The sequence below is a fragment of the Papaver somniferum genome, chromosome 2, assembly GCF_003573695.1.
Source record: "Papaver somniferum cultivar HN1 chromosome 2, ASM357369v1, whole genome shotgun sequence".
In the NCBI taxonomy this organism is placed as follows: domain Eukaryota; kingdom Viridiplantae; phylum Streptophyta; class Magnoliopsida; order Ranunculales; family Papaveraceae; genus Papaver; species Papaver somniferum.
In genome coordinates this window covers 197,124,297-197,196,385 of record NC_039359.1, presented here as the reverse complement: position 1 = coordinate 197,196,385, position 72,089 = coordinate 197,124,297, and the positions used below count along the sequence as shown (strand labels likewise).

The window sequence follows — 72,089 nt, the reverse complement described above, 5'->3', positions numbered from 1 at the left end:
TATAATATCTTAGTTATTCTTGTATTCACTCTATAAATATAGAGTGTTAATGTAATTATAATTATCCCAGTATAATAAGTCTGGAGATCAACATTATTCACCCTACAGGGTTGTTTGTGGATGTAGGTCGAGTTGATCGAACCACATTAAAATATCTGTCTCATTTCCTTTCTCTTTGATCTATGATCCCTCGATACTGTGATCCCTCGATACTCATAATTTATTAATAATAATAAGTAATATAAAGAAAAGAGGTGTTTTCTATGATTTTATGGAAAAGACTAAGTTACCCCTCCATGTTTTTGACACTATGTCAATTTTTCGTAGATTTGAAACAACCAACGGGTAGATGCGAAAGTCATGTTTTTTCGTTCGATCTCTTTTCTCTTTTCTCTTCGTCCCAAAGTCAACTAACACGAATTGAAATTTCAGTTTTAGTTTTTCAATGCAACCTCAATTGAAACTAAATCTTAAGATTTTAATTCAAATCTGGATTCAATTCCTTCACTTGTAATTTTATCAACTATCTTCCCATTTCTTTTCTTTTATCTTCGTCCTCATATTCCCAAATCAACGAACTTAACTTTCAGTTCTTTTAATTTCAATAGAAATCTCGGTTTCGAGTTATAAAAAACCCACTATTGGGGGATACTCCCACAAATTAGGGGATACTCCAAATTTAAGCCAAGAGGGACTTTTTTTTAGGTGTGAGATAACTATATTATCCTTAATCAAATTGGGGGATAGTCAAATTCATGAAAAGTTTAAAAGTTTAAGGGAGAAAAAGATCATTAAATCTCTAGATGATGGTGTCAAAAATACACATTACGATTCTCGAGGTTTCTTCATCCTCATTAATCAACTGGATCAAAGAGTCTAAAATCAAAATTCAAATGCGGATAAACTTTCACCCGAATTTACTCATTACAGAAACTACTAGGATCTAATTCTACTGCAGTCTCCATGAATCCTGTAGCAATAATCTCTTATCAATTTCCCGAGGTTCGTCTCTTCATTGTTTTTCATCCATTTGATTATTGAATATAAATGAGTTGCATTTGACTAAACTGGATGTTTTACTTTCCTTTTTATTCTGGAATTGGGATGATTCAAGGCTGAATTCACCTATAGTTAGAGGTAAATCATTAATCTTTTACAAATTCTCTTATGTTGTATTGATGAACAATGGTTTCTCATTTTTTCCCTTTTAAAATTTAAATACCTCTGACAAAAATCTGCTACTGTCATTATTTCTCAGTCGGCGTTGCTCTCATGATGCTCCCAACACCAATCACAATCATTTCCCCATCATGTACGACTATATTTATAAATACTCAAATAGCCATCTGAAACCTCTGTCATACAAATTGTCCTCATGATAATTTATAAACCCTAAATTAACCTATGAATAACAAGTAACTACAACTAATTTGATATGACACTACTGTTGGTAGAATGGTCAAGGACTAGATTAGGAAATCTAGTTGGTTAAGGAAACCAAGTACTTGTGTCCTAAGTATAGAAGCTTAAGAGGTTTGTCTCTTAGAGCTAAGTTAGGAAAACCTATACTTGTAGGAAAGTAATCCTTATTAAGGAATATGTCCAGTCCTATTGATGTGTATAAATAGCCATAGAGAGAACTAGAGAAAAACACACCAGAACTAGTAAGAGTTCTCTTCTTCTCAGCTTGAGCTTTGTATATTCCAACCTATATGGTGATATATAAAATTGCTATTCCTTCCGGAGTATTCAGCCTCGTTAAATACTTATTATTCTTGTGTGTGTGATTGTTTTCTTGGCGATATTGATCTACCTCGTAGTAGTAGTGCAAACCTAAACGCTTCCGCAGGCTTTGGCGTAACAATTGGTATCAGAGCAAGGAGACGCTCTTGGATACGGGTACTCGAATTGCAGTTGAAGTGAAGGTATTTTTTCTTCTGAAGATTGCTTGAGGTAATGCAAATCTCAAAGGTTCTGTTTTTTATCTATATTTGGTTGTTTGTGAACAATGGTTGACGGGAACGAAGATACGAAAAATCCTTTAGGAGAACATTCGGATTCCACAAATAAAGATAAATAAACAAAAGAAGAAATACTTCATTCACATAGATCACAACTCAAGGTAGAAAAGTTTACATGAACCAATAACTTTGGTTTACGGAGAACCGACGTGATGGATGCTCTTGTTCATCTTGACCTAGAAGAAGCTCTAGAAGGTCAGCCAGTGGAGATGTCTGAAAAGCAGTGGAACAAGATGATTAAATTATATCTTGCTTCGATACGAGGGTGTTTAGAAACTAGAGTACGAGTTAATTATCAGCACGAGACTTCATCTAAGGATCTTTGGGAAAATCTAGAGAAGGAATACCTTGTGAAGAACGTGGCCAATAGGATACATATTAAAAGGAATTTGTATCGCTATAACATGAAGAGAGGTGCAACCCTAACCGAGCACCTAGATTCATATAATAAACTTCTTGCTGAGTTGGTTAACTACGATGAGATCATCGACGACGAGGAACAAGCTTTGTGTCTGATAAACTCTCTTCCTGAAAAGTATGAACCCGTGATTAAAGCATTAATGCACGCCAAGGATAAGATAACATATGCTGAGGTCACTACAGCATTGCGTAGTGAGGAGTTCAGGAATATGGACCGTGAAGATCTTGCAAGTGAAGCTAATAATGATGTGCTTCTTGCAAGAGGTCGTTCAATAGACAGGAGAAGGAATACTGATGGTTATGGTAAAGGTAGAGGACGTTCTCAGAGTAGAACACGACTGCATAAAGATGAGTGTGCTTGGTGCCATGGATTTGGTCATTGGGCTAAGGATTGTACCAAGCGTAAGGCGAGAGAAGGAGATAACGGTAATACCGAGGTGAACATTGCTAAAGGTAATGAAGAATCAGATGATGCTTATGATTTCTCGCTAACTGTGACACCATCAGCATGTACTATTACAGATGGTACATGGGTATTAGATACTGGAGCAACATATCATATATGTCCATATCAGGACTGGTTCTCAAGTTTTGAAGAGCTTGATGGAGAAGTATGTATGGGCAACAATCATACCTGCAGGGTGATTGGGATTGGTAGTGTTCGTATCAAGATGCATGATGGTATGGTTAGAGAGCTGAAGGAAATAAGATTTGTACCTGCCATAAAGAAGAATCTGATTTCACTCGGAACTTTAGAAGCTAAGGGATATAAGATAGTCGCTGAAAATGGTGTTCTAAAGGTAATATCTGGATCTATGGTAATCATGAAGGGCACACGTCATCATAAATTGTATTACTTGATTGGGAGTACAAAAACAAGGGATGTGTCTATCTCTTAACACATCGAAATAGCAGCTACTGAGAAGACGAAGCTATGGCACACGAAACTTACACATCCAGGTGATAAGTCGTTGCATAGGTTGATTCAACAATACTTGTTGAAAGGTGTTATTGCCTGCAAGTTAGCATTTTGTGAACATTGTGTTAAGGGCAAGAAAACAAGAACAAGCTTTGGCACAGCTATCCACAATACTAGTTTAGTTCTTGACTATGTTCACTTAGATGTTTGGGGTCCTTCCAAGAATGCATCATTGGGAGGGAAACATTGGTTTGTGTCGTTCATTGATGATTATTCTAGGCGCGCATGGGTGTACACCATGAGGCATAAGGATGAAGTCCTAGAAATCTTTGTGAGGTGGAGAAAGGCAACTGAGACTCAAACTAGCAGAAACATCAAAGTACTACGTTCGGACAATGGTGGAGAGTACAAGAGTGATCCGTTCTTGCAAGTATGTCAGGATGAGGGAATAAAGAGGCACTTCACAATTAAGAAGACACTGCAACAAAATGGGTTAGATGAACGCATGAATCGTACTTTGCTGGAGAAAGTACGATGTATGTTATCTAATGCTGGATTAGGTAAAGCATTTTGGGTGAGGCAGTTACGTATGCGTGCTTCCTCATTAATAGGTTGCCATCAGCTGCATTAGAAGGTAAAACTCCTATGGAGAAGTGTTTTGGTAAACTAGCTTATAATTATGACTCAATTCATATTTTTGGTTGTCCTGCGTGGTATCATTTTAGTGAAAACAAGCTAGATAGGCGCGCTGTAAAAGGAATCTTTGTGGGTATGAAGAGTGGAGTAAAAGGGTTCAAGATTTGGAATCCATTTGAGAAGAAGATAGTCATGAGTAGAGATGTCACATTTGATGAGATGTCTATGGTAAAGTCTTTGGGTTCTCGGCAGGTGGAGGACAGAAGCACCAGTACTAGTGAGCCTTTGCAGCAGGTGGAGATTGATGCAACTCCACCAATTCCAGTTAAGTCTGTATCTGTTCAGAATACTTCTGAAGACATTGGATATGAAATAGAGGTAACTACTGAAGTTCCAAATGATAGTGACACTGTTGAGGAAGAGGAACAATAGTCAGTAGAAGATACAAAAGCTACGGTCATGGAGACCATAGCAACCAGCAAACCGAGAAGATCAACCAGGAAGCCTGGTTGGACGAATGATTACATTGCTTATGCATTACCAGTTGTTCAAGATGGTACTCCTACTTCCTATTTAGAAGTTTTACGCAGTGTAGAGTGTAAATAATGGGAAGGTGCAATGCAGGACGAGATGGAGTCTCTTTACAAGAATGGCACATGGATTCTTATGAAGCTTCCGAATGGTAAGAAGGCCATAGGGTGCAAGTGGGTATATGCTAAGAAAGAAGGATCTTCGGTGAATCAAGTACGCTACAAGGCAAGGTTAGTTGCAAAAGGTTATGCCCAAAGATAAGGGATTGACTACAATGAGGTGTTCTCTCCGGTAGTAAAACACTCATCAATACGTATTTTGTTGGCCTTGGTAGCACAATATGATTTAGACCTAGTTAAGCTAGATGTTAAGACGGCGTTCTTACATGGTGATCTAGAAGAGAAGATCTATATGACTCAGCCGAGTGGGTTCAAGGTTGTTGGAAAATAAGATTGTATATGCAAGCTAAAAAAATCGTTGTATGGGCTGAAGTAGTCTCCAAGACAGTGGTACAAGCGATTTGATCAGTTTATGATTGGCCATACATACACAAGAAGTCACTATTACCATTGTGTATACTTAAAGAAGCTACGTGATGGATCTTTCATATATTTTCTCTTGTATGTCGATGATATGCTGATTGCATCGAATAACAAGAAAGAGATCGATAATTTGAAGTGCAAGTTGTCATCTTAGTTTGAGATGAAAGATCTAGGATAGGCTAAGAAGATTCTTGGTATGGAGACTCAACGTGATAGAGAGAAGGGTAAGGTTTGTTTGTCTCAGAAGGCATATTTGAAGAAAGTGTTACAGAAGTTTGGTGTCTACGAAGGAACTAAATCTGTAAGTACTCCCTTTGCTGCTCATTTTAAGTTGAATGCTCGTATGTCTCCCACTACTGGAGAAGAGAGAAAGTATATGGCCCAAGTCCCATATGCTGAGGCTGTTGGTAGCTTGATGTATACGATGGTATGTACAAGGCCGGACATTTCACATGAAGTTAGTATGGTCAGTCGTTATATGCATTGTCCTGGTAAGGGACATTGGCATGCTGTGAAATGGATTGTGAGGTATCTTTATGGTACAATTGATGTTGGCTTGGAGTTTGTGAAGGATATAAGTAACAATCAGTTGTGTGTTGGGTATGTGGATTTTGACTATGCTGGTGATTTGGACAAGAGACGTTGAACTACAGGGTATGTATTTACTGTAGCAGGGGCACCAGTAAGTTGGAGATCAATCTTGCAGTCTGCTGTGGCGCTTTCAACTACGGAGGCGGAGTATATGGCAGTGACTGAGGCATTTAAGGAGGCTATATGGTTACAAGGTTTACTAGATGACTTAGGAGTTGTAAAAGACCAACTGCCTGTGCATTGTGATAGTCTAAGTGCAATTTATTCGGCTAAGAATCAAGTGCATCATTCTAGAACCAAACATATAGACGTACGGTTTCACTTTGTGAGAGGAATTCTTAAAGAAGAAGACATTGTACTTGTGAAGATCGATACGAAAGACAATCCAGCTGATATGTTGACTAAAGTAGTATCTGGGATCAAGTTTCGACATTGTTTGAAATTGATCCACATCCTTCCAGTTTGGTGAAAGACCCTTTTTGCGGTAGAGGTTCTTAGGAACCTGGTGGAGGTCTTCTAGCAAGGCTATTTAAGAGAACTACGGTCGGGTTTTATTCCTATTGAGGATACGTAGGCAGCCAGTGATGGTTCAATCGATGTTGGAAGATGGAGGTGATTTTGTCTATTGATCGTCTCATGCATGAATGCATTATCCGAGGTGGAGAATTGTTGGTAGGATGGTCAATGACTAGATTAGGAAATCTAGTTGGTTAAGGAAACCAAGTACTTGTGTCCTAAGTATAGAAGCTTAAGAGGTTTGTCTCTTAGATCTAAGCTAAATAAAAAATATTCTACAAGGATTACGATTAAAACTGCGTGGGGGACTAGTTTCTGTGGATTTCTCTCTCTTTATCTCGTTTCTATTGACCACTTATATTTCCCTTCGTCTCTTTCTTCCTTTCACTCTTACAGAGAAAAACTCTGCAAAAAAAATTTGATCGTCCACATCCTCTGCTTTTCACTCTATGCTTCTAATACTAGTTAACAATAGTCACCACTATTCATTCCTATGTTTCCTTCTCTAAATTACTCACTAGCGCGCTTTCACCTTTAGGATTTTATGCAATCTCTTATTATCATTTACCAAACCCTAGGTCTATTTTTTAGTTGAATCTTTGATCAAAACCATAAATTGTTCTTATCCTTTTTTCGATTTGAACAAATACCAGTAAAAACCCTGAACCGAATTGAAGAAACCCCTACAGAATTCTAAGATTTTTCATTTCTAATGAACATTCAACTCTGATTTGGGTTTTTTTCTTTCTATTTTTCAGTTGGGTTTTTGTGAGTAAGGGTGCGGATCTAAATGATTTTAGCTCTAGGGGTTATTCAGGATTTAAAATTTCTTATTGTTGAACGGAATTTTGGGCTTTTTCGTTTATTTAGTTGGGGTTTCGTCATATCTAATGAATTGTTAACTGAGATGTGAACTCTAATGATCACTGAAGGGTTGATTTTTCTAGTTCTCTGACTGAAATTTCGTATTTGTTTTGAAAAATTATCCATGTTGTTTCAATTTGTCTCAATTTCTCAATAACAATGAAGCCTGTAGTGTGTTAATTTTTATGTTTGTGTGTTTTATGTTCATAGTGACTTAATAAAAGATTTTTTTTCTAGATTCCTACTACTTTAGTATATGTTGATGATTTTTATTTTACTTTGGCCTGATTATGTTCGGTTTGCTTTTGTTATGCTCTTGTTTGTGTATGCTAGCAGTTGTGATTTGCTTGGCTCTTTTGAAGTTAGGATTACGTAATACACTAAGTTTGAATCTCATGAAGATCATATTGCCAGTCTCATTCATGGGTAGAAGAGGAGGGAAGAAGATTGTTGAAAATAAAACTTATCTTGTACAGGTAATTGTTATACATTTACACCCTTTTGTAGATATAGGTTACTGACTATTCTTTTTAATACAAATTGAGATTATGAGCACCATATCTAATAGCTTTTAAAACAAAATCTTTTTGTCTCTGTATTTACTAACTATATGTATTGTTTATGTATTGCATATGTATTTTGAGAAGTTGAAACGATGCTAGTACGCGGCCCTTTTATGATTTACTGAATGTTTTCTCTGCTTTATTTGTAGATATATAGATTCGAGTCTTACAGGAGGGGACAAAGAATGAACTATGCCTAAATGAAGTCCCCTGTTGAGGCACTAAACTGATTTCCCAAATTATTTGTTTTGTTGTTTATGTTCATCAATGTTACACTGCTCAATTGTCAAAATTTTAGGTGGTTGATAGAAGTTTGTTGAGTCATGAGGTAAAGGGACATTCGAGTTACAATAGGAAAACCTCCCATTACAATTATCCATCTATTTTCTTACAGTCGATCTAGTCATTTATCTACTGCATTTTATAGGCTGAAAACCTGAACTAATGGTTTGCTATGTTGTTGCAGTGTGAGAGAGTGAGGTACATTATTGCTCTAGTGTGCTAGTCTTAAAAATGTGCATGCTTGTGATGGTGGGAGCAATTCAAATCCAGGTAACTAATAATGTTGCTGGGTCGTAAAATTCTTCTGACTTTTTCTTTGATGTGATTCATCTTTAATAATGGTGGAGTCAATGGTTAGTTAGTCTCACATGCACTTGGATCACCTATTTATATATCCAGTATAAGACTACTTAAGGTGCATTACCTATGGCCAGTTGGATTTCTTATGGATGAATCCGAAAAATAATGGCATGTTACTAATTTGAAGTAATTTCAAATTTCGTTCAGTTGTATACACCAGGTCAGTTCGGCTTAGTGGAATACCTTAGTCTTGGAGTTCTTTTGTGCACATAATGTTTGTTTGAAGTATCTCTGTCAACTTGTATTTGTCATCTTAACTGATAAATAATAAAGGACTTAAACTGTGTTTTACTTCTTGTATGTATTATTTTTTTTTGGAATGCTCCAGACGCAAACTATAAGTATCATCGTTTTTGTGCATTAAGTTACAAGGAAAGATGACCTTGCTGGTAATGATGATTCTCCAATACAAATTAAATTAGTTGCACTTCGTCTCAGCTTGAGCATGTTAATTTTCAAAGTCCGAATGCTAAATGTAGATTGTTGGTAAGGTATGCAATCCTTTCCGTTTAATTTCTAATTGGAAACTTAATTCTCTCTTCTACATATGCCATGTAGTGACAATGATGGTGAGTCCAATTTGGAATAACTCTCGTATGCATTGTCGTTTTAGGTCCACACCTGCCTAGTTCACATTGAAAACTGTGTTTTAGAATCTCCTAAAAGATCATGCCTATATGTGAATGCTTATGATGATCATGTGTGTGTTACTGCATCCGCAAATCCAGCTTTACTAATTTCTACATCTGTCGATGACAACGAGTATTGAAATGGAGATCAAGTAATAATTATTGAATGAATTCTTGAATTTTGCTTCTTTGTATTTTATCTATGTACATGGAGAGCTGACACATGGTCACCTCTTCATGTTATCAGGAAACAAGCTACGTCCAAGGATTGAAGAATGTTGTCAGGTATATATCTCCTTTACAAGTTAACGAACACCAACATTAAAACTCTGTTCTTGTATGACTGTTGCTTGCAACAGCTACTTCAATTTTTTATTGCACTACCATTGTTGTACTATCATCACCATCTTCTCCTTCACCAAAACTTTTTGTTCACTTTTTAAGGCTTGTAATTATGAGTTATGATGTCTTTCCGTAGCTTATTCTGATAGTTTTTTTCTTTGGGATTGTTGCAGATCAGTTAGGAAGATTATTAACCTGGACAAGGCAGATGACTTGTTTTGATAAACAAGGCAAGGAGTGTCAAAGACATAAACTGACAGTTGAGGATTGGCATGCTTCTCAAGCTAGCCAAGTATTTCATTGCAGCGATGAGACTAGGAAGCATTGTCATCTTGTATTAGAATCTCCCAAAAGATCAGCCGTAAATGTGAATGATTATGAAGATCCTTATGTGTTTACTGCATCTGCGAATCAAGCTCCACTAATTTCAGCATCTGTAGCTAACAACGAGTATTGGAATGGAGATCAGGTAATAATTTTTGACTGAATACTTGGATTTTGCTTTTTTCTCTTTTTTTTTTCTATGTACATGGAGAACTAAACATATTGTCCTATTCATGTTATCAGGAAACAAGCTAAAACCAAGGATTGCAGCCTGTCATTCAGGTATATGTCTTATTTACAAGTTAATGAGCACCACCATTAGCTGATTAGAACTGCATTATTCTCTGATTGTTGCTTGCAGCAGCTCCTTGAGTTTTTTTTTGTCATCACCAACTTCTATTTTAGAGCTTACTTTTTTTTTTATCATCATCATCTCTTAAAGAATTTCTTGTTTGTGAGAACCAGTCGTGCTATGCTGTCAGAACTTTGTTTTTAAACTTCTAATGCCCAAATTTATTTTGCTGCAGGTATACTATTTGGATCAGTTGGCAGAGCAGTTCATCTTTTTGCTAGTTTTAGTTTCTTTTCATTGTTTGTAGGTTGGTTTCCACCTATTGTAAGAAAATACATCTGTAAGAACTTAAATTGGTGTGAATTCAGTAGTTGTGCAGAGATTTTTGGGGTTTTGACGTAAGTGTCGGCCCAATTCACATGTGAATTCAGTTAATATGATACAACAAAATTTGAATTGAATGGTGAATGTTTTGATTGGTGTATGAAATGAGTTTTTAATTTGAATTTAATGAGTTTCTAATCTTCAGTCAGAAATGATTCAGGGGATTCAGATGAATCAGATTTTTTGAAATAGGTTCAGTCAGAAATACTAGTTAGACTGCGATTCAGATGAATCAACTTTTTTGAAATTATTCAGACCCTTATTACTGTATATTAGCATTTATAATTTTTAATATTGAATATAAAACGTCTGTTTATGTAAGCAATTTTGTTGAGTCTATTGAAGTAAGTCGTAATTTAAAAAATTAAAAGAATCTCATAAACAGTCGTTTTGAGAAATAAGACTACAATTCTAGGGTTCCCAGAAACAGTCATTTTTAGTGATGTTAAGTCCTTTTCTGGCGGACTTATTATTTTAATTTTCCACTAGTGTGCTCGGTTAGGGTTGCACCTCTCTTCATGTTATAGCGATACAAATTCCTTTTAAGATGTATCCTATTGGCCACGTTCTTCACAAGGTATTCCTTCTCTAGCTTTTCCCCGAGATCCTTAGCTGAAGTCTCGTGCTGATAATTAACTCTTACTGTAGTTGATGAACACCCTCGTATCAAAGCAATACATAATTTATTCATCTTGTTCCACTGCTTTTCAGACATCTCCACTAGATGACTTTATAGAGCTTCTTCTAGGTCAAGATGAACAAGAGCATCCATTACGTCCGTTCTCCATAAACCAAAGTTATTGGTTCCTGTAAACTTTTCTACCTTGAGTTGTGATCTATGTGAATGAAGTATTTCTTCTTTTGTTTCTTTATCTTTATTTGTGGACTCCGAATGTTCTCTTAAAGGATTTTTCGGATCTTCGTCCCCGTCAACCATTGTTCACAAACTACCAAAATATAGATAAAAACAGAACCTTTGAGATTTGTATTACCTCAAGCAATCTTCAGAAAAAATACATTCACTTCAACTGCAATTCGAGTACCCGTATCCAAGAGCGTCTCCTTGCTCTGATACCAATTGTTGATCCAAAGCCTGCGGAAGCGTTTAGGTTTGCACTACTACGAGGTAGCTCAATATCGCCAAGAACACAATCACACGCACAAGAGGAACAAGTATTTAACGAGGTTGAATCCTCGGGAAGGAATAACAATTTTACATATCACCGTATAGGTTGGAATATACAAAGCTCAAGCAGAGAAGAAGACAACTCTTTCTAGTTCTGGTGTCTCTTAAACCTAAACGCTTCGCAGGCTTTGGCGCAACAACTACTACAACTAATTTGATACGACACACCCTAAAATACTAGAATCAAAACTAGGGCACATAAAAATCAAACCTTTGGATGATGAATACCAGCAGAAGGAATATTCCTTACAAGACCAGCAGAATTGGGATGACATCCAAGTTGAGGATGTTGTAAAGAAGGCGGTCTCATCATGTGAATGTGATGTTGCCGTGTGTCAAAACATACCTCTAAGCTGATTTTTACGAGAAAATGGATGATGAACTAGACCTTGTTGAGTTGGTATTGGTCTAATGATGAGTTCAATGCCGACAGTTGAGTCGGTATTGATTTGTTGGATGAATACAATGCTGACTCAACTGTTGCGCTCTTCTTTTTTTTTGCATGTCAAGAATCGGCATTACTTTGTTATTAACAATAAAAAATTAAAATCAAAATATATTTTTTGGGAGATACTCAAGGATCATTTAGCCTTATCAAAATTATTTGGATAAAGGGTTATTCAAATTACTCCATAATTAGTGTCTTTTTTTTATGAATATCCTTCAATTTGTGAAAATAAACCCCCAATTTCGGGTTCGTTATAAAGCTTTTAAATCTTTAAATTCTCTCTGGTTTTTGTTTACGAACTCAGTTCTTACTATTTCAAATGAAAGAGGGGTTTCAAGTTTTTAAAGCTCCAATTTTTTCAATCTACCCAATTCGAATCTTTTAATTACTGATTTTTACATTTTATTTTTTCCATGGTTTGCTCACTAGCATGTTGAAGTAAGGAAATGCTACACGTGCTTTCAACTTTTAATATACAACTAAGTTTATGACCTTTAACTGTTTGTGAAAAGGCCAAACAAATTATTCTTCTTTCCTGTGGATTTATTTCCTTTACCACTTGAAATTAATAAGTTTGATTTTTTTCAACTCATAGAGCCTGATGCATTTATGTACTTATTGTAAGAAGGGAAGCAAAATCTCCAACTAGACTGCGAGGTTTGCGGTAGTTCAGTTGGTCATCCTTAATTGGGCATTTTCATTCCCCTGTCAAACATGGAGCTATACTAAAATTTGCATAGTGATTAATATAATATGTTAAGCTTTTGACTTAGTTACTTTGAAACAACTTAAGAATGAATGAGTCTTTAGGCTCATCTGAGTGTTATAGTTTCGGAAATGCTAAGCTTTCAAGTCGCCTAATAAATCCATAGCGTACATCGAGGTTATGGGAAATTTCTGATTTCTCCAATTGTCTCAGCTATCATGTCGGGTTTAGTTCTAAATGGTGTTCTTTTTTAATTTCTAATTTCCCTGATCTTATCCATTCTTCTAAATTGTCAGACACAATATAGATACTAGAAATATAGTTTAGATGTTAGTGGTAGTATGAAAAGGTTAAGTTTGTGGATATTAGTTGTATATTTAAGTCCAAAGAGACTATCATTGTTTAATCATAGTTTATATCGACAATAGTATCTCCCTACTACCACTCAAGTCCGACCACAAGACCAAAGTTAAGCTCTACACAACATCTTCATATACGCCATAACTTAGGTAAAAACTTTGGAACCACCTTTCAGATATTTTGGCTTCATATTGATTGTTGCTAGGGTTTAGTAACTATGTTAGAAAATTTTTATGGCACGCCACGTTTTGATCTCCCAAAGGATAAGTATTATGTTTGTTCCACTTTAGATTTTTCATTTTTGTGATTTTTATAGTTCTGTCACTTATTTGTACCACGAATCTTCTGCCACTTATTTGTATAGGTTTGATCATTTTAGAGCAGATTTATTTCAACATCATCACGTCTACATTTCAGTGGTAATACGTGAGGTATCATTGTTTTATCAACCCCGCAAGTAATTGGGTTAATTGGGTTTCATGTCCAGAACATTCTTACTTTTTAGAGAATGTTTTACACATTAAGGAAAATATCTTTAGTGGAATTTGACTATAGTTCCTTCAATGGGATCCAACCATGCCTCGGGGGAGAGATTTATGAAAGTCCGGAACTTATTGATGTTTCACTAGAGTGCAACCAGGTCTCTAGCTCCAGATCCCACAAAGGTAAAGACTGACAATAACACATGTGAAATAATTGAGTTGCTGCACAGAGTCTCTTGACCTTGCTACGATTGAAGTCATATGATTATGTAATTGTTTGATATCTGAATGCACTGGAGTTGCATTACTACCAAGGGGAAATATTATCCCCCAAAAATGATTCCTGAACCTAGTGACGAGCACAAGCTTTACCTATCAATCAAGGGACCAACAGAGTCATTTGTACATAAAACAATGGCTAAACTGGGCCGAATTATAGAGGATTTTAAAAAAAAAATTGCTTCCCGGTGTATTTGTTCAAGGGAAGTACTATTTCCGCAAGAATTTTGAGTACTATGAAAAGGAGAAGGTAAGTAGTACACCGTCAACTTTTGCGTTTGGGAACTTATATGGACAATCCTTGTAGAATCTATGCATTATGTTATGAAACTGTATTTAGGATTGTTTTAACAAGGTAAACCTAGAATATATCCGGACTGTTCACGACTGAATTCCAACAAGAACGAGCCTTGTAATCTATATTGAAAAATATGAATTCAACAAGAACGAGTCTTGTAATCTATATTGAAAGATATGAATTCAACAAGAACGAGTCTTGTATGTTCTTTATAGCTGGGTTAATACTATCTAGGTTTAGATACGTACAATTTGTGATATTTCAATTATAACGATAAAATAATGTAATGTAAAAAAGAAATAACATAAACACCGAAGATTTTTGTTAACGAGGAAAATTACAATCTTGTAGACTAACCCGGGAACTAGTCCAGATTGAATACCCACTAATTTTAGTTGTTACACCAGTTACCTACTAATGTAGTTTTTAAGTGGTAGTAAACTTCGTTCAACTCGGACTTGTGTAGACTCGATTCTAGACTTAAATATTAATTCTAATAAATATGTACAAAAAGATGATAGCAATATCGGAGAAACTGGGACTTAGGATTCCACCAAACTCATAACATAAGGTTCAAATATTAATTCTTTTAACAATTATAGCTCAACAAAGGAATGGACTCTTATTTTTGCCAAGGCAGATTCTTAAAACATTAGTTGTAAATCCTAAGCATGGGACATCAAAACATCTAAGAAAGCATGACCCATCAAATGAGATGATAACTACTTAATCAAAATCATAATTCAGTTTTAATTAGTGCAAAATTCATATAAGAATTAAATATCCCACGTACGAAAATTAGCTTCCTCCGTCATCCCAGTGTTGGGGTTTAGCTCGTCATGGAAGAAACACGCTCAAAATATTTAATCAAGGCTCAAATAGGTGTTTCATTGAAGAAGCGAATCTGTCACAGATATAATTGTTACATAATCCACTGTTACGGAGTTCAGTGTTACAGAGAAAAGGCTAACATGAATAATCGTTGCAGAACTGTTACAAAGATATTGAATTTGAAAGATTATACAACGGTTCTGGCCTTCTTCTTCCTCGTTTCTGTTGATGATGAACACTACTACAACTATTGATTTTTGCTTTGCAACTCCTCCAAACCTTCCATTCGGTCCCCCAACTCCCGATTTCCCTTTTTTGAACTCTTAACAGCAAATATATAGCCAACAGGTGCAAGAATCCTCCAGAAAATCTTCACTGCTCTTCGCTTTATTTTCTTTGCAAGTCACGAGATATTTTTCCTTTTTAATCTCACACGTCTCCCTATTTTACTCCAACTTCTCTCGGAAAAGTGAAACCAAATCGGCAGAAATATTTTCTCCAATCTTCTCCGATTCTTCCCGCACACAACTTCCAATTATAGTTCTCGTGAAACTCTCATTTCGGTCTTTCCCTGTTTAACCGAGACGTAAATATATCTTCCCTTTTTACGATACCAAACATATTAGCATCCTTGTCTAGTGTATTAGTCCCAAACGAATTCATATCCAAGAAGAACTCCGGTTAAAATTCAAACAAACTCTGCCCAGAATTCTCTGTTTTACGTGAATACTTTTTCTCCCCTGTTTTAGCAAGAACCGGTCATCCATCCCATTATCCAATGTTAAATCGCTGACAATAACACTTTTTAGCCAAATATAGTCAAATGCAACAAAGTTTGGTGATTGAATCTCTCTGTAAAGGCTTCAAAAATCGAATTCCAAAACTGAACTTCGCTGCAACATGCTTCCCGCCAAAATCTGAAATTCAAATGAAGAAGAAGGTGCCCTTTATCCTGCTGCTGGGGTACCGATAGTAATCTGGGTGCCCCTTAGTAATTTGGATGCCCCTTATCCTTTTTCTCCCGGGACCACTTTTCGAGCCAATTTCTCCGCAAAAGCTTATTTCTCCAAAAACACCTACAAAAACATAAAATAATCAAATAACTACAAAATTGAGCACTAACAATCACATAATTGAGTCCAAAATAGACACATAAATGCGTCTATCAAATACCCCCAAACTTATTATTTGCTAGTCCTCGAGCAAATCAAATCTAGAAAATAAAATCGTAACTCACTGTCGCAGGCATCGTCGGTTGCATTTAGCGTATGCAACAAGCCTTTAAACCCCTAGGTGGTCCTAGTGGTCGAGTTATAGTCTCGGGAGAGCTTACAAGAGGTGTACCCACAAAACCTTTACTCCAGATCCTAGATATCTACGCAGAACCTTGGAAGGCACTAAAGAATCTCCTTGGTTGGCATACTTATTGACTACAGGAGGAAGTACCCTGATGCGAAATTCCAATTGATGTACACGCGTTTGCACTCAAGCATACTAAAATTCATATATAAGTGACAGACCTCTACTCAAATAGTCTCACTATGGACATCAATATAACGGAATCAAACAAAACATATGAAAAATCAAGAAGATGGAAATAGAAATAGATGGTTACGAATGGACTTCAATGCCAAGTTGAACCTATGACCTAATGGATTGAGATACTTATCTAGACTAATATCAACACAACTGGCATATACAAGGGAACCAGTGGTCGACAACCTAATTATAGATCAACTCAGCTGGCATATACAAGGGAACCAGTGGTCGATTTTATTGAATTTATTCCTGTTGGTCTGATGGTCTGGTCTCAATTTTTTTTTTCAACTTTTTTTTTTTAGTACTCAATCACCCTAATTCAACCCAGCAGACATCAACATAAAAATTGTGCAAAAATAAAAACAGAAGTAATAAGATGATTCTGAGGTACGTTGAAAATGTCATGTTATTTCTAACACCTGAGCTCTGTGCTTTTATGAATAGACTCTTTAGATGTTTCCATCTAATCATATTGGTTCCTCAACTCCTACAATCAAAATGCTTCCATCCACTTAGATTAGTTAGTGCAATCCTTAAATGGCATAAATTCCTTGGCTCTGGAGTTTATTTATTAATGCAACTAAAATTTTTCTCCCATACCCCCAAACATAAATCTAACATTGTCCTCAATGTTCTCAAGATAAAATTAAAAGCATGAACAAGGAGAAACTGTTACCATTTGAAGCAAAAGAGATAAGGAAAGATACTACCGTGTTGCATGAGATTGGGTTACCTCCCAAGAAGTGCTAAGTTTAACGTCTTCAGCCATACTAATAGATGATTAGTCACCTCATGAAATCATAAAGTAATAGCCGGAACAATTGTGGGTCATCAAAACCAAATAGAGCTATCACAAGTAAAAGGAATCTGCAACATGCCAAGAAAATTAACAAATAAAGCACACCATTGTCTAGTTTCCTGTTTAAGACAACTACATCTAGCTGTGGTTCAGGTTCAGGTTCTATAAGTGGGTCTAGATAAAATATTTTCATGGGTTGCGTTTCCTCATAAGTTAGATCCGAATGTTCAGGTTCTAGAGTCTGGAAAAACTCAAATAAAAACTTAGAAGCACATAATAATATCCTGAATAATTGAGGATCCTCTAAGTCAATCAGATTTGACTTTCACAACTGACCACAATAAGGGTGGTGGTCTTCCTTAAACAAATGTTTCGACCCTAATCTCCTAAAGTAATTAGGTTTAGTCTCAAAACTTAATAATTAACACATCTAAAACTTATACGTTCCCACAATTGGAAGAAAAATATTTGGTGGGAAAACAAAATCAATCTGGGTATTATAGCCTGGGTAAAGCACATCAACTAGAGGATGGGTTTCTAATAACTGAACTTCCTTATGGACATCACTAGGTTCAGGAAAACGTATCTGAAGATGATCTTGTAAAATGGTGGAGGTACATATATCAAGTCCCAAGTGAGGGATCTATGTAAGAGCTAAAGGTAATGCACAAGGAGAATGATAATCACCCACAAACTTAGAGTTTTGGGTGTCTCTACATAGACTAGATACAACTTCCCTAATTTCCAGATCATCAGAATCCTGAAAATGGTCAATTGCTTCTTCTAGGTTATACTCAGGTGATGCCTCCTCACACATATTTAAATGCTCTACGAGTTCATCTTCTTCATCTAAAACTATTGTTTCTAAATCTGTAGACTCTAAAGTATTATTCTCGAAATAAACTCGTTCCTCAAAACCATTATCGGCTTCGTAATCAAAAGGAAATTGTACATCGTCTAAAACGGTGGTATCTCTAGTCAAATCCTCGTCCTTTTGAATAGGTGAATAATCATTAAAATTATTTGGATTTGGATTTGGATTTGAAATAGAAATAATATTATCATCATAAATCTCAATTGGAGTAACAAATTCCTGATTACTATGCCTACATATTTCAGATTCATCAACACTATCCTCATCATAATCATCATAATAATATGAAAATGGTTGAACCTCATCTAAAGTAGTGTTACCAATTCTATCCTCGTCATCTTGATTATGTAAATAACTATCCATATTTTTAAGGGTATTATTGGAAACACTAAGATTATTTCGAGCAAAATTGTTCTGGGCCTCTAACAAAATCTTTTGAATCGACTCACATGACTTCCTTATGGTATTGTGACTCGACTCACATGACTTTCTTATGGTATCGTGTATCGAAGGTTCACTCATGGGTGCATTTTGTTTATTCATTTCTAACACAAACCTATTTGTATTCTCAGTTAATTGTTTGAGAGACTCTTCTAGAGGAAGAACAGGTTCAGAAGGATCATAATAGGGACTAGTTTTCAACATTTTCATTATATTGTACAAAGACGAGGAACTAGTACTATAATATTCCTTATTTTCTTGCTCGTATGACCGGTCCGTGTGGGTATAGTAATTAAGCTCACCATGGTATGAGCCATAACCTTGAAAAGGTGGATGTTCCCAACCACTATTCACACTATGGTCAAATTTGTAACGTCCATTTTGAAACTCAGTCGGATATTCATTGTATTGGCTATTGTAATACAAGTTCGACATTCTATGGTGCACGTGCAAATGCAAGGTTGACTAAAATGGTAAGCTCGGGTTACCTACAACAAAATATACCTAAAGGTACGAGGCTGAGGTTTGTGTACTTTCAGCTGGTAACTCCCATAAGGCCCAAGGCACGGGTTCAACTTACTAATCCATGAGTTTTTCTAAATTCGGTAGTATGACGAATGCAATTGGTGTGTGCACGTTTTTGTGTGTATTTCCACGAAATGAAACCCACTGGCAGGGGACTCGTGGGTGGATAGAGTCTTACCTCCCGTACCAGACGGGCGATGAACCGTTGAAGTCGACTCAGGCCACCGACTCATATGTCAGTGTACGAACCTGAGGGGCCGAGACAGTATTGTAACTGTCGTCCTTCCCTGCAGGAGTTTTATCAAATTAACCCTTCCTTAGGGTTTTAAAAATAATAATAATGTCAAGTCCAAAAATAAAAATGTCCAAAAAGGAAAAGAAAAATTACAAAAAATAAAACCCTATTTACAGTTTCTAAAAATAAAACAAAATAACTATATACAAAATCTTCTTCTTCACTCCTTTTGGATTCCTCTTTTCCTTCCTTATTTGGCTTCGCTTTTCTTTTCAGCACTTTCTCTCTTTTTCTTTAGCTCATCTCCAAATCCGAAAGCAAACAAGAAATACCAAAACGCGTAAAAAAGAACAAAAAATAATAAAAATATAAATAAACCTAAAAAATAAAATAAATCTAAAACAATTATAAATACAAGTCCGCATCGGCGGCGCCAAAAATTGATGTAGTTTTTAAGTGGTAGTAAAGTTCGTTCAACTTAGACTTGTGTAGACTCGATTCTATACTTAAATATTAATTCTAATAAATATATACAAAAAGATGACAACAATATCGGAGAAACCGGGACTTAGGATTCCACCAAACTCATAACATAAGGTTCAAATATTAATTCTTTTAACAACTATAGCTCAAAAAAGGCATGGAATCTTATTTTTGCCAAGGCAGATTCTTAAAACATTAGTTGTAAATCCTAAGCATGGGACATCAAAACATCTAAGCAAGCATGACCCATCAAATGAGATGACAACTAATTAATCAAAATTATAATTCAATTTTAATTAGTACAAAAGTCATATAAGAACTAATTATAATTACCCAGTGTGAAAATTAGTTTCCTCCGTCATCCCAATGTTGGGGTTTAGCTCGTCATGGTAGAAACACGCTCAAAATATTTAATCAAGGCTCGAATAGGTGTTTTTATTGAAAAAGTGAATCTGTAACAGATATAATTTTTACAGAATCCACTGTTACAGAGTTTAGTGTTACAGAAAAAAGGCTAACAGGAATAATTGTTGCAGAACTGTTACAAAGATATTGAATTTGAAAGATTAGACAACGGTTCTGGCCTTCTTCTTCCTCGTTCCTGTTGATGATGAACACAACTGCAACTATTGATTTTTGCTCTGCAGCTCCTCCAAACCCTCTGTTCGGTTCCCCAACTCCCGATTTACCTTTTTGGAACTCTTAACAACATATATATAACCAACAGGTGCAAGAATCCTCCAGAAAATCTTCACTGCTCTTCCCTTTATTTTCTTTGCAAGTCACGGGATATTTTTCCTTTTTAATCTCACACGTCTCCTATTTTACTTTAAATTCTTTCGGAAAAGTGAAATCAAATCGGCAGAAATATTTTCTCCAATCTTCTCCGATTCTTCCCGCACACAACTGCCAATTATAGTTCCCGTGAAACTCTCTTTTCGGTCTTTCCATGTTTAACCGAGATGTAAAGATATCTTCCCTTTTTACGATACCAAACACATTAGCATCCCTGTCTAGTGTATTAGGCCCAAATGAATCCATATCCAAGAAGAACAAACAAACTCTGCCCGGAATTTTTTGTTTTACGTGAATACTTCTTCTCCCCTGTTTTAGCAAGAACTGATCATCCACTGTTAAATCGCTTACACTAACCCTATTTAGCCAAATATAGTCAAATGCAACAAATTTTGGTGATTGAATCTCTCTGCAAAGGCTTCAAAAATCGAATTCCAAAACTGAACTTCGCTGCAACATGCTTCCCGCAAAAATCTGAAATTCAAATGAAGAAGAAGGTGCCCCTTATCCTGCTTCTAGGGTACCGATAGTAATCTGGGTGCCCCTAGTAATTTGGATGCCCCTTATCCTTTTTCTCCCGGGACCATTTTTCGAGCCAATTTCTCCAAAAAGCTTATTTCTCCAAAAACACCTACAAAAACATAAAATAATCAAATAATTACAAAATCGAGCACTAACAATACACATAATTGAGTCCAAAATAGACATATAAATGCGTCTATCACCTACTACCAGATTTCAGACTAGATGTAATACCTCCTTCAGTTGTATTCGTACACTTGTAAAAACTCCTAGAAGAACAACGATTCCTTTTAGGAATTGATGTTGTAAATCTTCTAGCAGAACTCTAATTCTCTTTAGAAGATATTCTTGAAAATCTTCTAGCAGAACGTTAATTCTCTTTAGAAGATGCTCATTCTTCCTTACAAGATCACCTAGAAATAATATGGAGATATATCGATCTATCAAATCTAGGGTTTATGAAATACACCTAGAACCAGGTTCCGTAACTAACAAATAAGATAGCTTCGTTGGAATGTCAATCTTGTTCGTGAGGAACAAAGATATGGAAAACAACCTTATGCAATACACATACAAATTTTCAAGGGATATTTTGTGCGGTTACATGAAACCTCTATTTATAGTGAATGATCAAGGCTAGGTTTCTTGGAAACAAAGCTACGTTTTCTAGGAAAGGAAACACAAAGTATTGGACTAAAAAAGTCATTTACTCACGTATTTCCGCTTTAGTTCACGAGTTGTTGCTAAAAGTTAGTATATGATTTCCTATTCACGAATCGTTTTGGCAATATATAATAAGTGTTGCTTTAATAAATCACTAGTAACTTATTCGTTATAATTCGTAATTGAGTGATTCTTGGCTCCTTGAATTCATACTCTCATTCACTACAACATGCGGACCTTTTCAAGGAAAAAGGTAATTCTAACAAAATTCTTGGACTCAAATATCCTCGAGTGCATACATATGTGTATATTTACCGCGTCATAGGAATTGTTCCATAGAGTGAGCACTTGTTTGATAGATAGAGAGGTAGACTAAACAAGAGAATCAAGTGTTTGTTACTAACCTTTAATGAGTTCCCAAAGATGTCTTCGTATAGTCCTCAATCTCCATTCTTCAAGAATAGCTTTGACTTTATGTTCTACTTCTTAAACCTAATCTAGTCTGAAACTGACTTTTACGAGACTAAATCAAAAATACGTTTTATCATCTAAATTTGACAACTAACATGAAATACCAACGCTAGTGAGTTAAACCGAACAATGCTCTAATAATCTCCCCCTTTGTCAGTTTTAATGACAAAACCATTTTACATATGCTCTAATGCATTGTGCTTCTTGATTTCTTGAATCTTCAATGTCTTCGATTTTGCATGTGTTCATTATGTACTTTTTGAATATATCATATTAAAAACTTATGATAACCACTCTACTCAAGTTGTTATGCCAAAGTGTAGTATGGTTACCTAGCTCAAAGTCTAGTTGTACCACAAGTTTGAAGAAATACTACAGTGATATGTTCTCCCCCTTAGTCAATACTTACTCTTTTTGCATAATAGGTAAAACCTATATATTATAACTCACTTCCCTTACATAATGCTCAGAAAAGTCATTTGTTATAGTAAGATAATACTTAATAATTCCCCCCCTTTTTGTCAATAAAATTGGAAAAGGAGAAAAACGGGGACCATAATGAATTAAACAAAAGAGTATATATCAAAACTAGAGAACACATACCAGCTTTTAGTTTGGACGTTTTCACCAAGTAAACTCGATATTTTCATCAATGAGATATATAAGTACAAGCATCTCCTACAATTCTACATTCGCTCTACCCAATGAGATATGAAAATTAAGCACAAGTTCAAAAGAACTTTTCTCATTTGATGTTATTCCCGAAAGAACAAAAAAAAAATTGACCTTTCTCTGAAAGAGAAGGATTTTTATATTGGATTTTAGCAATCCCACAAGGAGATATGATCTAAGAATCAACCATTAAAAGTTTCCCATGAGATTGTGTTGCTAATCAATTTAAAATTATCTCATGGTTATCAAACAATACACAATATATAATCATGAAGATCAGATAAGATACGAATTTGTATCAACAAGATTTTATTTACTCTTAGAAGGAATAATTAACCTTTTTTGAAGGATTTACACCAATAATGGCTACCGAGAGCGTATGAAAATATATCATTGACAAAGAAGAAGATGTACAATAATCGTGCACCATAAGTTCACATATGGACCAAAAAGGTTGTGAACGTTCAAGCAATAATCGTGTTCAATAACACTCAAGACTAAATAAAAATCCACAAACACTAAGTGATTTAATGAACAAAGTTGTCTTAGAAATGTCTATGAGAGTTGTGATAATTTCAAACATATTTATAAAAATAGTTTATGAGCATCTGCAAAATTTAGTATTGGGACGGTTGGTGAACTGTTATTCGGTACTGGAACGGTCGGTGAACCGGCTAATTGAGGTTGAAACTGTTAGTGAACTAGTTAGCCAACCGTCGTTCTTTCACCAATTCCATATAACCGTGTTTCGTGAACCGGTTTGGTGAACTGTATCATTTTGAACTTTACGTCTTGTGAATTGGTTCTCCAACCTTCATGTATTCTAGAAACTCGGATATCTATGATTTGCGAGATAATCCCGAAACCTATCCCGAGTCCAAATTACATAGATGGAGTAGGAAACTGCTTCATGAAGCAAATCGTCTGAACCTTTAAACAAATATATTGCACGGGAGTACTTTGATTTCAAGAGGCTAATCCTTAAGACTGTGTCCTAAACCAAGATCTTAGTCGTTCCAGATTCAAATCGGTCACAAGGAAGGAGAATGGTCGGTCTGTAGGGAGGGAAGCTGAGAATGTGTGGAGATCAGTGAAGATTGACCAATTGATGATGTGATGTGTTGAACTGCTTTCAAGATGATTTCTATGTGTAAGACCAAGAGAAATCTTCTATGTGTTTTTGATATGGTTGTTGAACGACTAATATTTGATGAGAAAAATTCAGTTCTTGCTAAGTTGTATTAAGTTACCCATATTGTAGGTTAAAGAACCTATTTGTTGCAGCACATTGATCTCCTGTAAGTGGTGATGATTGACGGAAGTGGAAGAATAGGGAAGTGGGAAATCGTGTGTGAACCAGTTCCACTTTGTGTGGAAGACTTGGTTGATTGTCCCTTTACTACTCCTTCAACTGGCAACACGACTTACTCACATTTCTCATCGTGGATGTATTGCACATCGCACATGTTCTAGGCTTCCAGACCAAAACCCTAGTGAATGGAACCCCATGTGACATGAGTTGATGTCTCATGCGAAAGTCTGTCTTGCAGGCATATTTTATATGGTCAACCGTTGACCTAGTTAGATTATGAGTCTTAAATAATGAATTTAACATAGTTCGTAATTCAAGGTTATAATGGATAAAGCATGAAGTGATTGCTGGAACAGTAATATGCTTTGTGGACCATAGATATTGAGTCTGATGGGTCACTGATGATTGCGACATATCATTGTGCTAGTTGAAGCACTAAGTCGAATGACTTGGATTGATAAGCATAGGTTGAATGAGATTGTTTTGGATCAATCATAAACCATTATGCTGATGCGTCAAGCATATGATAGAAGTCATATAAAGATGATCATTGTTGAATTATGATAGATCGTTCATCCTCGATACATGTCACGAGTAAGTCGAATGACAAGAGAGATTATAATATTAAAATACTAGTCAACTAAAGAACCAACTAGGTGTTGGTTGATGGACCAACAAAATATTGATAGCTGGATCAATATTCAAATATTCATAGTTGAATCAATAAAATATTAATTAAATATAAATTAAAATATTAATAAAATACTGGTAGCTAGATTGAATATTAAAATAATAAATTTACATATTGATTGTTGGATCAATACAAATATTATTGGTGTTCGGACCTGTTCAGAATTATATTATGCAGAGCATTAGGTTCAAAACCCTAATTTCAATTGGTGGATAATCAATGGATGATTGAATGAAGGTCAACCAATAGGTGAGAGAGAGACCGACCATTATGGTGACGAGTCAACCAGGTGGCATCCAGACGCTTGATTAAGCATTTACCAAAGTCAGTTGCATAGAATTTGGTGTAAGGATCATTAATTAATTTTTGATCATAATTAAAAATAGTGCTATGTTGAGCATTAGGAAGTAAAACATAGTTATGGAAGAGGGATGACTGACCAAGGGTATAAGAACCGGTATATTAAAACATTGCTCAGTTGAACTCACAAGTGTTGTTATCTCAAGCTTGTTGTCAAATTCAGTTGTCAAAACTATATCTTGATTTCTAGTCTATAAATAGTTAAGTCTTGGATTAGGATAAAAGATGTAGTTGAGAAACGGACATCACGGTAGTCATCATTGCGCTCTGCCGTTTGAAGGCGAAGATCAACCGAAGCTTTTGGAGAACGTCTTCAACAAAAGGTAAGTGAAGACTGAACCACCTATATCTCAAGTTATATTCATCTTTTTATCTATGAGACGATGTCGCATAACTAATTAGACTATTGTAAGTATATCAAGAATTTCGAGTCAAGTTTATCTTGTTAATTAGTTCTCGAAATATGACTAAGCTTAATGAACATTTATTCATACTTGATGAATTTCGGTTAAGAAAAATTTATTGCTCATAATCAAAATCGTGATTCAAGATTATCATTCGAAAATAGCCTGGAACAATGATATGTGTCACTGATGTTATTTGGGAATGTTTCGAATTGATTTAAAGAGAAATATATAACTACTGTAATTTCGGATATAAGACAGTATACATATCAGTCTTACAAACTGAGAAAATTGTTAAGGTCTGAAGACGTAATACATGTACTCAGTACACGTATCGGAGTAGCTATATATCGACAACAACTTTTTGGTACGCATATTAGTATGCACACCTTAAAAAGTCTATGAACTCGTGAACCCGGATCAATACATATACTAGAAAAGAAACTGTTGGTCCCGGAACCGGTTTGGTGTCCATACCGGTACGCATACCGTAAAAGTTATGTGGACTCTGGAACTCAGTTATTTTTTAATGGTATCCATTCTAGTACGCATACCGAAAAAGTTCTGTGAACTCCGGAACTCGGTTATGTCTTAAGGTGTACATACCGGTACACGTACCATGACATAACTATTCACGAACGGGTTAAGTATATGCACCTAGTACGCCTACTTACCATGTCGATTAAATTCATATGCACATAAAATTATTTCTCCGAGATAATTAGCATTCAAATAATCTCTAAAAGCACCATTGACATATTTGATCACATAATTGTGACTCAAGTTAAGTCTTAAGTGTTATATGAAAATGCCCAAGCTTATAGTTCAGTTGGCTAGTTTCGACTAACCATTCATGAGCGTGGTCTTTGTAAACGGTTCAGTTACGGTTCATCCTAACCAGAGTGTATATCTTGTATGTTAATCAGATTCAAAGATTCATCTAACTGTGGATATTGTTTGCTTGGTTCCAAAGCTATCTTAGCTTAAACCTAAAGCAACCAATGCTTTCAATGTCTATAAAAAGAGAACCTCAAGCAACTGGGATCTTTGAATCCAGACACTACTTTCTTGGAATGTCCTAGTTGTAAACTAGAGTCGTCATCTTCCTAAAACTCTTCTAGGGTTTAGAAACTACAAAGACTTCACACGAATTCGTGAAGCCAGGTCCAGCTATTGTTTATCTTGATAGCTCGAGTATCCCGATCTTGATTGATTTTTGAGCTTGCTTGATGTGGTATAAGAGAAAGAAAGCAATGCAAAGATTGTTGTAGGTTAAGAAAGAAGAGAATTGAGTAAGAAGAAGAAGAAACGTAGGAATAAGATAGTTTTGTTAATAATAATTGATTGATAAAAGTTTTTTCTAAACAAGAAATAAGACTAGACATTATATAGGCTTAGGTAAATAACTAAACTAGGAAACGTGAAACAAAAAGGAAACCTAAAAGAGTCCTAAAATAAGGAAAGACATAATCTAAGTAAACTTAGAAGCCAAGCTTCTATGCGGAATCTTCTGGAACAAGTGTATGCTCTGCATCAATCCCCCTTCTTTAATGAAACTCGTCCTCGAGTTGTCTGTGCAAATCAGTAAGTCATTATCACCATGAAAAGTGAAAACTCTTGCACATTAAATGTATTTGAAATATTCCAGTCACTTGGTAAATCAATGACATGTGCATTATCACTGATCTTCTTTAAAACCTTGAAAGGACCATACTTTTTCATCTTGGTTTTGTTATAGGTCCCCACTGGAAATCTTTCCTTTCGCAGATGGATCATGATTAATTCACCTTCTTTAAAAATCTTTAGTCGCTTGTGTTTATCAGCATCTTCTTTATAATTTGAATTAGATTTTTCCAGCTTAGTCTTTACTGACTTGTGTAGTTCAGTTTCCTTGTCCACAAAAGAATCCGCAGCTGTACTTGTACTTTGAGTGTTGGGTAATACCACCAAGTCAAGTGTATGATTGGGAACCTTAGAGTACACAATCTCAAATGGAGTTTTTCCTGTAGAACGGTTGATAGAAGTATTGAAAGCAAACTCCATATGAGGAAGTAAAATATCCCATTTTTTGTTGTTATCCACACATTTAGCTCGAATGAGATTACCAAGTGGACGGTTCACTACTTCCGTCTGGCCATCAGTTTGTGGATGAGAAGTTTTGTTAAACTGTAAAGCAGTTCCCAAACGTATCCAAAGAGTCTTCCAAAAGTAACTTAAGAACTTAGTATCTCTATCAGAAATGATGGATTTTGGAACTCCATGTAGATGTACGATTTCCTTGAAGAACAAGGCAGCTACGTTTGAAGCATCAGTAGACTTTTTACAGGAAATAAAATGAGCCATTTTAGAATAACGATCAACTACGACCATTACAGAGTCATTACCTCTAGCAATACGAGGCAATCCAAGTATAAAATCCATACTAACGTCAACCCAAGGTGCATCAGGAACTGGTAGTGGAGTATATAGCCATGTATTTTTGAATAGTACCCTTATCTCTCTGACATACCATGCACTTTTGTACAAATTTTTGTACGTCTCTTTTCAATGAAGGCCAATAAAATCTTTCTTCGACAAGTGCGATGGTTTTATCTCTTCCAAAATGACCGCCAAGACCACTACCATGCAATTCACGTATAAGATGTAAACGTAAAGAACCTTGCGAAATACATAAACGATTACCTTTAAAAAAAAGTCATCTTGAATGAGAAAATCATCAACTTCATGACTTTGAGAACTGCATAAGTTCCATAATTTACTGAAATCTTCATCCTCTGGATAGATGTCTTTGATGTAATCAAATGAAAAACTCTGATTACGAATTGTGATTAATAGATGACTTCTTCTACTTAGAGCATCAGCAACTTGGTTCAACTTTCCACTTTTGTGCTTCACAGAGAAAGTATATCTGTTGATTGTAGCTAACCATCGATCATGCATCCTGTTTAACTTTAGCAGAAGTATTCAAAAATTTCAGTGTATGGTTGTCAGTATTAACAACAAATTCCCTACGTATCAAATAAGTATGCCATTGTTTGAGAGCCTGAACAAGAGAAAGTAATTCCAATTCATAGGTAGACCATTTTTTTTGTGCATCTGAATTCTTTTCACTGTGATATGCAATTGGATGACCCTCTTGTGATAAAACAATGTCAATACCAATAATAGAAGCATCGAAATCTATCTCAAAAGGCTTGTCGAAATTTGGTAAAACAAGAATTGGCGCAATACAAAGATTTTCTTTCAGAGCATTAAAGCTTATATCCATTGCTTTTGTCCATTCGAACTTCTCTTTCTTGAGGCAGTCAGTTAGAGGTGCAGAAATACTGCTAAATTATTTCACAAATATTCTATAAAAGGAAGTCAAACCATGAAAACTACGAACATCCTTAATAGAAGTAGGAACTGGCCAATATTTAATTGCTTAAACTTTAGTAGGATCGACATGTATGCCATGATTAGATATTACATATCCCAAAAATGTTACTGAAGAAGTCATGAAGGTGCAATTCTTCAAATTAACATATAAGTAATTGTCAATAAGAACTTGAAATACTTGTGACAGATGATCAAGGTGCTCTTGCTCATTTCGACTGAAAATCAAAATGTCATCAAAATATACAATAACAAATTTACTAAGAAAGGGTTGGAGAACCTGATTCATGAGTCGCATAAAGGTGCCTGGTGCATTAGATAATTCACATGGCATGACAAGCCATTCAAATAATCCTTCACGCGTCTTGAATGTTGTTTTCCATTCATCTCCTTCTCGAATCGTATTTACTGATATCCACTGCGTAAGTCCAACTTAGTGAAGATAATAAAACCCGAAAGCAATACGAGGTATATGAAATCGATAAGGAATTGTGATTCGTTTCAGTGCTCTGCAATTGATACACATCCTCCATCCACCATCTTTTTTGATAACCAAGAAAGCAGGGATAGCACAAGGGATGTTGCTAGGTCTTATCAAACCCTTTTGAAGTAAATCATTCACTTGACCTTGAAAAATCTCATGCTCAGTAGGACTCAACCTGTAGTGTGCTTGATTAGGTAGAGAAGCTCCAGGAATAAAATCAAGACAGTGTTGAATATCCCTTAATGATGGTAAAGTAGTTGGTAACTCATCTGGAAATAAAACACTATATTGAGATAACTAAGGTTGAACCTTATCAGGTAACTCAATCATAGGTTTAGATTCTTCATGAGAGTTTAAAGAATGGACAATAGTGGCTACAATAACGCTGGTTCTGTCTTCACACAATTCTCGTATATCTGCCTGTGACTTTGATGGACATAAAATCTTTGTGCTCCCATTATGAATGAAAGTATATGTATTTTCGAAACCATTATGTATTGCTTGAAGATCGTATTGCCAGGGTCGACCAAGAAGAAGATGTGTTGCACTCATATCAATAACATCACAAAGAACTGAATCTTCATAACCTTCAAACTTGAAAGTTACATTACATTGATGAGTGACATCTTGAGTAGTTGATTTATTAACCCATCCTACAGAGTAAGGTACTGGATGAGGATGTACTGGTAGCCCAAGCTTTTTAACCACGTGAGTAGCAACATAATTTTCGACATTTCCACCATCAATGATCATATTACAAATTTTACCACCAATATAGCACTTTGATCGAAATATATTGTGTCTTTGAGAAGGACATGGTTGTGTAAGAAGAAGTGGACGAATCACACCAACAAATTCGTCTTCTTCTTGTTGTTCAGGCGAATCTTCTTCATTAAAATCATCATTGACTTCATTAATGCACTGAGTGTCTCCAATAAAATAATTAATTTTCCGACATTCACTAGACGTGTGCCCAGGTTATAGACATTTATTGCACTTGTCTCCTCGAAATTTGGCATAAGCATTATTGTTTTGTTGTTGTGGTGGAAATTGTTGTTGATTCCTGGTAGAAAAACGACTTCCAGAAGTAATAACAACTTGGTTTTATTGAACCTGAGTCTGTTGAAAAGCTTGAATCTCTGTTGGAGTCGGTAATATAGGTGCAGTATTCAAAGGAGGAGGTGTATAAGATGTAGTAGAGGATGGTTTACGAGAAGGATAGCTACTATCATTTTGATATGACGACTTTGAATAATACATTGGAGTAACTTCGTGAGAAAATTTTTGAGATGGATTATTAGGTCTGTAATTACCTTGGTAACGACTTTGTCTAGGTTGGGAGATCTTAGCTGAACGAAGAAGTCGACGTTCAAATTTAATCGCCTGTTGAATAGCTTCAACCATGGTGAAAACTGACTGAACCATTCCTTGTTGAATCAAAGTATTCAAACCCTTCACAAACCTTGCTACTAGTTGTTCTTCTGATTCATGCAGTTCATCTGCAACATATTCCTCGACTAACCGTGCTCCTTGTCTACAGTGTTGAAGTTTAATAAAAAATTGTTGTTTGTAATCTTTTGGAAGAAATTTAGCTCGCAGTAACTTGCGCATATGATCCCAAGTACGAATAGGAGGCTTAGAAGTGTTAACTCTGTCATCACACAATCTTTCCCACCAAGCAACATCACCTCCTTTAATTTTATATGCAACAAGTCGAACTTTAGAATGATCTGGAATCTAGCTCCATAAATTGAAATAAAGCCTCAACTTCATAAAACCAATCTAAAAACTCTTCAATTCTGAAACTACTATTAAAACTTGGGATATCAGTCTTCAATTTATATTCAGGTGGAGAACTGTAAGGATTTTGTGAAGACTTAAGCCTTTTGTCTTCAATCCAAATTTTTTCTTGATTTTTTCTTCAGTATCTTCATCCTCACAGTCATGAGTTTGAATAATAGAACTCTTATTTGGGGTACAACCGATAAATCCTTCGTGTTGTAGAGTTCTTTTAATCTTTTGGATAATGTCATCAGGAATATCATCTTTGTGCACAAACGGATTTTTTTTTGATGATGATGGTTTCTTTGCTTCAGCCAGGAGTTTTATAGTTTCTTCATCTTCAATCTTAAGAGTAGTGACAAACTTATCTAGAATCAGATGAATATCTTCAAACTTCTTTTCAATATTTGTAAACTGTTCAAAGCAATTTTTTTCTAGCTTGGTCAGGTTATCTGAAACCGTAGCAATATTGGTATTAATTGTAGCTATACCAGCATTACTAGCAGTAGTACTTGCAATAATAAGATTCGTAAGCTTGGTGATAGCAGCGTCAAAAGCTTCTTGAGTAACGGTGCTAGTCATAGAGGTTTTTTTTTTTTTTTTTTTTTGTTAAAGGTACTGAGTTGCGGAAGCGATTAAGGATCGGGTTTTAAGAATAGAACCTAAAACCTAAGACTGTGGTACCAATTGATGTGGTATAAGAGAAAGAAAGCAATGCAAAGATTGTCGTAGGTTAAGAAAGAAGAGAATTGAGTAAGAAGAAGAAGAAACGTAGGAAGAAGATAGTTTTGTTAATAATAATTGATTGATAAAAGTTGTTTCTAAACAAGAAATAAGACTAGACATTATATAGGCTTAGGTAAATAACTAAACTAGGAAACGTGAAACAAAAAGGAAATCTAAAAGAGTCCTAAAATAAGGAAAGACATAATCAAATTAAACTTAGAAGCCAAGCTTCTATGCGGAATCTTCTAGAAAAAGTATATGCCCTGCATCATTGCTCCATCAATCAAGTTAGATAGAAATCATTAAAGTTCTCTTCGTCTCAGACTTTGTTGATTCCACAAGTTTAATACTTATTAGGTGAATAATAATTTAGGCTGCATTTCGGGTAGCATATGTCCATATTTTGAGGTTATCTAGAATTTGTCTATTGCTATCGATTCGAGTCTCACCTTGATCTACGATCAAAAAGGAAATCACATATATAGGCTTATCTGTGGGAGACAGATTGGTTTAAAGTCTTCAATTGAGTTGAAGCAACTGTTAGGTTGTAAAGGATGTCAGTTAAGGGAATCATTTGCGCGGAGGCCTGCTGGGATTCAATATGCGTAAGGAGCGTGGCTATTATTAAATTTTTGTGAGGTTTGATTCGGTCTCAACTACATTCCAGTCTGAAGTTGATTGGTAGTAGGCTAGTGTCTGTAGCGGCTCAATGCAGTTTGGTGTTCAATTTGGACTAGGTCCCAAGGTTTTTATGCATTTGCGGTTCCCTCCTTCACAAAACTTCTGGTGTTTGTGTTATTTATTTTTCCGCATTATATTGTTTATCTTTATAATTGAAATATCACAGGTCGTGCGTTAATCAATCAAAGTAGATACATCCGTCCTTGTTTATTGGATATGACTTGATTAATACTTAGAAATTGATATTTGGAATCACCCAAGTACTCTCACACATAAATCAGATTCACGGACTTGTCTCTGTAAACTTTCTGATTGTGAGAGAAAGACATATAACTCTGAATATTATTCCTTGATTGAGATTCATTAAGTGGAACTTTAGGAATTATATTTAAGTTTGTCCATACAAGTTTCCTAAGAAAAAGTTGGTGGTATATTTTGGTATCCCCACGTTTTCACGGTTATTGGTTCGTGGGACTAATTGATGGTTTGTGGATCAAATTCCAAGTTGCTAGAGAGAGTTTGACCAAATATGAACTCTAAAAGATTAATTAGTAGGCTACCAAAATCAATACACCTCAAATAAATTTTATAAGCATTAATCTCTGGACCCTAAAAACTGGGAGAATTTATTTCCAAAAATTATTTCCAGTCTCATATAAATCATATAATCCCATAATTATGATTCTATAATCCCGAATCAAACACACTGTTAAATGGGTTGTACTGTATTTTTTGAATATAAAGCCTTATTTTATTCTTTCAGTCCTTTTTATGTGGTGACACCTTATCACCTTTTTTTTCTCGACAATCAAAGGAAAAATTTATTAATAGATCAATGAGTCATTAAAACAGTGACAAAAAGATACACGAAAAGAACGAAAGAAACCAATGAGTTAACCGCGTAAGACAACACCCCAGTTACAAATGATATTTGACAGCGAAATATATTTGAAAAAACCAGTGTTAATAGAACAGTTGAAGACACAACACTTCATTGCAATTATGATTTGCTTCGTGGACCTAGCTTTATTGTTAAAAACTCTATCATTACTCTTCTTCCACACATTCCACCAGATTGCAAACGACACCATACCCCATAATCTTCTAGCTCTTTTACTACTATTCTTTTGACCCCATTCCCACATAACATTTCTTACACTATTCTGCTGCACCCATCTAACACCAAAACTATCAAGAAAATAATCCCATACTTTATTTGTGTAAGTGCAATGAAGAAAAAGGTGTTCACTAGATTCAGTCTCAGACTGCCATTGCAGACACCCCGCGTCTTGAGTTTTACCAATTCTGTAAAGGTAATCCAAAGTTGGAGCACCTTGAAAGCATAAGGTCCAGACTAGAAACAAAACTTTTTTTTTGGGCTCCTAATATGTTTATGAGGGAATCTCAGATAACCACCAGTATGTAAGAATTCGAAAAAATTGGCTACAGAAAAAAAACCTGAATTCCAAATCCTCAAGTCTTCTGCTTCTGAGATTACCATAGAAGGGTCACCCAACAGTTTTAGTAGCCTTACTACCTCCCCAAGATCCATATCATTCAAATTCCTACTAAAACTGAATTCCCATACTAAATCCGTAGAAATCATATCTTTTACAGTTGCTTTCTTGTTTTTGGACAACTTAAACAAAGAAGGAAAAGCAAGCTTAAGAGTATTTTCACCAGTCCATGTATCCAGCCAAAAATAAACCCCTACATAATCTTTAACTTGAAAAGAAGTATTGTTAGTCACTAGATCTTTGGAGTTAAGGATACCAGCCCACAAATTAGAGCCAACTGCCATTTTACTATCATTTGCGAAAAGAGCACTAGTCTTACCCCCAAACTTCTCCTGAACGATCTTCCTCCATAAAGCCTTTTTCTCAATTCCATATCTCCAAATCCACTTGGCGTGCAAGGCCTTGTTAACCAACTTTAGATTCTTAATCCCAATTCTACCCCTGTGTTTAGGAACAGTTGCTCTAGCCCAATTCCTTATCGCATAAAATTTCTCGTTATCTTGTCCAACTCCTTTACCACATACATTGGCATTTGAAACATTGTCAAGAGGTATATCGGAAGACCCGAGTGTGCACTCTTTGTTAGAGCATTGCTCGGTCGAACTCGCATGCGTTGATATCTCAAGCATGTTTGTCAATATTAGTGATCAAAACTATATGTCTTGATTTCTAGTTTACTTATGATTAAGTCTCGGACTAGGATAGTCAAGTGTAGTTGAAGCTCCAGACTCCATGGCGATCATCTTACGAAGACGAAGAACTACTCGAGGAACCGGTGGAACTTCATCCGACTAAAAGGTATGTGGAGACTTGAACTTATCTATCACTCAAAAGTCTATTCTATCTCCTACTCTTGATACAAAGTCGTTTAAGTATGATAGTTTTCATACATACACATTTGCTATTTCGAGCCGAGTTTACTCGCCTATCTTTTTCTCGGAATATGTGTTGGTAAGCTTTCGCTTTAACCATTTTCATCTTTACCCGTGACGAAAGTCATGATGACGTTTCAATCTTGAAAATAGCTTTGATGATGATATTCGTGAATAACGATTGTTGTAACATTATAGAAGAATGTTTCAGTGATTGAAATGTAGAGTTGAGATTACCATCTATGGATATAAGCATATATAGTGTGTTCTCACATGAGTATATAAATCCATGTACCGGAAGCCAAGTGCGTGCATATGTGTGCATGCGACATTGGTGAAGGAGACAGGTTGAGTACGCGTACCCACGGAAGTTTTCGAACCGAAAATTTCTGTTGGAGTTTGTAAGTTTGCAAACTAGTAAGCCAGTCACCTTAGGTACGCGTACCCACGGAAGTTTTCGAACCGAAAATTTCTGCTGAGTTTGTAAACTCAAATCCGGTAACTACGGTACGCATACCCGTACGCGTACTCAAGCTGGTGATATCTCAAATCGGTAGTTCATGATCTTAAAACGATAAATTATAATGAATGCAATCTTTGCAAACCGTGGCTATATTGTTCATTAATTGATTCAAGTGTATCAAACCAATTTTGTTTCAATTGTGTCTATGAATAAAGACCTAAGAAATTGAACAACTCTTCAACTAGTTCTTATGAGTCATTTGAACTAGTTATGAGAAAGATGAATACGGTTAATATGAAAGTTCTCATATAGCTAACCATTGGTTAACTATTTGTGAACCAACTAAGTGTACACGTTTAGGTACGGTTACTCAAACCTAAATGAATACATTTCATTTCTGTGTGTAACAAGCTAAGTTTCGATCCAACGGTTGAAAGATATTAGCTTGGTTGAATCAGGATTTTCATCTAACGGTGAATATTGAATGCTTTGTTACCAAGGTAACTTAGATTGCAAACCCTGATTTGAAAACTATATAAAGGTGACATCTAGTATCTGGAAAAACTAATCCCCACACCTCCTGTGTGATACTAGTTAGTTTGCTAGAGTCGATTCTCCTTTAACCTTAGGTTTATTCTCGAGACCCTGTAGGTGAACGACTGAAAGAATTCATTGGGATTGTGAAGCCAGGCGAAACTAATTTTCTTGTAGTTGAGCGATCTGATCTTGCCATTTTCTATCGTACGAGTTCAATTGAATAATTGGCTTGAGATTATATCTCTGATAGGGCAAGATAAAAAGAAATCACAAAAATCTTCGTCTCATCGTTTGTGATTCCACAATATCTAATTTCTCTACCATACAATTTGGATTATTATGAGGTGATTGATAATACTAGGATGTTCTTCGGGAATATAAGTCCGGTTTATCAATTAGTTCCTCTTCACCTTGATTTATCAAAAGACGGAACAAAAACTCTTGGGTATTTTTGTGGGAGACAGATTTATTCAATTCTATAGACTTTTCTGTGTGAGACAGATTTGTCTATCAAGTCTTCGACTTTGGGTCGTAGCAACTCTTAGTTGTGGATGAGATCAGCTAAGGGAATCAAGTGCATAGTATCCTGCTGGGATCAGAGACGTAAGGATCGCAACTGTACCTTGAATCAGTGTGAGATTGATTAGGGTTCAACTACACTCCAGACCGAAGTTAGTTGGTAGTAGGCTAGTGTCTGTAGCGGCTTAATACAGTGTGGTGTTCAATATGGACTAGGTCCCGGGGTTTTTATGCATTTGAAGTTTTCCTCGTTAACAAAATTTCCGGTGTTTGTGTTATTTCTATTCCGCATTATATTTTGTTATATAATTGAAATATCACAGGGTGTGCGTTGTATCAATCAATTTTGAAATCCAACCTTTGGTTGTTGATTGGAAATTGATTGATCCTTGGATATTGGTCTTTGATACCATCCAAGCTTTTATCCTTGTATTTGATAAAGACTCGCAGATTTATATTTGCTTGAGTAAAGATCAAATCAAGAGGTTGAGATATTAACTCCTCAATATACTTTTCTCTAGATTAAGTCTGACTGTCTAGTTGATTCTCTAGAAAGTACATTGGAGTTAGTCCATACAGATTGCTAATCAAAATATTGGGTGAGGTTGTTAGACCCCCGCTTTTTCACTCTTTATCATGATTAATCTTCCTTCCTTTAACAGATAAATTCTTCTCCAAGAGGATAATTTTTGTTGAAATTTTTAAATGACATCCTTCCGCACTTCCTTAGCTTTAGATTTCCATGATAAAATCCTTTCAAAGTAAATTGCATTAGAGGAAACAAATTATTGATAATTGTTTTTATGTAAGTATCAAAATTTATATTTAGGTTATGAATTGTCAGCATAACGCCTTTTTACTGTACTCAGTAGATCACAAGACTATCAAGTGTTTCCAAAGTCTTGGCAGACAACATCAACAAGGTAAGTACAGAAGCCCCTTGGACAACAGAAAACACTTTGCAAGAAGCCGAGACAATTTTAGAAGAATTACTCCAAACGCAGGTGAAGTACATAAATAGAAGACATAACTCTGTTGCGGACTACAATGCAAAAGAAACACGGATAAAAAATCTTCACATACGTCACAAATTTACAACACAAATTAAAAGATCTACCATTTACTCCGATGTATTCGATAAAAACGAAATTGTAAACCTGTTATAATGTATTCATCCTTCCAATCCAAAAAATAAAAAACAAAAATTGTCAGCATAACATAAGAGTTTCTTGCCCAGCCACTTTAAACCGTCAGGTTTGATGTAATATTGTGCAGTGAATATTTCCCGCCACTTGGTTACTTCGAAATCTATAAGTTATGATTCAATATGAAAAGATTATCCTGCCCCGTGGTGGAAATAAACAAGGTGATGCAATAAATTCGCGAAGTTAAACTAGTTTCAGGATTCTTACATTTCGCCCTAACCGACCAACATCAACATCTGGAGATCGAAGGACACCAAAATCTGTTTTCAGAAACCAAAAATGGTACGAGCTCATTTTTAAACCCATAATTTTGCGTCTATCCAGAATTATTTGCAGAATTTTCACTTATAAACTGAATTCACAAACTGATTTTTTTTTTTTTTTTGTTAATTTTCATTGTTCGATAATAATAGGATTTCTAATTACTTTCTAGGGTTTTAATTGAAGAGGATAAAACAGGTTAAACATTCCAAACTAGATCATTTTCATTGTCGAGCAGTGTAACTGGGTACAGAAATTAGGAATGTTGATTTAGGTTTAGATTATTAAGGTCAATGTCTAGGTTGGGTAGTTTTTCTTTTCTTTTTCGAACACCTAATTCGTGTGATGCCACAAATTGAAAGTTTTGATGATGAAAGTAACTGTCACCGATACTTTTTGGTTACACTACCAGTTGATTAGACTATTGTTATCAACCCCTTTGTACAAATTCAGATAATGTTTGCTTTACGTATGAGACGCGCTTTAGCATGACTTGCACCATGAATGATCAAATTAGACCCAATAGGGTGAACATAACAGTAGCCAAACAAGAAGAATAACAGGACAATTGTTCACTAGGAACATAAGTTATATTTCTTTCACGAAAGACCTGTACAACGTTACTTTCAAGGTGTTCGCTATGTCACGGTGTTGTATCTCTCATGTTCCATTTTACTTTCGAAGTCTTCTTCTAGTATTCTTCTTTAACCTACAGATACTAACTCGCGTCCTGTATATAGATTAAAAGTTCTTATATACTAGTAATTCAAAGGGATAGAAACTCTTGTATGGTGACAATCTACTGGAAATAGATCAATTTCTAGCTATTACTCCTAGGAATAGAACGCTAAATCCAGACCTACTTGAAGATCAAATTCTCTTGCATCAAACCTGAGTGTGTAGGGTCTTCTGATGGGCCTATACCCAAAAAAGTATCAATGAAACTAGATGTTACATTTCTTTTGTATCGAGTAATTTTTAGAAAGGTTGGTTATAAGGTGGGGATAGAAGTTTATTGTGCTGATTTTTGGGTAGGAATCCTTTTGCTATCAGGTCCACTGAACTTCACTTGCCTACAATGATTTTTGTTTGTTCGAATTGTAATTGATATAATTTATATTTTGTTCTGTGCAAAACATTGGGATGAATTTAGTCTGTTTAGTGGTTAAAAAATTCTTGTATGTGTTTCATTTACTATTGGTAGGGTCTAATTAGTCCTGCACTTCTGCTTCCAGGAAGGGAAGGGTTCAGAAGACCAGCAAAGAGCTGCGGATACGACTCTCTTTGTAAGCATCTTGTATATTTCGTCTCTCTCGTTTTGCTCTGAATTTGTAAGTGACTCTAATCTCTTACTTGGCCTTCAAAATGTTTTTTCAGGTACAAGACCTTGTTCAAAAAATGGTGAGTTTCATCTTATATATCAGTTAATCTCATTTGGCACATATCGTGAAGTTTCAAAACCAGTTTTCTTTGCACTTTGCAGCAATCTAGGCTCGATACTATGTGCGACACCATTATTTCAACAAATATCCTTTGTCCATCTTTTAGTTGATGCAACACGTATCAGCATAGGGTTTCTTTTAACCATTCATTTCGTAGTTGAAATTTTCGTTTCGTTTTCCTTAATGAGAAATATACTTGATGAGATGGGTGGCAGAATTGATGGGTTAGAGAAGGACATCAATGAGTTCAGAGCCAATATTGAATTGGATCGGTCGAAACCAAAGCATCAAGATATCAAACCAGAAGATGCTTCTACTTAAACAGCTGAACGTAAGTGCAGTGGATCATTGGGTTATCAGCAGTACAACCACTACTATGACTAGATAGCAGTTGTTTCTTTGTTTTACACACTTGTAGATGGACACATTGGGCAGTTTATATTTGTCTCTACGTGACTAGTATGAATTTCGTAACTGGGAAGTACATTTTTTCACTGTCATGAGTCCCATGACTGTGCTATTGTTTTCTCAGTTAGGTGTTCATCTTTGTGTACTGTTGTCAAGCAGCACCCTACAACGCTGCTTATTAGCATTAATCTTCTGATGTCCATCATCTTGAAGCAACATGGTTTCTGAACTCCCAAGTATGCCCCCAGAATGCTCTATATAGGTTAGATTGGCAACTACTGATTATTTGTTTTTACTGTTTACGCCATGCAAGTCAAACCTAAGATTCATTGCAACTGTAAAAGTTCCTCGATGAGAAACGTACCAAAAAACTCAGATCATTCAAAGCAAAAATTCCTTAATATACTGGAGACACTTGATCAGTATAACAAAGTTACATAATTTAACACTTCTCATACAAGTTACAAGAATGAGCGACCGAGTTTTTCTCGTTGTTGGTTTTCGAAAAAATGATACGAAAAAACCGTATACTTGCTCGATCGTATGACTGCATGTATGGAAGCAAATTCAGTGGTCTGCAGGTTTCAGTTATATCTAAAACAGAGAGCTGGGCTTGGTTTGCCAATGTCATGAAACAATCGAAAGTTTCCATGTTACGTATGACAGTAGCCAAGTAAGCAACTGGTTGTCTTTCTTTTGCAGCATCACGTTGAGATCCAATACTTGGTTCATCACTAGAATTTAATTTGCCCTCAGAAGGATCAAATCTGTTGCCATTACAGTTACCATGATCATCAGATTCCCTTGACTTGCAGTCATTTGAATTTGTCTTGAGAACAAGGAGTGCTTCATCATCTGCGTCATTAAGTTTATCTCTGGTGCAACCGTTTGATATCTTTGGGCTCAATAGATTGGTAAGAACTCGAAGGAGATCCGGTAAGCATAATGGATCATAAATCACATCTGCTCCCAACCTATGAAAATAGAATATGAATAGAAGACATGAGTAAACAATGTAGGGAAATAAAATACCTTCGGATTTTTCTGTCCAATGGCATTCTTGTGAATCCTCTGGACTCGGAGGGTCCAATGTTCGAATGACGGAGATATTCTGCTAGATCATTGAAACAGAATGAACACTCACACAATGTCCGGCTTGAATCCTTGGAGCTCTTCCTCTGATGCAGATTCCCATGGCAGGTGTCTGCATTCGATCTGAAACATTAACACTAAAATCAGGAAGCCAAACCCATATTCTCATCATTTTCAAACATTTTTCTAATTTCTTCAGCAAGACTGCAAGTTATGCATCTTGCACAGTAATCAATAGTAGTGTTGTCATAACAATCTTGAAGGAACCGTATCGTCCTTATCCAAAGTCCTAATGGCCGTTACAGCTTGTAATACAAAGTATAGTTTGTAAGTCAAGACGTTGGATCCATTACAATACTATAATTCTATACATACACTCAAGAGTAAGATTTTGGATGCTTACCTGTGACACCTCAGTTTGCACCTTCAATTGGTTCAATTCTAAATTATGCTTCATGTTCGCCAAAGTTGACAAATCACCATCTGTCAGTATAACCTGTATCAAAAAGTCATTAATGAAACATGTGCGTCAATTTTTCCAAATTACTATAGATGACAACTCATATCCAACTCAAGTGGGACTCCTAATAAGATAAGCCGTCGAATCATGCACATCGACACAGGCCAACTATAGGCACTTCACTGCATTCGTAATTTGTCCAATCAATCATCTGTTAAAGAGAGGAAAATCTAGAGACCTACTCAAAAATGGTCCCCGGGGGAAAATGAATTATTGATGTTACATAGGGGGGTAATCTTTCTGCATATGTATATGAAACCTATTATGATATATAACGTATTTTTATCACAAAATAGGACTAAATCAAGCTAAATAGATAGCTAACAAAAAAGCCATGCCTAGAAAGACCCACATGCATTGATCCATCTAATAATAGAAAGTTGACGATAATGGGTAATTGAATGAAATTAAATCTCATGAACTTTCTTCACAGTTATAGCGATGAGTTTTAACAGAGTAATTTACTCTGCTTAAGCAAACATTTCCAGTACTCATGCATTATAGATGTCCCGAATCAATATTAATTACCGTTTACGTCTTGCTTCCTAAGCAATTACAAAAAAAAAAACAAAAAAAAAACAGAGTATGTCCCCGATATTGGTCTACATTGGATGTTAACTTAGAATTTACTGTAGGGATTTTAGTACTTTTAAACTTGGTATGAAGATGAACAAGAACGAGTTTCTCTTCTTTCAAACCTAATTGTTTTCTCTAGGTGGAATTAGATTATCTAATTCTAGAGATTCAACAAGATGCCTCTCATAGTCTTGTAGTTTCCAAGCAATCGGGTAAAAGTTTTCAAGTTGTGAGAGAAGAATCTCCATTTTTCAGTTCTTCCTTTAGTCAAAGGGTAGAAGAAACTAAATTGGTTAATTTTTTAACTTATCTTATCCATTCATTTGTTTCCATTATAAGCTTCGCTCTTCATCACATACCTTTGAGGCTTTCACATAAGCAAGAGATATACCAACTAAACCAACACCTGAGCCAACCTGGTTCAGCAAAACCATCACTAAGAATCACAATTCAATTCCATTCACTTATATTATATAGATGATGTTTATTGCTATGATGTCTTCCACCAGGAGATTTTGATGCTCAGGAATGCTTTAGAACACTCACGCTACAAAGCAACAGTTGAGAACTAGATACTTTAAATAATCGTAGAACAAATGAATCAAGCACTATCAGCCTTACCTCAAAACAAGATTTATTAGAGAATACGTCTGGATGTGAAAGTACGAATTCTGACAAGAAAAGGCTTGAAGGCCAAATTGAACACCTGCAGTGACCATTCCACATTAGCTATGATAATGTTACTCATCGAAATAGCATACATACTGATGTCAGTAATGACAAAACTGACAACAGAGTTATCAACCTGCAGGTGCTGTGGCCTACAAACAACCTTGTTGCTAGAAAACACATTCCTGAAGCTGCTAAACCAAATTGAGTACGATGTATAACTGGTGTTTTGCAACAAGAGGTAATCTGGTTAGACTTCCATACGCAATAACTTCTGGTTAAAGAATTACAAGTTTACTTTGTCCGAAAATGAGCCCAAGGAGTATGGGAGAGAGAGAGAGAGAGAGAGAGAGAGAGAGAGAGAGAGAGAGAGAGAGAGAGTGCAATATGGTTTATCATTTTGTTACATGACATAGAAGAACGAGGATTGCGTCCTAAAATAAGCATTTAGATTGCTACAACATTCTAATTTGGTGAGAAAGATGCAAAGTACTATCACGGACCGCATTAGTAAGCTATTTTCAGAAAGCAGCAATTTTGGTACAAGGTTGAAGCCTTCCAAGTTGATTGAATAACATATTGGATTCAAAATATAAGTAACACATACCCAGTATCTCCTTCAAGCATGTTAACTGAACACTGCAGCGGAATTACGACTTTCTCTACTCTTGAACAACTTGAGACTTTAAAGAAACCAACAATTGAGATGAGTTGTATAAAAAAAACAACCTAATAAAATTCAAAATGTGCTGGACAGTAACATAATTAGTCTCACCATTAGGAAGAAGAAATGAAACTCTTTTATAAACCCTTGAGTTTCCCCTCTCAAAATCGTCCTACACAAGTTAAAAACGGAATATCAAAATCTCAAATTCAATAGTACAATTAACAAACACCGCTTATTAATCGAAAACGATAGTCATGAAGTATTAACTACTCATTACCTTTACTGAAGTCATATAATAAGAAAAGTGTTCATACAGTTCATCCAAGACCTCAATAGAACTCGATTCAACTTCAACAATTACTTTCTTTAGAAAATTCTTCACATATAAATCACTCGGCGGGTTATCTTCATTCATCTGCACAGGGGTATTTTACAGTAAACTTTCCGCATAATCGAGTTAAACTTAAGATTCCAATAAGGGTCCAATCTTTTAAAATACAAACTTACAATTTTGTTAATACAATACTGGCAGATGAAATTCTGAACTTCGCTTGTGATCAATCCTTTCCCACATTCCCTACAACCGCCCAAATTTGAAAAAAGATAAAAGAAAGGGAACAAATTTAGTGGTAAATTATTAGCAAATATTATCACAAAAATTATGGAAGAAGAGCGAGAGAGAACCTGGCAAAGTAAATTAAGCAATGAGTAGGCTCCATAGCTAGAAAAGCTGAGGTGAGACGAAGACATTCTAGGGTTTCAGGGTCAAGCTTTGAAATCTCTTCCATTTGAAAAAAGCCTTGGGTTTTTCCCCAGAGCTGCTGTTGTGCAGTGTAAGCTAGGGCGGGAGGGTTAGGACTTAGAAGTATGTGCTTACTTATTTTTAGAGCATCTCCAATGCATTGGCCAAGGTCATCCTATGTAGAGGTCTTATTAACACATTTTTACGTGTGGGTCATTACTAAATGACAAAAATAAATTAATGTAAATTTTTTACCTCAAGTTGATCTCCAACCCTCAAGGTATTATCTAATAAACATTATTTAAATTTAGAGACCCAAGGTCATAGAGAAAGTCTTATTTATACTTTCTCTATTACCCCCACTTAGCCATGTCATCTATCTCTATGACCTTGACCCTTGTGTCGTAGATGGAAATTTGGTGCGAGAAGTCTTAAATCGTGTCATTCAATTTTAAGATTTTTACCCCTTGCATTGGAGATGCTCTTATATAAGCCAACTTTTGATAAGAAAGCGTGATTGGGGGATGTTGAAACTAATTGGGAGATGTAAATTACTCCCCCATCTAATAGTGTCCGCTAAGGAGTGTTTTTTTGGGGCGGAAATACTAAAATACCCTTCCATCTAAATTAAAATTTAAAACTAAAAATCAAAATCAAATCCTAACAAGTTCTTAAAGATAAGTTAAATTGAATTGTTGTTGAGCAAGAAGAAGAAGAAGAAATGGCTTCATTGAATACCCAATCATATTTAAAGTGTTGTTGTTGTTTTTAATCTTCGTTTGTGTTACAATCATAAATTGAAACTTTTCAGTTTCAGTTTCAATCCGCTCCTGGCTTGTGTTCATGATGAATACCCTACTGTTTTTTGTGCTGGCATGGTTTTTAGGATGAATACCATGCCGAAACTTGTTATTTCAGACAAAGTTTTTCTATATGTTTTTGTCCTCAAACTGGCACGGTTCACTTGGGAATCGACTATGCCGGCACCAGTACCGGCATGCTCGATAATGAACTTTCTGTGTCGGTAGTGTACTTATAATTTCAAAATTGGGGGATATTGTGTCTCGGCATGGTGAAAGTATGAATGCCATGCCGATTTGGTCTCTGCTGGCATGGTATTCATACTTTTACCATGCCGGCATTGAGATTTTTCAGGCGTAATAATGGCGAATTCAATGAAAGAAAAAACAAATTTCAGTATATTAATACCTATGGATATGTATTTAAAACACTTTTTATGTTCAGTTTATTTACTTTCCTGGGTTGGTTCTTCACCTAAGTTTTCATGATCATAAACATCTTGATTTAATGTTGTTGTATCAACATATTTCAATGATAATGATTTATACTAATCATTATCAAACTAATCTATTAACTTAATTAATTATAATTAATCACTAAACATGTTTAGTAAGGGGTAGATTAGGAATTATAGAAATTACATGGATAGGGGGTGACCTTGATTTATTATTTAAATCTCGTTTTTGTCTTTTTCCTATATCCCCTAATTAGTTTTAATATCCCCCGATTGCATGTTCTTTGATAATCTAGCGAGACTGGGGTATACCCAGATTAATTGGGGTATACCTGATGAGACAAAACCTGGGTCATTTTGAAGTAAAACATGACACCCCTTAACCCTATATTTTCTAAATGGTTAATATACCTTTGTTTAATTAACACTAAAAAAAATGATTAGCATAGAGGGATTTTATGAATTTAAGTTCTGAAATTTTGTTTTTGATTGAACTTATTTGGAAAGATTTTTGATGGAAAAGATTTGTTTTGAGAAAATCTTTTGCAACGAAAATGAAAACGCACTACCCAAACACTTCTAAAAAGGGGACTGTAAAGCTGTTGTATGAAATCACACTCAAAATTAGAGAAGAAATCAACACTTTCAGTTCTGAAAGTATGAAAAGTCGGCAAGGTCGATAAATGAAGACCCTGCCGACTAACATTGGCCGGCATGCTTGTTTCTAAAAAACAGTGCCGGTTGTATTATTTTAGACGCACGACAGACTGTAGTTAATGCTTCACTAGTCAGCATTTTATTGATTTCCTACCTTGCCGGCTAACCTACAGTTGACGTCTAATTAATTTCTCACCTTGCCGGCCAAGGTATAGTCGGAAATGTAATAATCTTACTACCTTTCCGACATTTGGCAATACCAAAAAAAAAAAACAGATTCTTGAAAGTTGTAATTCAATTTATTCATGAAATTTTTGTCACTACATTGATTGAAACATAAAATCTAACTCTTAGTCGTAGGAATAACGGATGCACTTAGCACGTGCATCAAGCCTTTGAACCCCTAGGCGATCCTAGTGGACGAGTTATAGTCTCGTGAGGGTTTACATAGAGATCTACCTACAAAACCTACACAAAAACTTTTAAAACTATCAATCTTCGACGGATGAATCCGAGTCCGATTCACCTACCATATTCTCTAGGGCATACTCCGGAATTTTGGATACCATGAAGTGATAGCTTGCATCGAACGCGAATGCTTCCCCCTTTTCCTCCAAGTAATGCGCTTTCGCGACTTCATGCTACAAAACACAACACAAACTTTCTTTGTTAATGGTGTTTCATTGGGAGATAAAAGAACGTGGATTACGTAAAATAAACCACAAAAATACTTACAAATTGTTCAATGGACAAGTTAAAGTGAGTAGCGTTCAAAATTCGATGTTGGATAACTAAATAAGCAAGTATCGCATTTTTGATGACTATGTGCATATCATGAATTTTTTGAACACTTCTTCCATTCGGATTCCGAAACTCTTGCCTATATTTGTTGTATACCTTTTCCCAAAAGATTTCGGCATCTGCCCTTACGGAGGACTGATTTCTAACCCGAGTTTCGGCATACCATGCTTTGGTGATGGATAGATCTTCATTTGAATCAAATGATGCCATTGTTGTATGTAGAGGTATTGGGAGAGTTATAAAGATTAGATTATGATATGAGCTCTGGAGAGTATATGCAAATAGGTGTGTGTTTTTTTGTAGAGAGAACTAGTGTATTTATAGGATGGTGCCCAAATTTGGCCGTTAGGGTAGTCAATCAATGCAGTTGTGCTTGCAAAAATTTGAATTTTGAAACTGCCGGCTAGGTCGTTGTTTCCACAGTATGCCGACTAACACATTGTAGGCAATGTCGTAACTTTCTTACCCTGACGGCTATAACAATTTTCATATACAGGAAAGGTCATATTCTGCTGCATATGGTCGGGAAGATATTTGTTTAAAACAACGTCGACTAAAATATAGTCGGCAGGGAAGTAATTTTATACCCTGCCGACGTTATGATTTTTGTAACACAGGAAAAGGTCATTTTCTGCTGATTTAATTCGGCACGAAATTTGTTCAGTACACTGCCGATTAACAAAAAGTTGGCAAGGTAATTATTTTCTTACCTTACCGATCCTGATAACTGCACCATTTCTACTGTTATGGCCGACAGTCTGCCAGTTCACAACCTTGACGGTCCTGGTTTAGTCGGCAGTATAACTTAACAAAACATTCACTCAATACCCTGCCGACGGAATGATTGAAACTTAACATAGCTAAACAAACCATTCATTCAACAACTAGAAATCCAACATTTGTCCAAAATAAGAAAACATGTGTCCCATAACATTTGTCCAACCATTAACCGTAACATTTGTCTAACACATAAAGAAATAAACTATAAATGCATTCATTCACGACCACGACCACTACCACGGCCCCGTTTAGCATTTCCACGACCACTACCACTACCACCACCACGGGTACGAGGCCTCTTTTGTTCAGCATTCCTCTTGGCTTGTGCTTCCCTCTTGGCTTGTGATTCCCTCTTTAGTTCAACATTAGCTTGCTGGAACATTTCGGTGGAAACTTCATTGTCAACATTGCTAGCATAGTCAATGTGCTTAGTTTGCTCTTCAATCGATAAAGGATGTCCTCTTTCTCTCACGCAACACATCATCTTCACAAGGGTCTTCAAATGCTCCTTCTATTTTCAATCGATAGAATGATTCAATAATGTAATCTTAAAGCAACTCTAAAATACTTCCAAAGTTCTTAAGATTTGTTGCTGGGTCTTTCGGTGGCATCTTCCTCTTACGACCCGGTTGTTCAACATTCTCTTCCCAAATCACAATAGGACGAGCAAAACCCAAGTACCACGACGTGTAATTTTCATGAGATTCATGACCTTCGGTCACCTCGTCCAAAAGACTCGTATCGATTTTATGGTCACGTCTTTCGTCCCAACGAGAATCTGGTGCCGGAGCGTAATGGATGCCAATACTTTTTTGGGACGTGCTTCACATCTCTCTTACCACTTTAAAGTGAGGTCCATCACCGGGATGGGGTTCTTCTTGGACGTAACCCACTTGTCGCATTACCCGGGTTGGATCGTACATTGAAAATCCTTTGGGGTAAAACAAGGGACCGTAGTACAATGCAACATCATCTCTCCTTACGATTATATCTTCATTTCTATCATCTCGATACAGATCAAATATTACATCATCCGCAGTCAATTTGTCAAGGCGACTCGCATGTTGATAAGCTGTTGTGCCATATCCTTATCTTGAGCACCAGTAAAACTGTATCGTTGTCCTCTTGGCAGGTGACTCGCAAGCTTAGTGTTCACTTTGATGTGGGGGTTGGCTTTCACCAAAGAAGAGAAGTGCTCATATACCCAAACCTATGCAAACACAAAGTTTAGTAAGAATCTTATCTTATAAGCATTTTGCAAATATAAATGATTTAGACAATTGAATTACATGTAAGATACATAAATTTTCGTTAACTTGTTTAGTCAGTGCCCTTGAACTCTTTGTCAACTCTGCATTCAAGAAGGAAACCACCGCGGTATCCCAAGAATACTTATGCATCTCATGAAAAGGATGCAATAGTTGAAGATACTTGGCGTCGGCCAAGTTTCCGGAACAGTCAGGAAATATGTATAACAAATAAGCTTTTACAGTAGCATTGATTTGCACCATGGACAAACTTTCTTCGTCATCAAAGGTTTTCTTGGTCCCAGAGTATGTGTCTCTTAACATCTTCAGACTTAACTTCCTGCTTATATAACCATCCTTCCTCACAAACAAAGACTCGTACTGCTTCTCATCCAAACTGAACAAGATCTTGGTCAATTTGAAGATTTTCTCCCAAGAAATGCCTTCTTCGTATCCATCACTGATTGCTTTTCCCTCAACCTCGAGGCCTAGAATTTGATGAGCACCATTGGGAGTTACCACCGTCTCACCGAATGGGAATAAAATTGTATCAGTATCTCCGTAGAACCTCTCACAGAATGCATATACGGTAACTTTGTCATACTCAACAATCAAACTCTCCACCGCAGGCCACAACCCGGAGTTCTTGACAATCGGTTGCACCTCCTCGCATTCCTTGTCAAGTGTCCATAACATCATCATAATGCTTGAAGCTTGGTGCCTCATAAGACATATGGTATGCTTGTGATCCTAAGTATAAAAACACAAAATTAAAACAAATACAAACACTTGAAGCAAATTTAAGATAAATATATACACTTAAATAAAAACAAAGTTTTATTGAGATTACTTATGATAGCACCATGGATTCCACGTGCCCATGAGTCTTTTTATTAAAAAAGAACATGTCCACTATCTTCTGGGGTCCCTAGTGGAGGATGACCTGGTTTCAGTGTAACTTTCAAGTGATCGGGAAGCATGTGGGAATCAAATGGTTTAGTGATAACCCTCTTCGGTCATCCGGTAGCGGTTGTAGTTGCAGTTACAACTCTAGTTTGTTGATCAATACATGTTTCTTCTCCACCTTCTTCTTCTTATACTTCCTCTTCCTCTTCAACAATTACATCTTGTATATCTTTATCTCCATCATTGTTATCACCATCACCATTACCTCCTCCAAAATATTGCATGTCTTGATCATCATCATCATTATGCTCATCATCTCCTCCAGCAACCAGAGTTCTTTCAACACCATCATGATCATTACCTCTTCCACCAGATGGATTTGATTGGTCTTCATCTGGAGTTTCATCTGGATCACTTGGTTTCGGTGGTGGTTGAGAATCATTCTGTTAACAGATCTTGAGTGTTCCCGCTGAACTAATGCCCCTCGATGTGTTGCAATCAAGAGTTTGTCACCAACACGAGGAGGTCTTGAAGGGGGAGTAACATTTTTCTTCATTCCCTTTTGCAACCTAAACAAGAACAATTAAAAAAAAAAATCAATAGTCGGCAGGGTCGAAAACTATAATCTATGCCGTCCAAACAATAGTCGGCAGGGTCGATAACTATAATCCATGCCGACTAAATAATATTCGGCATGGTTTTATTCAAATAAACTGGCGGCGTATAACAAATCTGAACACAATAGATACAAGGATTTTCCACATAATTAGTCGGCAAGGTCTATTACCCATACAGCCGGCAGAGTGGTATTCAAATACCATGCCGACCTTATGACTTTAGGCATCAAGAGACACCTACATTTTTCAAAACACACCGCTGGCAGGATAACAAATTATAACCCAACGGCTGTAAAAAATATATATCGCCCGCAAGGTATTAAGGTTGAATACCATGCCGACCCTGTAAAATGCAGTTACAAATATTAAACAGCCGGCATGATATTCAACCTAAGAGCTTGCCGATTAACCTTAACTATGAAAAGTCAACATGGTCGTGTATCAGAGACCCTACCGGCTGAATAACTGCAAATTCACAAATTTGATTTTTCTGACCTAATTTGACATGCAAACATAAAATTGAAGTACTACAGTGAGTTTAAGTAGGCCCTTACTTTCTTAATGGCGTCATTTCTTCGGTTTGAGCGGCGTTGATTTCTTCTTCTTCGACGGTTTTTTTACTCCGTTTGTGTTGAACTAAATTTGCAATTCCAAGGCTATTCTATTTTATTTTTTTTGAAACGACTAGCGCTCGGTGACTCCGTGTTTGAAGATTAATCGACGATCAAATTTTCGAATCGAAGAATTAATCGATGATTTTTCAAACCGTTTTTGATGAGGGGACCAATTTCAGCCGGTATGGTGGAGGATAAGAAGAGGAGAAGATGAAATGAAAGCAATTAGGTTTAGTTTTAATTAAAATACATAAGGGTATTTTTGTAACTTTGCTCATGTTAACACCCCCTAGCCCTTTAAATGAGTCCCTTTAAAATTGGGTATACCCGAATCTAGCCAGGTTGATAATTACATTAGTTTTTTTTTTTTTGAAAGTTAATTATTCATTCAAAAGAGCTAACCCTGGGGGTTAACAACCCTTACATCTGGTGGATTAGAGCCATCGAATGTCAAAACGGCTGGTGAATGCCTGACGTTTGATTTATCCACTTCCAAAGCTTCAATAATACAAAAAGGTGGAGTACTACCCAAATTACAAGTGCCTTGGAAAGTCCTAGCTTCCTGAAGGTCAGCTGGATTGTTGGTTGTTCTTGGAACAAAGAAAAAACATAGAAAAGTAGAACAAAAACTAATTTCATACTTCAATGCATTCATAATAGTTTGATTTAGCTGCAATACAGAGGAAGGAGACCCATTCAAGTAATCAAATATATTTTACAATCTCCTTCTATGATGAAACTGGATATGCCTTGCTCTCTTGCCCATTTAGCTGCTTGAAGAAATCATATTGCCTCCGCCTCTTCAGGAGATGTCGTTGTGAAGAGCCCTGATTGTCCTTGCTCGAAATTACCTGTGTCATTATGTATAATTATAGCATAACCTGCTGGTCTATGTTTGGATATCCATGCTACATCAAGGTTAATTTTATATTCCGAAGTGCTAGGTATTCTCCAGCCTATCCTGGAATATGTAAAACTTGTGTCCATCCTTCTACTGCTGCAAATGTATGGAAAATCACTAGAGGGTCTTGCACAACAGATGAAAATATAAAGAAAAGATATATGAATATTGCTTCTAGATGTTATTTATGCAGAAAGATCAAGACTCTATGAATCATTTATTATGGAACTGTGATTATGGACAAATTCTATGGAAATGGATTAGTGGGGTCTTTGCTTTTAAAAACCCAACATCTTTTGATGATATTATGCAAATGAGCAAGGACAAAATTTCAGTGATATAAGAGCTCTGGCATATTGCAGCTTTTAGCATAATGGTGGACATCTGGTTCACTAGGAATAAACTGTTCTTTGAAAATATTCCTCCTGATAGTAGAAAAGCAAAACACAGAATTGCTGAGATGATTCTGGATTGTGAAGCAAGACTTAAAGTCTATATGAACAATTCTGCTTATGATCTACAGATTCTGAAATATTTCAACATTGGGTGCAGAAGAGTTAAATCTTTTAAAGTAATAGATTGTACGTTTGCACTGCCTGATCCAGATAGAACTCTACTTTGCTGTGATGGAGCATCTCAAGGTAATCCTGGTTGTTCAGGTTATGTCTTCATAGCTAGAGATTATGAAGGAAATTTCATTTATGATGAAAGTGTTGGACTAGGGATTTCAACAAACTTCATAGCTGAAGTTCTGGAGCCATGGAATGGGCTATTCTTAATGCAAAAGAGAAGATAAACATCAACTCAGATTCTACAGCAGCAATTACAGCCTTCACTAAAAACAAATTACCATGGTTTGTCTTGAATAGATGGTATTTCATTTGCAAAAAATTGAAAGTTATTCAATTTACCCATGTGTACAGGGAAATTAATTTTTCTGCTGACTTTTTTGCTAAAAAGGGTGTGTATCTTATGAAAGGGTAGGATATGAAGTTCTATAGCAGACCAGACAATATGTACAGGATGGAATTCCCTGACAAATTCTATTACAGATTTTGATTTTCTTTAATGGGCTTAGACATGTGGTCTCTTTTGCCTACTTTTCATCTGGGCCTTTTAGACTTGTTGTCTAAAATTTTGGTTTAATCTTTTGTATTTGTTTGGTTTCTAATCAATAAAATTCTTTTTTGTTAAAAATAAATAAATAATAAAAGCCTATCCTGGAATGTTCAGTATGTCTAGATGAGCTAGAGTGAGCTATTGTTTTATCATTACTCCAGTGATGCAGATGTCTTTGGATTCCAGGCTAGTTGTAAACTAGTTTTCTATTTCTTCTCAAAAACTTTGTCACATCTTTCTTTCCAAATAAACCAGATTTTTGTCATGATAATCTCTATTGGTAAAGTTTTGTTTGGTTGAGCCATCCATACCTTACAGATTTCTAAGAAAGTTGTAAAGGTACAAAAGTGTAATTCTACTGGTTTAGGACTTACATCCCAAACTGATTTAGCAAAGTGACAATGGAAAAGGAGATGTTCTAAAGATTCATCAGCATCACGGCCGAATGGGAATTTTGGGGAGATGTCTTTCATAAATCTGGATAGTTTGAGGTTTGTGGATACAACATCTTGAAGACATTTCCATGTAAATATTTTTACTCTTGGTGACAGATTTAATGCACATAATCCTTTCCGAAAAGAGTCAGGCATTCCTAGATTGTGTGTATTGATGGTGTTTTTAGTCAACTTTTGGTACACAGATTTAACTGAAAATTCTCTCGACTTAGTTAGCATCCATCTAAGTTTATCTGATTTTCCTCTATTTTCCAATTGAAGGCTATTCTAATACTTCAAATTTTTTCTGCTATGTTGTAAGGAAATAAAGAGTGAATTAATGTAACATTCCACTTTTTGGTGGTAGGATCAATAAGATCCGCCGCAAGTATTAAATGAGAGTTGTTTGCGTTCCTGGGTTGGTTCAAACCTAATTCTAAATTTAGTATCTATCTGTCTTCCCACATATTAATCCTGAGCCCATCACCTACTTCACATATACTGTTTTGTTCAATCAGTTTAATTCTTTTAATGATACATTTCCATATCCAAGAGCTGGTGCATGGTAGAGGGTTTGGATCTAAAGGCAGAGATTTTCCTGAAATATTTGAGTTTAAGTTGAGAAACCCATAACGCATTGGGTTATGTCAATAATCTCCAGGCTAAATTCATTGCTAAATTGAATTTATGTGCATTTACAAAACCTAGACCACCTTTACGAAGTGGTTTGCAAAGACATGCATAAGATTTAGGGTAGTATCCCTTCTTATCTGTTTCTTTCCCCCACCAGAAGTCCCTTTGTAGAGCATTAATTGTTTTCGTAATTTTTTTAGGAATTACAAAACAGCCCATCTGGTAGGTTGCCATGCTTGCTAGCACATTTTTGTTGAGGACCATCTTACTAGATTGTGCAAGAAGTTTTCCTTTCCATCCCTGAACCCTGTGTTCCATTTTTTCCTATTATACCTTCAAAAACTTGATTTTTGATTTGTCAATGAAGAGAGGGGCACCCAAGTAAGAGTCTTTTAAGTCTTTCTTTTTTATTTTGAGGAGTTTAAAAATCATTCTTTGATGTTTGGGGTGTACTATTTTACTGAAAAGCACTACTGGTTTATCAAACTTTATCATTCGGCCAGAGGCTTTACTGAAAGTTTTTATAATTTGAAGGATGGAGTTGCATTCCTTAAGGTCTGCTCTGACAAAAAGAAGACAGCCATCTGCAAAACATAAATGAGAGATTGAGCTATTTTTTTGTGTCATTTTGACACCATGAATAACTTTTTCATTTTCTTTGTCTAGCAAAAGTCTTGAGAAGATTTCCATGAAAATGATGAATAAGTAAGGGGATAGAAGATCTCCCCCTGGTTGGTTTAAAAAAGTCCCCTGGATTACAATTAAGAAGACAACTATAAAAGTTGTTAATATGCATTGGAAGATTAAGTTACAAAAGGTCTGATTAACACCAAAAGCTTTAAGAGCTGATATTCGAAAATCCCAAATTACTGTGTCAAAGGCTTTTGTCATGTCAATTTTGATCCCCAAACCCCCTTGTTTGACCTTTTTATTTTTAAAAGAGTGAATAATTTCTTTTGCAATAATAATATTTGTCTGAAATTTGTCTCTTGGAAAGAAAGGTTGCTTGAAAGAGGGAAGTTATGGATTTTATATGTAGTTTGATTCTATTAACAAGGATTTTTGCAATAATCTTATAAAAAGTATTGCAAAGTCCAATTGGTCTGCATTGACTAGGATTTTTAGGATGTCTTATTTTGGGATGAGAAAGAGAAAAGTCTTATTAAGGTCAGGGTTGGGTTTACCAGTTCTGAAGAAGTGTTGAATTGTCAAAGTAACCTGATCTCCCACTGTTTCCAAGTTTTGTTTGAAGAAACTAGATGGGAAGCCATTAAGGCATGTAGATTTATTAGGTTTGAGACTCTCAAAACTTTTAAAATTTCCTCCTTAGAAGGTATATGAGCTAGGGTTTCATTATCTTCAGCCGTTATACAAGCCTGGATTTGTTGAAAGATTCCAGTGTCTTAAGGTTGATTAGAGGGGGTTACTGAGAAGATATTATTGAAATATTCAGCTGGGATGTTTTTCATCTTAATTTTATCAGAGGTAGTATCATTATTACTATTTTTTAGACATTCTATTGTGTTCCATTTTTTTCTTTTCAAGGTTTTTGTATGAAAACACTTTGTATTTTTTCACATACAGTGACTATGTTATCTCTAGATTGTTGTTTGGCTATCTCTTCTTGAGTCTTATAGAGATGCTCTAATTGGATCAGTTTTTCCTGAATTTTCTCTTCTTTGTTGTACAAGAGAGGTGAGTTGTTGATTCTGTCAATCTGGGTTAGAATTATTTTTGATGTTTTTAGAGGGAAAACCAAAAAAATTTCTTTTCCAAAGTGTTAGATGATTTCCTAGATACTGTATATTGGATACTACATCAACAGAAGGGTTATCACTACTTAAATGGTTCCATGTATCTTTTATTGTTTGTACACACGTTTTTTCCTTCTGCCAAGTATCATAAAATTTGAAAGTGTATTCAAAATTGTCCGTACTAATATCAAGAGTTAAAGTTATAGGACTATGACATGATCCTACAAACACTAAACGAGAGATTTTGGCCCTAGGGAATTGCAAATTCCAATCAGCATTTGTCACTACTGTATCAAGCTTTTCCTGTATATTTGTTAAGCCATTTCCATGATTATTCCACGTAAATTCATACCCTGAGAAATCTAAGTCATAAAGGCCAGCTTGTTGTAAGATATTTTGATAGTAAGCGCGATCATCTTTCTTAAAAGGTAAACCTCTTTGTTTGTCGGTGAAAATACGAGGGAACCCGAATACACCACAATCTTTTGTTTTGAACACAACTTATATAATACCCACTATGTATAAACCCTCTTGGAGCAACAATCACTCAAAGAATATTTCAACACAGTGTCCACTTGAAATAGGGTTAGTACGAACTGTCCTACCACGTGAATAATTATATCAGACAAGTGGAGAAATCCAATAAACTTTGTTTGATCGTCTATGGATATGAAATCGAGACAATACTACTACAAAGTGTTCACTTAATAATAGTACGATAAATCGAAACCTTATAAGATAAATATGAAGTTCCTAGTTAACATACAAGTGTAATTACTTTAATTATAATACAAAAACAATTATAATGCGAAAATAAAGTAAAGCACACACCAGAATTTTGTTAACGAAGAAAACTACAATCTTGTAGAAAAACCCCGGGACCTAGTCCAGATTTGAATACTCAATGAATTAAGACGCTACAAAAAGTAAACTTGCAACTTCGTGTAGATAATACTAAGTAAACTAAAATCCTAGTTACTCAGCTTCAGCAGTATTCTTGTTTTGATAATATTAGCAGAACTGAAGTTCTCTATAGATATTTGTTTTGATAATATCTAGCAGAACCGAAGTTCTCAATAGATATTTGATATTAGATATCCTAGCAGAACAGGTGTTCTCTTTAGGAGTAAATCTAATATATCTTCTTAATGGTTTAATTTTTATTCACACAAGATTCCTTTGGATTGTATTCCAAACAGTAAAGGATAAACTGTTTGGTAACAAAACTCACTTTATAATCACAATACCGAAATATATGATATAAGCACAGTTAAGGATCTTCTATTTTCAAGACCTGTTACCAGATCCTAAGTTCCGAGGTTACAAGATCAAACAAGACAATGATTACCGAAATAATCAGTCTTGATTACAAGGTTTATGATAAAATCACAAACTACTTGTTGATCTTAAAAAAGGTTATCTTTATTGAAAATAAACAACCTCTTTAATCCCGTAAAATCAAGTCACGAAAAGTTACACCAAGATCAAAACACAAGAAAAAAAGTCTTCAAATCTTCAAAGTCTTCAATCTTCGATTTAATCTTCAAAGTAACAACTAACAAAAACAAACTTGATTCCTTATTGATTTGTCGCACAAAACGGAGTCTGTTAATAATGGCAAATCAATGAATCTATCTTAAGGATCTAGAAAAACTTAGATACGTAGAAACGTTAAATCCTTGATCTAGTTTGAGTAAGCTTTATATCAGAAGAGAAGGTTCTCAAGAATAAACAAACTAGGTGCAATCAAAGATTCAACAACCGTTAGTCAATCAAATCAATAATCTAAAAATAAAATAACAACGCAATCATCTAGTTTCTCAATCCCAAAGACGTCTTTAAACTGAGCGGTCGTAAGAGATTTCGCCTAATTAGGTTACTTTCCTCTCCGAACAGGAGGCTCCACCAGTAACAACACAACTAGGTAGTTTTGCTGGCTCTGAGGATTAGTTTGCTCGAAATGCAAACTTTGATATTTATATACCAAGGAAGTTTGGACACCAAGGTCCAAAACCGAAAATATTCTCAAGATATGCAATATATTTCCGTATTCGGTTTCCACATATATATGGTATTTAACTTGTGTTTGGTGCACATGTCCATAGGATCGATTCCCAATAGCTAAAAACATGTTGCACATATTCATAGGATTCGCTCCCCAATAACAAAACTTGTTGCACATGTTCATAGGATCCGTTCCCCAATAAAAAAACTTGTTTCACATGTTCATAGGATCCGTTCCCCTTTTGCACCTTTTACAAGGATCGATTCCCCTTTTGTGATCAGTTGCACCTCTTACTAGGATCAGTTCCCCTTTTCCTAGAGTTGGTCATACCAATTACAACAAATCGATCATACCATCTCAGGTGATTACTTAAGATCGGTTTCACTAATAAAAAGTCATACCAATACAAAAGTGAGGCCTTGTGAATAGTTTTACCAAGAACATAAACAAGTCATGAGAGATTATACTAATCACACATATTAGTAGTTCAAAAGATATGCAATGAATAACAATACCAATAAGCCTAGCGATTTCCTTTTCGATTCACAAAACAAGTTCATGAATTTACTTCCTTTAAACGAATGCAAAACATTGTTTCCTAGGATGAAATCTTCACCTCATACCCAAACATAATCACAATAGCTTTCAAATGATTATCTCGATGTCATATATATGAAGTTCAAAGGATAAACATTATACTTCGTAATTCAATAAATTCCTTGACACTTAGATCATAGTAATATAACTTTGCATGTTATGTTTTCAATCTAAAAGATTTGAAAGACACAAGATAGATGTGGAACAAGTCAAGTCATAGTTACTAACCTCAAACTGAAGGATGATGTCTTTGTTGTCTTCAATCCATCTTCAGATCTTTGTGAGTAACTGGAGCACAATATTTCTATCATTTCTAGTCTAACCTATCGAAGTTGACTGTAGTTTACATATTAAGCGACTCGAGTTTTGGAACTAAATATGCCAACCAATCTTGACATACCAACGCTTGGTGGGTTCAACCGAGCAGTGCTCTAACATTCTCCCCCTTTGTCAATTTAGTGAAAAAACTCTATTACATATGAAAATAAACCAATTACAAAAATAACTCATATTAATCTGCATGTTTTCAAAAATACATGTCGTTAATTGACATTAGGATAACAAAGCTATACTACTCCCTTAAAGGTAAGATAGGTAGATTTTCAATCCGCACGTCTTTGTTATTCCTTCGTAGTCCATATAACTACAAGTATCATATGATATGCTACTCCTCCTTAGTCTATGCTTTACTCTTTCGTTAAATAAAACGTTTAAGCACCATCGTCCTTTCCCTTAGTGATACCAATCAATATAAATCAATACCAGTATCACTTGTTTACTCCGTATATTTCTCCTACTTTTTGTCACAAAATGACAAAGGTACGAGCAAATAAAGGAAAAACAGAAAGGATCTTACAAATCTCACAAGACTTGCAACCTATAGAGTTAAGCACGAGGGTTCCATACACCATTTTTGATAACCAATATCAAAACCGAAACTACAAAGTAATTTTTTTTTGATATGTTACCAAGGAAACAATTTCCCGAAGCAATTTTCCTTAATAGTTTAGCAAACCAAAAAATCGACTAAGCACCTTAATTCCTTTGCTAAACCGATTGTACAAATACAATCGCGTATTCGGTAAGACCAAAATAAAGATAACTCTATTTTTCTCATCAGGTTCTAATTATCCATATAACTTAGACCTTTCACTTTTAAACAATACAAGTACTAGGTTAGCTAACTAGCATTTCTTGTTAAGGCATTCGCTTAGACTTGAATAACCGAAACCTCCACTTTGATAAGTCTAACTAAAATTAGAATTAACTTAGTTTATCTTATCCGGAATCGAACTGAACTAAACAATTCATCCCGAAAACCTTTTTTTTTGTTAGGCCATAAAAAATTCATACAAACCAAATAAATCAACTTGCATAATTATTTACCTCAACCGGAAGCAATTGAAACAACATAGACATTAAAGCACCGCAATTGCACCGAAATTTTGTAAGCCTAAACGATTGATACTTGTTGATGGTGGTTTTTAATTCAGGGATAAAATTGTAAAGCCGTTTAAATAAGTGATGAGTGCAGAAAATGATCAGCTGTGTAGCGGGTCTTAAAAACAAATAAAAGTATTATCATTATAATTTTTAGGGTTATGACCAGTTGTGTAGCGGGTCTTCTGTATGGTATTTATCATGATCAGCTATGTAGCGGGTCTTCCGTATGGTATTTTCTATGACCAACTGTGTAGAGGTCTAACTCTCTCTTATGATATGACCAGCTGTGTAGCGGGTCAATTTTCTGTTTTGCTCGAGGATTAGCAAAATACAAGTGTGGGGGTGTTGATAAGCACGTAAATGCTACATTTTATACCCATATTTTATAGTATCTAGGACTCGATATTTTGTCTAACAATACTATTTTAGTGCTTTTACAGAAAGTACAAGAAATTCTGATTATCGGGAGCATAAACAGCTAAAGTATTGGCATTTGCACAAAAATGATAAAATATAGCTGTCCTGGTATTTTTATATATCAGCAGCATTCGTGGCCAGCGAATGATACTAACGTAAACAAAGAATTATCGTTGTTTATTTGGTCGAGCACTTGACAAGTTATTTCTCGAGAGGCAACGACTTCATTTCTTGTTAGGAGAGGGTTATGAGCACTATCAGTTTGAGAATAAGAAAGGCGCTGGTGGTGTTTACGTGTTTGAATGGGCAATGGCCGGAGCTGGATTATTCACTAGGGTTCGTTCGTTGTGTGTCGATGGAGCAAACGAAAGAGCTGCTGTTGCCGATATGAATGGAGATGACAAGGATCAGAACGAAAGCATGAAAACATGAATGGAGTTGCTGGAAGTGATTGTTTATTAATGGAACCCAGGGGGTTACTGGTGGTGCATGTTTCTCGTCTCTATAATTTTGAATGTTCCGGTTGCTGAAATAAGTGCTTCCAGAGTTGGTTTTTGCTTTGGGTGTTGATCTACGGTATGGACTAGTGAGATGTTCAGAGACGAGATGGAAATGGATAAGATGGAGTCGAAGTTATGCCGGAAAATAAACAGCAACCAGCTGAAATTCGAAGTCTTCCCAAGATCAACAACTTCAGTACTTGTAGAGGCAGTATACAGAGCAAGAAGATGAGGGACCTAGTGAGTCGATTTGATTTGGCAGTTGAAGTGTATAGCTGAACGGGTGCTGGTAAATGGCGTTGTTGCTGCCGTTAATCATGGAAGCCACGGATGATGGAGGAAAATAAAGGAACTGCAGTTTCCGGTGATTACTTGGAGTTGGCTGTGGCGGCAACGGAATCAGTGGAAACTGACGGAGCATAGAGGAACTGATGGTCAGGGAATTGAGACTGGAGCAGTTGTTTGAGTCGGATAAATTTGGAAGTAACTGGTTGATCTTGTGCAACCAGGGATGATGAGATTTCGAATGAGGACGATGCTGAGTAACGGTGCTGTGTTCGAGTTGTTGACAACAGCTATGAAGAAGTATGATGTTGGCGCCTTGCTGGTGATTTGGAGTTCGCAGTCGAGAACAAACCAAAGGAAGTGGCCAGACGGACAAGAAATGAAGAAGATTGCAGTCAGTGGTGGATCTGCAGACGTAAATGAAGATGGACCAGATAGCAGTCAAGTTGGGGGACTGGATTTTGTGCGGGGAAATCAAATTCAGGGGCTGACTTTGCTGCCGTTTAATGTAGATCTTGTTGGTTGAATTAATCGTGGCAGTGGTGACTCCTCTCTAAGTTGAACATCTGTGCACTGATTGTGTGAAGTTTTTGGTCCAAATGAAGCTGAAATTCAGAGGAAGAACTGATGCTTACAACAATGAGTCCCGAGGTATTCTACAACGGCGAAAAGGTGTATGCGCTGTTGGTTCGTGTCATGTAGGCATGACGTGGACAGAGAATTGGAAATTATAGTGTTGGCCGGCCAGATAGTAGAAGTGGTAATGGGTCTAACTTTTGGACATCGGTTATCTTTGGATGGGCCTTGCAGTGATCTGTTAGGTCAATTACATTCTCGCATGCGCTAATAATTAAAAAAAAAAAAAAAAAAAAGAGGTCGTTTTTGGGGGACGAACAGACGGGAGGCGGCTACAGAGTCGTGGAGGAGAGACGGAGAAGGGTTTGCGTTTGGGTTAACCTTGGCGCATAATTGTTAGGAACACAAATATATTCGTCTACTTATTTGATATTTCATTCTTGGGTTAAAATCCTTTGATGGGGTATGCTTAGAATAGCCAAGTATCATTTGTGAACCTAAATTTAGTTTCGTATAATTTTCTCGCTAACGCAATTTGATGGTGTATACTTTGGTTTAGTCTTTTGATATGCCATGCTTAGGGTGTCCCAGCGATATTTACGACTCTAATACTTATAATAGGTGATGTCGATAGAACAAACAATAGACAGATATTCAGGAGTTATGTTTCATTTCAGTAATTGAATAGAAATAGTGGTGGATATTATAAACCTGGTTACCTTCTATCACTCTGCGAGTTCACTTTATTACGTTACTTTAATTTTATTTTTTCATTTTCAATTCTAAAAAATCCAAAAATATTGTTTTTGTTAGTTTTATTAGAGATATTGATTACAGTATTTCCACCGCTCCATGTGGGAACGACCCGTACTTGCCGCTGTCTACTAGTTGGACGCCGTGCGATTGCGGTTATTACATATAGGGTTCTCCTGAATCTTATCAATTCTTGGCGCCGCTGCCGGGGAGCGGTTGTGGAATATTGTAATTGATATTTTGTACATATCTATTTTTTTATTTTTATTTTTAATTTCTGTACATAGATTATTTTTCTTTTATTTTTATATTTTCTTTTAGTTATTTTTACGTAGCTTATTTGATTTTTTCTTAGGTACCTTAGTCTGAAGAGCGGCGATTGGAGTCAACAACATTCCTAAAGTAAGTACTTTATATTCCCACAAAGCTTTTGCAAGGTGAGTTATTGGGAAAATTTTACTTTGTATAATGGTTTCCAGTGAATTGACTTCTTTTCTAGCTTTTTGGAATCTTACCAAAAGAGATGAGACAGAGGAGTCATTTGCACCTTCTCATTATCAAAAACCTACGGAGTGTGTAAATAATGATTGGAATTATTCTCACAGGTATGATCATTCCGGACCTTGTAAAGGTTATCATCATTACCAACCTTACCCTGGTTATGAGCCACAATTTGTTGATTCCAATTATTATTCACACATTTCTCCGTCACAGTATGAGAGAGATGATCAATCTTACTGTGACCCATCGACATCATAACTATCTTTGTTAGAACGCCTCAATATTGAAATTGCTGAACACACCAAAAGTAATGAGTTATTTTTTGCTGAGTTGAGTAAAACCCAAGCTTATATTGATCAACTTTCTGAACAAACTGATTTATCAATTGCTCAACTAACGCATTCGGTAGAAGATCGTGGTCATACTGAGGATACAAGTTATGATTTTTCTTATACTCTTGATATTTATGATGAAACCGCTTTAACTAATGAGTCAATGTGTATGGAGAATGATGATGAACTTGATAGTTGTGATCATAGGAATAAAGACATTATCATACCAAGTGAAGGTGGTGTTTTTAGTCCAACTCCTGATCGTGTTAATGATCACTCACCTATTCAAAAGGATGAGTTTAGGATTGAGGACACCATTCTTTTAGACGGTGTGACATATCAGTGCTATAACAATGATGCTTATGAAGAATGTGTTAATTCCGAGGAAACTGTAGTTAAGTCTAACAACTTAGAGACGTTATACTTTATCTATAAGGTTTCTTTTAATCATCTCTATTGTGATATTCCTATTGATTCCTTGGTTGATGATGATTATGATGATGATTTAGTACAGGGTTACAAACACAGTGGAGAAGTTAATATCCCTAGAATTTTTAGCACAACTTTTCAGAAGATTCCTAATTTTGGATTAGAACTGCGTGCTTCTCCAGTATAACTAGATTATTTTGCATCTCGTGACTTCTCTTTGTCTGTGCATGACTCCCAGATCATTTCAGTTCTTAGCTCTAGCGAACCCTTTGACTCGGTTATTTTTGATCAAAATGATACATCCTTTCCAAAAACCAGGTTTGGGGGTAGCTCTTTCCTTTTGATAATCTCTATATCTTTATGTTGCTTCAGCGAAGATTTGAGGTTGTCATTGGTTGTATATAATGTACTCTGGGTTGATCCCCAAATATTCAGGTTGTTGATATATGGAGAATCTTATTTGTATATTCCAGTAGGTATGTCTATGTTCTTGTTTTATTTTATTTGGTTGCTTTATTACATCATTTTAGAAATTTACCATCTTCATTTCTACGTTGGATGACTCAATTACATTGAGGACACTGTAATGTTTAAGTGTGGGGGAGTGGCACTGTCATTAGGAATTTTAATTAGAATAAATGAATATTATGACCAGCTATGTAGGGGGTCTAAAAAAAATATAGAGAGAGAGAGAGAAAAAAGAAAACCTCTTCGTTTTATTTATTTGAAGCAATTCAATATATACATGAAATTCACTCAAAATGGTGTGTGCAACAGCAATCCCAAATATTCAGTGAATCTTATTAGCATTATTAATTAATGCATGATTCACCTGGTATTTTCCATGCTGTGTTCTCAGCCGAACTGTCATCATTGACATGACATGACGATTAAGTGTTCACTCTCAGCTGAGTAGCATGAATTTCCCGAAGTGCCAATATTGAGATGTGCAATAAATACCCACACATGCTACATCACTCTCTAACAAAGAGAATCTCGTATCGACGCGCTTTTGGTTAGCTCGATCGAGCATGCTTAATTTCCTTAAGGGAAATCTAGACTGTCCTTATTAGTCTCAGAAACGATCACGGCCACATAAGTTGGCCGCGCAATTTAACAAGCCTAGACAAACCCTGACAGGAATAGGTAATCATCGTGATGGCCACCGCGGGCCCACTAATGCCCTAACCGGCCGAACATCACCATGCATCTCCAAGCGCTATCAAAACGCTAAAACTAAGTAGGGTAGTCGCGCTGATTAAGAAGAAGCTCGAACGAATTTGAACTGTCCAAGACAGTCTTAAAATCATCGCAATTGTCCAACTTCGCCAGCTTGGTTGGACGGGTTATATGATCACATGAGCAATTAGGGGAATGCTGAAATGCACACCGGCGGCCCCACTTTCCCCTTTTTCGAACGACTTTCCCATAGTGGGGCCATTGAGCAGTGAAACGTTCGCCCAAACCATGGCAGGCGTGATGCTTTCAAGCCCTAAAATTGGGTCGCGGAAATACACTAGTGTCTTAAATCGATCACGACCATCCAACTTAGCCAACCTATTTGGATGGCTTAGATCGTATTTTGGACCATCAGGAAGGTGCACATGAGTTCATCGTCAACCCAACATTGTCCCCACGTGATCGATCTCCCCAAAGGAGGCCAACGTCATGCCAAACCTCTTGGTCAAAATCACGTGGACGTGGATGTTTCAAAACCCTAATTAGGGTTTGCGGCAACATGCATCTGTCGTAAATTAATAGTGACCATCCATCTTTGTCGGTCAAAACGGAGGGTGTAGATGTAGACTCAAGAGGTCCCAAGGATGTCAACATGATCACCGTTGGCCCACCTTTACGTGTGACCGGCCGGCCTATGCAGACTAGAGACAGGTGCCTCGAAATGCACGCCCCAAAGGTGATAGGTCACACAGCCTTTAAACCCTAACTAATGCTTTGCGGCAATTTGTTTCTATCGCAAATCGATCACGACCACTCATCTTTGCCATCAAAATTGAGTGGCCTAGATCGAATATTTGAGGTACCGTGAGGTGTAGGCATGCACGCCGGCAAGCCATCTCGACGCATGCCTGGTCGATCCGTTCAAAATTAACACCGGTGTTTGGATTCGATCAACCAAAGAGGGGATGTTTGCGCACCTATAAAAAAACCCTAAATTCCTTCAACGACAGCAAACATGTGACGTAAAACATCTCGTCCGTCCAACTTTTCCAGCTTGATCGGACGGCTTGGATTAAAAACTAGGAGATCAATGAAGTGCCTCAATGATCACCGTCAGCCACTCTGTCACATGGAGTGATCGACCAGATGATGGCCCGCCTATACGGCCTCCAAACGATCACTCGAAGATGGTTGGACGTGCTGCTATTTTAAGACGCTTAATCTGCGACTTACTCAATCAAGCTTTAAAACAACGATGCTTCATGCATATCGATTGTTTTGAGCTGCTTGCTTAATAACGATGCATTACATGCATCGAACATGCGCGATATTTCATGTATATCAATTCCATAAATAACTTAGTTATTTAACCTAGTAGCACCGTAGGCTATTTCTTGCGGAAGGTCCCACGACTTGACCCCCTCATTCGAGAAATTAAGCGTGTCAAAAATTGGGGTATTGGTCTGGCGGTTTACAGCGTGCGGCGTGCAACACTCCCATTACGAGAACGTGTCAGGAAAGATGGACGGTTAACGGTGATGAGGGAAGTGGTCAAAGGCGTGATCGTGTGACAATCACCTACATGACCCCACTACTCCATCACTCAACTTCCTCCACTTCCTACGAGATGAGGATTGCGCTCAAATGACTTGTATAAGTAGATTCTTCAACCTATTTTCAAACAACACAGAAAACCAAGTTGTTGTTAACACCGTATCCAGAAATACCCAGAACTGATAGCTTACATTATGCAAGCCAGTTCAACATTCTGATACAAGTCATAAACAGCCAACACCTTCATAATCTCAACACCTTCTTCGCTTCCCTCCTTAAGATCAACCCCATCTCCTTCACTTTGTGAGCGAAGCAAGTCTGGAACGACCATTTCTTGGTTTAGGCCAGAATTGTACAGATTGATCTCTCGAATCTAATGTACTCCCGTGAAGTGCATTTTTTTAGGGTTTAGATTCGTTTCTCATCCACACACACCCAAATTTACCAAAACCAGCAGAAATAGTTTTCACCCATAAACAACTGACGACCACAGTGGGAGATTGATCTCTCGTTGTAAAATCAGTTTCTCAATACTCATTCCAGTTTTCTCAATTTCAAAAGGGTAGATCTTAGATCTAATTCAATCATTAAAGTTCAACAACCAATTTCAATTCCGGCGTTCCATTCGTTAAGAAGCTTCACAAAAAATAATTTTTCAAACAATGCTACTGGAAATACCTTCGATAGTTGAACACCAGTAAATCTCCCAGATGAAAGGACCAGAAAGCCGCGTGGTGATACAAGGAGACGCGACTACTACTCAGACGAACGCAACGGCTTCTCTCTAGATCCGGATGGAGCAACCCTTCTCTCTACTCCAAAAGTGTTGTATGGATCAAGCCAGAAATGCCTCAAAGGGACCACATCGAGAAAGATGAAGTGAAGATTCGCGTAGCCGTTGTTCCAGTATACAGATAGTCGACAGGAAACAACACCAATGGAGTCCTAAAAATACACCTGCAGAGATCGCACACGAAAAGATTCAGAACATGGCGTAATTCTGAGGATTTGTACAATAAAAAAAGAGGCTTGGTGCATCTTTAAATCATGATAAAGGGTTCACCTGTTGTGTCAACCTAAACAAGAGAAATCCCATGACATCTTCAGATCTACTGGAGACGACACCTTAAGGGAGCAGCCTCAAGAAGATAACGATGTCTGCGCATCATGTCGAGAAAGAATCCGGGCGAATCACTCTGTCAGACGTAAGAAGAATATTTCAGTGAAACAACGAACATCTGAATGATTATGTCAAGAGGTTCAGAATTCAGGCACTGGATTTTCACGATCCAAATATAACTGAACAATGATTGGTGGAATTATGCATTAATAAGATGGTGCATGTATATCGTGCTATGTTGGAGAATCTGCGCTTTTGGTCGTCCTCTGGACTCCGTGAAGCTGTTGAACGCTCATCTACAACAGCATCTGCGCTTCTAAAAAGAACCAGGCCTGCCAGGAATGAAGAGTCTCATGATATTCGTGGAAGCGTACATCTCACCAACATACAATGCAACCTTCAGCCTTATGTAAGTAATTTCACTGAAGTAGCAAGAGGATATCCATCGATATACAACATCCTGCTCCTCCAAACATCACCAAGGCTGCTGCCACTCCACCATCAGGACGAGAGACCGGAGGAGCCAGGGGAAGCCAACCCACTATTAACATTGCTGATTTGATGGAAAGACAAGAAGTCATGCCGCTCCGCTTCAAAATTTCGCTCCAGGAGACGCTTCAACATTCTCTCCGGAAGTCTCCACCTCTTCCTGCCAAGATTTGTTCCCGTAGCCACTCCTCCCTGTCAAGGATTGTGATCGCAGCCAACCAAGTCTCTTCTGATCACAACTGCTGCCAAGAACCGTTGTTGCTCGTTTGTTGATACCAGCCAGAGCTTCACCATAGAAACATTGACTAAAAAGAATAATTCGTCCATGTGATGTTCCAAGCATCCCATCCAGGAGAGTACAAAAATCTTGTATCAAATCACAGAGACGTGGATTCAAGGGGGAACAATCAAAGTAAGCTACACTTGGGGACTGAAGCCTCCTTCAGGTTTAGAAGTTTAAAAACAGTCACCGCCTTACCAGCAAATGCAATAGAGGCACATCTTCCACGAGAAAATAAGCTCAGGATAATTACACATGGGGACTATTGTCACGCTGCTTACTTGCGGGAGAGCCTGATACACCCAAAGCCCAATCATGCGCGAAGGACATGCCTAGCGGAGACAGAGCTAAGTAACTATCCTGAATCTAAATGTTTTATATTTATTAGGCATATCAAATAAATTTTAAATGTCTTGGTGTTGAGACCTGCAAAATCCTCAACACTCAATATTGTGTTGCAGGCTAATGCCTCCACACGTTTTCCTCTTGGTGTTGAGACGTAAAAATTCCTCAACACTCAATATTGTGTTGCAGGTGTAACGCCTCAACACGTTTTCCTCTTGATGTTGAGACGTGCAAATTCCTCAACACTCAATATTGTGTTTCAGGCGTAATGCCTCAACACGTTTTCCTCTTGGTGTTGAGAGGTGAAAATTCCTCAACACTCAATATTGTGTTTGCAGGCGTAATGCCTCAACACTTTTTTCTCTTGGTGTTGAGACGTGCAAATTCCTCAACACTCAATATTGTGTTGCAGGAGTAACGCCTCAACACGTTTTCCTCTTGATGTTGAGACGTGCAAATTCCTCAACACTCAATATTGTGTTGCAGGCGTAATGTCTCAACACGTTTTCCTCTTGGTGTTGAGACTTGCAAATTCCTCAACACTCAATATTGTGTTTGCATGCGTAATGCCCAAACACGTTTTCCTATTGGTATTGAAACGTGCGAAATCCTGAACACTCAATATTGTGTTGCAGCGTAATGCCTCAACACGTTTTCCTCTTGGTGTTGAGACGTGTGAATTCCTCAACACTCAATATTGTGTTTGCAGGCGTAATGCCTCAACACGTTTTCCTCTTGGTGTTGAGACGTGTGAATTCCTTAACACTCAATATTATCTTGCGGGCGTAACGCCTCAACATGTTTTCGTTTTGGTGTTGAGACGTGCAAAATCATTAACACTCAATATTGTGTTTGCAGGCGTAATGCCTCAACACGTTTTCCTCTTGGTGTTGAGACGTGCGAATTCCTCAACACTCAATATTATGTTGCGGGTGTAACGCCTCAACATGTTTTCGTTTTGGTGTTGAGACGTGCAAAATGCTCAACACTCAATGTTGTGTTTGCAGGCGTAATGCCTCAACACGTTTTCCTCTTGGTGTTGAGACGTGCAAATTCCTCAACTCTCAATATTGTGTTACAGGTGTAACGCCTCAACACGTTTCCTCTTGATATTGAGACGTGCAAATTCCTCAACACTCAATATTGTGTTTCATGCGTAAGGCCTCATAACATTTTCCTCTTGGTGTTGAGAGGTGAAAATTCCTCAACACTCAATATTGTGTTTGCAGGCGCAATGCCTCAACACGTTTTTCTCTTGGTGTTGAGACATGCAAATTCCTCAACACTCAATATTGTGTTGCAGGCGTAACGCCTCAACACGTTTTTCTCTTGATGTTGAGACGTGCAAATTCCTCAACAATCAATATTGTGTTGCAGGCGTAATGCCTCAACACGTTTTCCTCTTGGTGTTGATACTTGCAAATTCCTCAACACTCGATATTTTGTTTGCAGGCGTAACGCCTCAACACATTTTCCTATTGGTGTTGAGACGTGCAAATTTCTCAACAATCAATATTGTGTTGCAGGCGTAATGCCTCAGCACGTTTTCCTCTTGGTGTTGAGACGTGCAAAATCCTCAACACTCAACATTGTGTTTTCAGGCGTAATGCCTCAACACGTTTTCCTCTTGGTGTTGAGAGGTGCGAATTCCTCAACAGTCAATATAATGTTGCGGGCGTAACGCCTCAACATGTTTTCGTTTTGGTGTTGAGACGTGCAAAATCCTCAACACCCAATATTGTGTTTGCAGGCGTAATGCCTCAACACGTTTTCCTCTTGGTGTTGAGACGTGCGAATTCCTCAACTCTCAATATTATGTTGCGGGCGTAACGCCTCAACATGTTTTCGTATTGGTGTTGAGACGTGCAAAATACTCAACACTCAATATTGTGTTTGCAGGCGTAATACCTCAACACGTTTTCCTCTTGGTGTTGAGACGTGCAAATTCCTCAACTCTCAATATTGTATTACAGGCGTAACGCCTCAACACGTTTTCCTCTTGGTGTTGAGACGTGAAAATTCTTCAACACTCAATATTGTGTTGCAGGCGTAATGCCTCAACACGTTTTCCTCTTGGTGTTGAGACGTGCAAAATCCTCAACACTCAATATTATGTTGCAGGCGTAACGCCTCAACACGTTTTCCTCTTGGTGTTGAGACGTGCAAATTCCTAAATACTCAATATTGTGTTGCAGGCGTAGCGCCTCAACACGTTTTTTTCTTGATGTTGAGACGTGCAAATTCCTGAACACTCAATATTGAGTTGCAGGCGTAATGCCTCAACACGTTTTCCTCTTGGTGTTGAGACGTGCAAATTCCTCAACACTCAATATTGTGTTGCAGGCGCAACGCCTCAACACGTTTTTCTCTTGATGTTGAGACGTGCAAATTCCTCGACACTCAATATTGTGTTGCAGGCGTAATGCCTCAACACGTTTTCCTCTTGGTGTTGAGACGTGCAAATTCCTCAACACTCAATATTGTGTTCGCGTGCGTAATGACTCAACACGTTTCCTCTTGGTGTTGAGACGTGCAAATTCATCAACACTCAATATTGTGTTGCAGGCGTAATGCCTCAACACGTTTTACTCTTGGTGTTGAGACATGCAAAATCCTCAACAATCAATATTGTGTTTGCAGGCGTAATGCCTCAACACGTTTTCCTCTTGGTGATGAGACGTGCAAAATCCTCAACACTCAATATTGTGTTGCAGGCGTAACGCCTCAATACGTTTTCCTCTTGGTGTTGAGACGTGTAAATTCCTAAACATTCAATATTGTGTTACAGGCGTAACGCCTCAACACGTTTTCCTCTTGGTGTTGAGACGTGCAAAATCCTCAACACTCAATATTGTGTTTGCAGGCGTAATGCCTCAACACGTTTTCCTCCTTGTGTTGAGACGTGCAAATTCCTCAACACTCAATATTGTGTTGCAGGCGTAATGCCTCAACACGTTTTCCTCTTGGTGTCGAGACGTGCAAAATCCTCAACACTCAATATTATGTTGCAGGCGTAACGACTCAACACGTTTTCCTCTTGGTGTTGAGATGTGCAAAATCCTCAACACCCAATATTGTGCTGCAGGCGTAATGCCTCAACAAGTTTTCCTCTTGGTGTTGAGACGTGCAAAATCCTCAACACTCAATATTATGTTGCAGGCGTAACGCCTCAACACGTTTTCCTCTTGGTGTTGAGACGTCCAAATTCCTCAACACTCAATATTGTGTTGCAGGCGTATTGCCTCAACACGTTTTCCTATTGGTGTTGAGACGTGCAAATTCCTCAATAATCAATATTGTGTTGCAGGCGTAATGCCTCAACACGTTTTCCTATTGGTGTTGAGACGTGCAAAATCCTCAACACTCAATATTTTGTTTGCAGGCGTAATGCCTCAACACGTTTTTCTCTTGGGGTTGAGACGTGCAAAATCCTCAA

At 36.6% G+C, this 72,089-nt stretch overlaps 2 protein-coding genes across 5 annotated transcripts; one reads left to right on the top strand and one right to left on the bottom strand.

Moving 5' to 3' along the window:
• Positions 1–37,902: 37,902 nt before the first annotated feature.
• LOC113350153 lies at positions 37,903–40,080 on the top strand. 3 transcript variants are annotated; one of them, XM_026594246.1, is made up of 5 exons: positions 37,903–38,035; positions 39,250–39,300; positions 39,392–39,415; positions 39,498–39,540; positions 39,653–40,080. In XM_026594246.1, exons 1-5 carry the CDS (start codon positions 38,033–38,035, stop codon positions 39,775–39,777), a joined length of 246 nt encoding a protein of 81 aa, XP_026450031.1. In that variant the 5' UTR covers positions 37,903–38,032; the 3' UTR covers positions 39,778–40,080. The 3 variants fall into 3 exon arrangements, with proteins under 3 accessions (XP_026450031.1, XP_026450028.1, XP_026450029.1); XM_026594243.1 differs by lacking the exon at positions 37,903–38,035 and adding an exon at positions 38,684–39,045; XM_026594244.1 differs by lacking the exon at positions 37,903–38,035 and adding an exon at positions 38,685–39,000.
• A 159-nt stretch (positions 40,081–40,239) lies between these two features.
• Positions 40,240–44,222, bottom strand: LOC113350152. 2 transcript variants are annotated; one of them, XM_026594241.1, is made up of 10 exons: positions 44,073–44,222; positions 43,896–43,965; positions 43,666–43,803; positions 43,497–43,557; positions 43,329–43,404; positions 42,674–42,758; positions 42,412–42,468; positions 41,360–41,452; positions 41,009–41,079; positions 40,240–40,838 (listed from the first exon to the last, which is right to left on the bottom strand). In XM_026594241.1, the coding sequence occupies exons 1-10, from the start codon at positions 44,174–44,176 to the stop codon at positions 40,307–40,309; spliced, it is 1,287 nt and encodes a 428-aa protein (XP_026450026.1). In that variant the 5' UTR covers positions 44,177–44,222; the 3' UTR covers positions 40,240–40,306. The 2 variants fall into 2 exon arrangements, with proteins under 2 accessions (XP_026450026.1, XP_026450027.1); XM_026594242.1 differs by lacking the exon at positions 42,412–42,468.
• Between the last annotated feature and the right edge of the window lie 27,867 nt (positions 44,223–72,089).

Bases quoted from the DNA above. Each gene is read 5' to 3' on its own strand.
- LOC113350153 (XM_026594243.1), top strand. From the start codon at position 38,953: ATGAAACTAGATGTTACATTTCTTTTGTATCGAGTAATTTTTAGAAAG. The intron at 39,301-39,391 runs GTAAGCATCTTG...ATGTTTTTTCAG, and splicing joins CTGCGGATACGACTCTCTTT to GTACAAGACCTTGTTCAAAA. The intron at 39,416-39,497 runs GTGAGTTTCATC...TGCACTTTGCAG, and splicing joins AAGACCTTGTTCAAAAAATG to CAATCTAGGCTCGATACTAT.
- LOC113350152 (XM_026594241.1), bottom strand. From the start codon at position 44,176: ATGGAAGAGATTTCAAAGCTTGACCCTGAAACCCTAGAATGTCTTCGT. The intron at 43,966-44,072 runs GTTCTCTCTCGC...GGGCGGTTGTAG, and splicing joins TGCTTAATTTACTTTGCCAG to GGAATGTGGGAAAGGATTGA. The intron at 43,405-43,496 runs GTGAGACTAATT...GTTTCTTTAAAG, and splicing joins TTCATTTCTTCTTCCTAATG to TCTCAAGTTGTTCAAGAGTA.